Source organism: Somniosus microcephalus, chromosome 10, assembly GCF_052327205.1.
Source record: "Somniosus microcephalus isolate GS21.2 chromosome 10, FLI_Smic_1.0, whole genome shotgun sequence".
NCBI classification, from domain to species: domain Eukaryota; kingdom Metazoa; phylum Chordata; class Chondrichthyes; order Squaliformes; family Somniosidae; genus Somniosus; species Somniosus microcephalus.
In genome coordinates this window covers 55,844,114-55,916,202 of record NC_140996.1, presented here as the reverse complement: position 1 = coordinate 55,916,202, position 72,089 = coordinate 55,844,114, and the positions used below count along the sequence as shown (strand labels likewise).

The 72,089-nt window shown below is 48.1% G+C and overlaps 1 protein-coding gene across 1 annotated transcript; it reads right to left on the bottom strand.

Annotated features, from left to right (window-relative positions):
- Nucleotides 1-40,675: 40,675 nt before the first annotated feature.
- Nucleotides 40,676-42,486, bottom strand: LOC147111512 (uncharacterized). The gene is made up of 2 exons (XM_085999911.1): nucleotides 42,253-42,486; nucleotides 40,676-42,094 (listed from the first exon to the last, which is right to left on the bottom strand). The coding sequence occupies exon 2, from the start codon at nucleotides 41,895-41,897 to the stop codon at nucleotides 40,950-40,952; it is 948 nt and encodes a 315-aa protein (XP_085856037.1). The 5' UTR covers nucleotides 41,898-42,094; nucleotides 42,253-42,486; the 3' UTR covers nucleotides 40,676-40,949.
- Nucleotides 42,487-72,089: the final 29,603 nt, after the last annotated feature.

Genomic DNA, 72,089 nt, shown 5'->3' with positions numbered 1-72,089 from the left:
CAGCCAGCCAGCCAGCCTCTCCATCTGGCTGGCTGCGAGTGGGAAATGGAGGATTGCCATGCAAATCAGGCCTTGCCGGTAAAGACTACGGGGCCTGCGGGAAACCTGTTCTCCCAGGTTTCCCAACCACCTTGGAGCTGCCCCGCCTCCCAACCTGCCTTCCCCATTAAAATTCAGCCCCTGCAGGTTTAGCACTCAAGCACTGATTAGACACAATTTTCGTGGAGTGGTATATGTAGCCTCCACACACCCAACCCCACTGATGGCATAGAGTGGGCTGGCTGACACACAGCGCCAGGTTTTAGGATGGCTCAGGGACAGAAGGAGAGATGCACAAGTTCTAGGACACAACACTGGAGGTCCTGGAGGAGGGGGTCCAGAGGTGGAGGGATGTCATGCACCTGTAGGGGGGGAAGGAGTCCACCTCGTCCTCCTGCCCCTCCTGTCCCTCTCTCCTGCAGCAACTGGCGCTGCTCTGCCTGGCCTCATGTCCTCCTCCCGTTCCTCACGCAGACCAAGGGGGGCAACTAGCAAGAAGCCCATGACCGAGCACTCCCTTTCTCCTGGTGACTCCTACAAGGTGTCCAATAAGGTGGAGTAGCACAGCACTCACTCTCTTTAGGTGAAGTCCTCAGAGAATTTCCGCAATAAATGTTGATAGAGTGTTGGTGTAGTGTGCCAGAAAGTCTCCCGATGTGTTTCAAAAGTCCTCTTCAAGCCTCCAGCAGCAAGTGAACTGTAAAATGTAATATACCTTTAAGTAGTGCACAAAATACTCTGCAATGACTTGTTTACTCCCATGCAGCTGGTTGCTGTTCAGAGAGGGCGTTAGGTCAAGTGCTATCCACTAAAATGCAGTGCAGCCTCTTCAATGAGTGCTAGCAGGCAATTTAAGTGGCAATCAGCCTCTTAGCGATATTCTGAGCGGCCGTTCCTAGCGCGTGCTTCAACTGCTACACCAAGATGGCGTCTTGCGTTAAACGCAGGCTAAACCGATGTTTCAGCTCAAGGCCCCATCTTGGCCATCTCGGAGGCTCTTTGGCGCCTGAAGGAACCATTGATAATTGCCACAGTATGTTGTTAATGCCTGTATCTATATCATCCAATCTCTCAGGGACTGATGTGTGTTGCTTTTGTCCCTTGCTTCTGAAACTGTGTACCTCTATATAGCTAACTTGCTCAAATTGAAGCTGCTGCAGAAGTTTGAAATAACCGGGTAGAGTTTCCACTATGGCACAATCCGCAATCCGTGGTTATGTTACTGGACCAGTAATTGAGAAGCCTGGACTAATGATCTGGAGACATGAGTTTAAATCCCACCATGACAGCTGGGGAATTTAAATTCAGTTAATGAAATAAATCTGGAATTTAAAAAAAAGCTAATGGCCCTAAAATTAGGATCGGGAGCTTGCCGCGCGTGCAAGCCCCCGATGTTCACTTACCCGGCGCGCTGACATTTTAATTCTGGGCCACATTGCATTTCCTCTCACTGGCCCGCTTGAGCTCCTGCCGCGCTGTGCGTGCATGACCCAGCGGCGTACTTAGTGCGATGAGCCAGCTGGGATCACGTGATCACAGGGCAACCAATGGGAGGTTGCAAAAGTTCATTCATGAGTTTGAGAGTAAGAGCTGTCAAACTCATGAAAACTCCTGGCCCCAAAACAGTACTTAAACCTGAAAGAAAATTAAAAAAAACATTGCACTACTTAAATGAACCATAAAGAACTCTGAAAAACTATTTTAAACAATAATTTTAAAATTTGAAAAAAAAATTTATATAAAAAATCGGGGCTAAAAATAAACTTAGCTTACTGTAAATTCTTTAAAAATAACAAACCTGTGGAAAAAAAAATTCTCAATTGTATTAATAAACCACTTACCTGTAAAACTAAGTACTTACGTGTGTTTTTTTCAATGCGCAAATACCGGAGGCCTTTACACACACGCAACTCTCTAAAAATAGAGGAAATCCAAGTCGCGCGCGCTGCCCGATACCGCGCACGCGTTGAGCCGCTTAACCCCTTGGGTCAGAGGACAGGAAATGCCGGTTTTCAGCGCATGCACTGTGCATGCTAAAAACTGGCAATTCCTCCGGGCACACGCGTGAGTACCCCGTCCTTACTCACGCGTTGTGCCGGAATTACTGGGCCAATATTGGCGGTGGTGGCACAGTGGTATACAGTCAGGAAGGAGTGGTCCTGGGAGTCCTCACCATTTACTCTGAGCCCTATGAAGTCTCATGGTATCAGGTCAAACATGGTCAAGGAAACCTCCTGCTGATTACCATGTACCGCCCTCCCTCAGCTATTGAATCAGTACTCCTCCATGTTGAACACCACTTTAAAGAAGCACTGAGGGTAGCAAGGGCACAGAACATACTCTGAGTGGGGGACTTCAATGTCCATCATCAAGAGTGGCTCCACTGCTGGCCGAGTACTGAAGGACATAGCTGCCAGACTAGGCTTGCGGCAGGTGATGAGAGAACCAACAGGGGGAAAATCCTACCAATCTACTTGTTGCAGATGCATCTGTCCATGATAGTATTGGTAGGAGTGACCACCGCACAATCCTTGTGAAGAAGAAGTCTCACCTTCACACTGAGAACACCTTCCATCATGTTGTTTGGCACTACCACCTTGCTAAATGGGATGGATTCAGAACAGATCTAGCAGCTCAAAACTGGGCATCCATGAGGCACTGTGGGCCATCAGCAGCAGCAGAATTGTATTCCACCATAATCTGTAACTGCATGGCTTGGTATATCCCTCACTCTACCATTACCATCAAGCCAGGGGACTAACACTGGTTCAATGAGGTGTGTAGAAGAGCATGCCAGGAGCAGCACCAGGCATTCGATATTCAAGAAAGATAGGCAAAAAGGAAAGGGAGGCGGGGTAGCCTTACTGGTTAAAGAAGGGACTAACACAATTGTAATGAAGGATATTAGCTCTGATGAGGTGGAATCTGTATGGGTAGAATTGAGAAATACTAAGGGGACAAAAACATTAGTGGGAGTGGTATATAGACCTCCAAACAGTAAGGCGGAGGTTGGGGATAGCATTAAAAGGGAAATTAAAGAAGCGTGCAATAAGGGCACAGCAGTCATCATGGGTGACTTTAATCTACATATTGATTGGGCTAACCAAATTATTAACAATACTGTGGAGGAGGAATTCCTGGAGTGTTTACGGGATGGTTTCCTGGACCAATATGTCGAGGAACCAACCAGAGATCAGGCTATCTTAGACTGGGTATTATGTAACGAGAAAGGATTAATTAGCAATCTTGTTGTACGAGGCCCCTTGGGTCGGAGCGATCATAATATGATCGAATTCTTCATTAAGATGGAGAATGAAGTAGTTGACTCAGAAACTAGGGTCCTCAATTTAAATAAAGGAAACTATGATGGTCTGAGGAGCGAGTTGGGTAGGATTGCTTGGGGAATGGCACTCAAAGGGTTGATGGTGGATAGGCAATGGCAAACATTCAAAGACCGAATGGATGAACTACAGAAGTTGTTCATCCCAGTTTGGCATAAAAATAAAACAAAAAAGGTGACTCGACCGTGGCTAACAAGGGAAATTAGGGATAGCATAAGACCCAAGGAGAGGACATACAAATTGGCCAGAAAAAGCAATAATCCTGAGGATTGGGAGCAGTTTAGGATTCAACAAAGGAGGACAAAGGGATTAATTAAGAAAGGGAAAATAGAATATGAGAGTAAGCTTGCTGGGAACATAAAAACTGACTGTAAAAGCTTTTATAGATATGTAAAGAGGAAAAGATTGGTGAAGTCAAGCGTAGGTCCCTTGCAGTCAGAATCGGGGGAATTTATAATGGGGGGCAAAGAAATGGCAGACCAACTAAATACATATTTTGGTTCTGTCTTCACAAAGGAGGACATAAATAACCTCCCAGAAATACCGCGGAACATAGGGTCTGATGAAAGGGAGGAACTGAAAGATATCAGTATTTGTAGGGAAATGGGGTTAGGAAAATTGATGGGCCTGAAGGCCGATAAATCCCCAGGGCCTGATAATCTACATCCCAGGGTACTTAAGGAAGTGGCACTAGAAATAGTAGATGCATTGCTGGTCATCTTCCAGAACTCAATAGACTCTGGAACAGTACCCATGGATTGGAGGGTAGCTAATGTTACCCCACTATTCAAAAAAGGTGGCAGAGAAAAAGCGGGGAATTATAAGCCTGACATCGGTAGTGGGGAAAATGCTAGAGTCCATTGTAAAAGATGTAATAGCAGAGCACTTGGAAAGCAGTGGCAGGATCGGACAAAGTCAACATGGATTTACAAAAGGTAAATCATGCTTGACTAATCTACTGGAATTTTTTGAGGATGTAACTGGTAAAATAGATAAGGGAAAACCAGTGGATGTGGTGTATTTGGACTTTCAGAAGGCTTTAGATAAGGTCCCGCATAAGAGGTTAGCGTGCAAAATTAAGGCACATGGGATTGGGGGCAAGGTATTGACTTGGATAGAGAACTGGTTGGCGGACAGAAAGCAAAGAGTTGGAATAAACGGGTCGTTTTCTGAGTGGCAGGCAGTGACTAGTGGGGTACCGCAAGGATCGGTCCTAGGACCCCAGCTGTTCACAATATATATTAATGACCTGGACGAGGGAATTGGATGTAATATCTCCAAATTTGCAGACGGCACAAAGCTGGGTGGGAGGGTATGCTGTGAGGAGGATGTCATGAAACTCCAGTACGATTTGGACAGGTTGGGTGATTGGGCAGAAACATGGCAAATGCACTATAATGTGGATAAATGTGAGGTTATCCACTTTGGTGGCAAAAACAGGAAGGCAGATTATTATTTGAATGGCAATAGATTGGGAGAAGGGGAAGTGCAAAGAGACCTGGGTGTTCTTGTGCACCAGTCGCTGAAGGTAAGCATGCAGGTGCAGCAGGCGGTTAAGAAGGCAAATGGTATGTTGGCCTTCGTAGCAAGAGGGTTCGAGTACAAGAACAAGGATGTCTTGCTGCAGTTGTACAGGGCCTTGGTGAGACCGCACTTTGAGTATTGTGTGCAGTTTTGGTCACCTTACCTGAGGAAGGACGTTCTTGCCATGGAGGGAGTGCAGCGAAGATTCAGCAGGCTGATACCTGGGATGGCAGGAATGACGTACGAGGAGAGATTGTGTCAATTGGGCTTATACTCACTGGAGTTTAGAAGATTGAGAGGGGATCTCATCGAAACCTATAAAATTCTGTCAGGCCTGGACAGACTAGATGCAGGAAGGATGTTTCTGATGGCTGGGGAGTCCAGAACCAGGGGTCATAGTCTAAGGATAAGGGGTAAGGCATTTAGGACTGAAATGAGGAGGAATTTCTTCACCCAGAGAGTGGTGAACCTGTGGAATTCTCTGCCACAGAGGGCGGTGGAGGCCAGTTCATTAAGTATATTCAAGAAAGAGTTGGATATATTTCTTGAGGCTAAAGGGATCAAGGGATATGGGGAGAAGGCAGGGACTGGGTACTGAATTTGGATGATCAGCCATGATCTCATTGAATGGCGGAGCAGGCTTGAAGGGCCGAATGGCCTACTCCTTCTCCTATCTTCTATATTTCTATGTTTCTATACCTAAAAATAAGGTGCCCACCTGGGGAAGCTACAACACAGGACTACATACATGCTAAACAGTGGAAACAGCATGATATAGACAGAGCTAAGAGATCCCACAACCAACAGATCAGATCAAACTCTGGAGTCCTGCCACATCCAGTCATGAATGGTGGTGGACAATTAAACAACTAATGGGATGAGGAGGCTCCATGAACATCCCTGTCTTCAATGAAGGTGGAGACCAGCACCTGAGTGCAAAAGACAAGGCTGATGCGCTTGGAACCTTATTCAGCCATAAGTTTCAAGTGGAATCCATCTCAGCCTCCTCCTGAGGTCCCCACCATCACAGAAGCCAGTCATCAGCCAATTTGATTCACTCTGATGTGCCTCAATAATTCCGAGACTCGATGTTAGCGAAACAAAACAAGGCTTTTATTAACTTAGAAAGTAACACGTAAGAGAGAGAGGTATCTTCCTTCTGGAGACTGAGGCCAGACTGAGCTAGCTTACAAAAGGGGCCAGGTATGGGCGGAGCCCTACACACAGCACATTCCAGCACATTCCAATAAACAATACAATGAGGACTGGGGGAAGGGAAATGACACTGAAACCGACCACAGTCACAGGCAGTGATGAATGGAATATTTCATCACACACTCCACGTGATATCAAGGAGTGGCTGAGCGCACTGAATACTGCAAAGGCTGTCGTGCAGAAGACTTGTGCTCCAGAACTAGCCATATCTCTAGCCAAGCTGTTCCAGTACCGTTACAACACTGACATTTACCAGACAATGTGGAAAATTGTCGAGGTATGTCCTGTCCACAAAAAGCAGGACAAATCCAATCCAGCCAATTACTGCACCATCAGTCTACTCTCAATCATCAGCAAAGTGATGGAGGGTGTTGTCGACAATGCTATCAAGCAGCACTTACTGACCAATAACCTGCTCACTGACGCCCAGTTTCAGTTCTGCCAGGACCACTCAGCTCCAGACCTCATTACAGCCTTGCTCCAAACATGGACAAAAGAGCTGAATTCCAGAGGTGAGGTGAGAGTGGCAGCCTTTGTCATCAAGGCAGCATTTGACCGAGTGTAGCATCAAAAAGCCCTAGTAAAATTGAAACCAATGGGAATCAGGGGGAAAACTTTCCACTGGCTGGAGTCATACATAGCACAAAGGAAGATGGCTGTGGTTGTTGGAGGACAACCATCTCAGCCCCAGGGCATTGCTGCAAGATTTGGGCTTGGGCTGATAAGCGGCAGGTAACATTCACGCCACACAAGCACACTAGTGCCAGGCAATGACTATCTCCAACAAGCGAGCGTCTAACCACCACCCCTTGTCATTCAACAATGTTACCACTGCCGAATCCCCCACCATCAACATCCTGGGGGGTCACCATTGACAAGAAACTTAACTGGACCAGTCACATAGGTACTGTGGCTACAAGAGCAGGTCAGAGGCTGGGTATCCTGCGGCGAGTGTCTCACCTTCTGACTCCCCAAAACCTTTCCACCATCTACAAGGTACAAGTCAGGAGTGTGATGGAATAAATTCCACTTGCCGTGATGAGTGCAGCTCCAACAATACTCAAGAAGCTCGACACCATTCAGGACAAAGCAGCCCACTTGACTGGCAGCCCATCCACCACCTTGAACATTCACTCCATCCGCCACCATCGCACTATGGCTGCACTGTGTACCATCTACAGGATGCACTGCAGCTACTGCACCAAATACAATAAGTTGAGAGGGGAAGTGAAGTTTTAAAATAAGATTGGCAAAGAGAATATGAGAGTAGAATGGCGGTTAACATAAAAGGGAACCCAAAAATCTTCTACCAGCATGTAAACAGTAAGTGAGTAGTAAGAGGCGGGGTGGGGCCTATTAGAAACAAAGAAGGTGATGCATGCTTAGCGGTGCAGGGCAAGGCTAGAATACTCAATGAGTACTTTGTATCGGTGTTTACTAAGGAGGTGAATGGTGACAAAATATCAGTAGAAGTGGAAAAGGTAGAAGCAATGGAAGGGGTGAAAATTGATAGACAGGATGTACTAGAAAGGCTAGTCCTAATGGCTTGCATCCCATGTTGCTAAGGGAATTGGGGGAGGATATAGCAGAAGGGCTTGCCATAATTTTACAATCTTCACTAGATGCGGGGGAGGTGCCTGAGGATTGGAAAGTGGCAAATGTGACACCATTGTTCAAGAAACGGTGTAAGGACAATCCTAGTAACTACAGGTCGGTCAGTTTAACATCAGTGGTGGGTAAAGTTTTAGAAACAATAATCAAGGAAAAAATTAATGTGAACTTGGAGATGTTTAAGCTAATTAAGAAGAGCCAACACGGATTTGTAAAAGGCAGATCGTGTTTGACTAATCTAATTTAATTTTTTGATGAAGTAACAGAGAGGATTGATGAAGGGAATGCAATGGATGTTGTCTACATGGATTTAAGGAAGGCGTTTGACAAAGTACCACATAGAAGGCTGGCTAACAAAATTGAGGCTCATGGAATAGGTGGGTCAGTGGCAGCTTGGATAAAGAATTGGCTTAAGGATAGAAAACAGCCAGTTGTGGTAAATGGCTGTTTTTCAGACTGGAGGATGGTAGACAGTGGTGTTCCCCAAGGGTCAGTGCTGGGGCCACTGCTTTTTTTGTTATATATAAATGACCTGGATATTGGAATACAGAGAATTTCTAAATTTGCCGATGGCACCAAATTTGGAGGTGTGGCAAACAGTGATGATGATACCAATCGAGTACAACAGGACATAGAAAGGCTAGCAGAATGGGCAGATAAGTGGCAGATGGAATTTAATACAGAGAAGTGTGAGGTGATGCATTTTGGCAGAAGGAACAGGGAGAGGCAATGTACACTTAATGGCACAGTTTTAAAAAGTGTGCAGGGATAGGGGAACTGGGAGTTAATGTGCATAGGTCCCTGAAGGTGGCATGACATATTGAGAGACTGGTTAGCAAAGCATATGGGATCTTGGGTTTCATAAATAGAGGTATTGAGTACAAATGTAGAGAAGTTATGCTGAACCTTTATAAAGCACTGGTTAGGCCACAACTGGAGTATTGTGTCCAGTTCTGGTCACTACACTTTAAGAAGGATGAGAAGGCTCTTGAGAGGGGGCAGAGGAGATTTACCAGAATGGTTCCAGGGATGGGGGATCATAACTACAAGGACAGGTTGAAGAAGCTGGATTTGTTATCATTAGAGCAAAGGAGGTTGAGGGGTGATTTGATGGAGGTGTACAAGATTATGACGGGTTTGGATAGGCTAGACGGGGAAAGGCTGTACCTACTAGTTAATGGTACAATGACATGGGGACAAAGATTTACGGTTTTGGGCAAGAGATACGGGGGGACGTGAGGAAATACTTTTTTACGCAGCGACCTGGAATTCGCTGCTGACGGAAGTGGTAGAAGCGGACACACTCAATGTTTTCAAGGGGAGACTGGATAGGCACTTGAGGGAAATAAATTTGCAGGGCTACAGGGATAGAGCGGGGGAATGGGACTGACTGGATTGCTTTACAGAGAGCAGGCATGGACTCAATGGGCCGAATGACCTCCTTCTGTGCCATTATGACTCTATGGGGGAAGAATTCGGTTGGTTTGAGCCTCCTGTTAGTGCCTTAAGAGGGCGCTAATGGGGCGCAAAGCAACTAGCACCCGTGCGCGGCGATGTTTGCGCCGCTCACAAAATTAACTGGACATTTTGCGGCGGCGCTAAACATTACCACCACGAACTCCTCCACCGGCAAATCGTGACGTCAGTCGAGTGTGCAATGCCCCGGTAGCGCCCTGGACCGGATATTGAGTGGCACCCCCTGTCTTACCGCCTGTCGCTAGCAACAACAGGTTGAGCGGAGCGTTTTGCAGTCGGGAAGGGGCTAGGGGACCGCTATTTAAAGGCGACCGCTTCCTGCCTTTTTTTGTCGGTAAAATTTTTGCACCACGCATTCTGAGTGAGAGGGAGAGAGACTGCAGGAGATATTCAAAGCTGTGTTGAGGAGTTTTGAGTACTGAGCAGCACTTTGCAAGTTCTTTCTGATTTGATCTTCCTTGCATCGATTTAAAAGAGAATATGGGGGCTGCACTCTGAGCTCTTTCCCTGGGTCTCTCCTTTGTTCTTTCCAACAGATTTGATGTACAGGCCTCTCCAGGCCGAGATTCAAGGCTGCATTGAGCAGGGTGTGGATGGAGAGCAAGATCAACCCTCCCTTTAAGAACTGGCTGGCGCCAGTGTGTCTGTGTTCCATTGCTGACTGACATCACATGAGCTTCGTCAGCGCTCTGAGGTAGCACCTCGCTCCTCGGCCTTTGCACCTTAAGACAGGTGTGTAGCACCTGATTTAGTGCTCCAATCACCTCCAGGGGCGATAAAAGCCAAGTTTGCAGTCGGAGGTGATAATTAGCGCCAGGCACTAATCTTTGTGACCGGCCGATAATTGCGCCCCAAATGGGGCGATACTGAATTTCTCCCCCATGACTCTTTGGGCTAAAAATTGAGTAGCGCCCCGTAGTAAAAGTAGTACAGTACTTTTAGCGTCCCGGAAAAATTAACGCCCCCGCGACAGAAGTTGAGCGGTAGCGCCACAAGTGGGTAGTGGGGCACTACTGGAAGCACCCCACTACCCTCTTGGGGCGCTGCGAGAGAATATTGCGGTGCTATGGGACGCAGTGCCACGCACTGCGGCACGTTGGCTGCGGTATTGCTGGCCTTCCTCCCCTTCTTAAACAGGAGGTGCCTTGTGCAGTGCGACCTGGGGATCGGGAGTGCCGGCAAAAGAGCCCGGCACTCAAGAGAAGTGCCGGTCTCATGGAGCGCAGTCGGCATGCTGTGGGGGGTGGGTAAGGAGGCCGGGGACAGGAGCGGAGGCAGGTGCTGGCAGTCGGCCAGCAGTAAAAATGGCCGCCCCTCACCTCGCCTTTAAATAGCGCCTCCCCGGCCGCAGGTAGGCCCCCCTGGCCCCGTCGGACATAGCGTCCGGCGGTAATTCAGGGGGCGCTCCTGAAGTTTGCGGCCCGTGCGTGAGCGGGACGCTGCGCACGGTGATGATATCATTGCCGGCGGCGCAGCACCACGAGGCGCTACCGGTTAGCGCTGCCACTAACCTCCCGCTGAATTTTTTGGGAGGCGTTGACGGCGCCGCGCCCGGGCACTAGTTGCTTTGCTCCCCGTTAGTGCCCTCTTAGGATGCTAATGGGAGGTGCAAAGCAACCCAATTTTTCCCCCTGTAACTCACCAAGGCTTCTTCGACAACACCTCCCAAACCGATGACCTCTACCACCTAGAAGAACATGGGCCACAGGCACATGGGAACACCATCCTGACTTGGAAATATATCACTGTTCCTTCATCGTCACTTGGTCAAAATCCTGGAACCCCCTCCCTAATGGACCTTCACCTCACGGACTGCAGCACCACAAGGAGGCGGCTCACCACCACTTTCTCAAGAGCAATTAGGGATGGGCAATAAATGCTGGCCTTGCCAGCGACGCCCATATACCAAGAACGAATAAAAAGAAATTGCACCCAACATAGCTCTAGTTTTGAGAAGTGTTTTTCTTCCCTCATTTAACGCTCAAACTCATTTACATACCGTCGAACGTAAAATCTGCCATGAACAAGCTCAATCAGGCAACGTTTTAGAACATAATTTTTTTTTTGAATTTGCTTTAAATATATCCTTTGATATATTTAAGAGTGGTAACTTGGGGCAGTTTGTTTTATACAGCTGACAATGAGTGTATTACTAATTATAAGCATTATAATCAGAGTGTCTAGTCCACCACCTGTGAGTAACCCGATTTTAAGTAACTGAAAATAACTTTAAAAAACTACACAGAACCATTTGCTAGTTATATTGGTGTACAGTAGTCAGTTTTGTAGTAAATTTAAAAAACATTCAAAAGCTTTTAAAATGTGCCTTGTAGTGTCCTTGCGCCTAAAAATAAGTTTAATTTTTAGAGTCTCCTTGAAGGCCCGCAAACGAGGGCAATTAGCAGAAACTCGCAATGGTGATTGATTCACCCTGGGAGCGTGGCCTGTTGTGTGTGTGTGGCCAGCTTCTACCACAAGGTTTTTTAAACTAGCGCAAAAGATCGCGGAAACTTGAGTTGCGCTGAACATAATTTGTGCTTAAAATTCCGTAATCTTTTGCACTCGTTTCACCGATTTTGGGCAAATTGTGCTGCAAATGACTGTGCAACTAAAGGAAAACTTCAGGCCATAATATCTGTAATGCCACAGTGTATGACTGATTAAAGTCTGCACTGGAATAGAGGACGAAGAAGAAAAAAGAATTAAAGCATGAAATTATAGCGAGCTGTTTTAATCAACTGAACGTTCATAAATGCAGTGTGTAGCTTCCTCAAACAAGCACTATAGCAATTAGTCAATAGTTTACATTAAGCCATTTATCTTTTTCACTTTAATGTATTCATGAAATGAACAACTGGGATAAATAACACTTCATTTCTGCAGTAAATAATTGCCCCATCAAACATACTCTGCATTTTAAAATAGAATGGAGAGGTCATACTAACATTTTTAGAAATTAAAGTCCAAACTTGACCGGATTATATATTTTTACAAGTCCCTTTTTATGCTAAATTCAATAAATATAATGTTATTGTTAGTTGAATAGTATAAAGACAGATTCCCAAAGCTCAAAAAGTGTTATTTATGTGGCCCCAAAGAAAATGTTCATGTTAGCTAAAATGTTACATTACACATCATCTACTTTATTCTTCAAAAGTAGGTCAATATTTGCATACAAATAAATATGCTTTAATCCAAAGAGGTGAAAAGCATTGCAGTACTGACCCTTTTAAGAATTTGGCATCATTGCAGGAGTCATATTCATCATGTGAACCTAGAAATTGGCCCAATTCAAGTTCTGAATTCAGTTAGGAACATGGGGATTAAACTGGATAAGAGGACAAAACAAGTGCGGGAATCATAATGCTCAATTAGCCCGTTAATTGCGATGCAGGCAGCACATCAAATTCTGATGCCTGCTGTTTTAAATTAATGCGGCATGCAGCCAACGCTACCCCCGTTACCTGCGCTGTTCATTGGCTGCACACATCAGCAGGGGGCCCGATATTGCGAGTGCCTAGCGCTACTTAAAGCCAGCCTGCACCTCTTAAAGGGGAGGTGCATTGTGGCTGCTGGAGGTGGTCAGAGTATTTTCAAAAGTGTGCTGTGGAAGATTCAACAATAGCTGACCATGGTAGCGAGCGTGCACCAAGTTTTTCAGACACTGCACTGGAGGTCTTGGTGGGAGAGATGGAATGAAGGAGAGATGTCCTGTATCCTCAGGGGGGCAGAAAGCCCCCTATACACATGCTCAGGGGGCAGTGGGAAGAGATAGCAGCGGAGGTCAATACCAGGAATATAGTTGCAAGAACCTAGATGCAATGCAGGAAGAAGTTTATTGGTCTCACACAAGTCGTCAAGGTCAGCGAGTTTATCTTCAAATGCCATATCTTGCCAACTGCACCACTAACCACCTGCCCAATTCACAGTCCAATTTAGCCCCCAGGATATTTTAGGAACAGAAAAAACCCATGTGGCCGAACAAGCCCACCCTAATTTTTGGTTGAGCTCAAACCAATCTTCAATCCTCACAGCGCCAGGGACCCGGGTTCGAATCCGGCCTCAGGTGACTGTCTGTGTGGAGTTTGCACATCCTCCCCGTGTTTGCATGGGTTTTCTCCGGGTGCTCCGGTTTCCTCCCACAGTCCAAAGATGTGCGGGTTAGGTTGATTGGCTATGATAAATTGACCCTTAGTGTTAGGGGGATTAAATACGTGGGGTTACGGGGATAGGGTGGGATATGTGTTGGTGTAGGGGTTACCGGGATCGGGTGGGATATGTGTCGGTGCAGGCTCGATGGGCCGAAATGGCCTCTATCTGCACTGTGGGGTTTCTGTGATTCTGTGATTCCCTTAAACTCCTTTTTCTCCGGAAACATGGAAACTTGCCTCATGAACCCAATTATACTAATTGCTGTAGTGGCCTTGCCTGGTAACATAAAGGGGGAGAACTTGGTTCTCGGTGCACCCATTTTCTGGATAGGAAACGGAAGCAAAAGATATCAAGCTAATGCCACAAGGATGCCTGAGAGATGTCCGACCCCATATTGGAGTCCTTGCACATGTCAATGAGGGGCCTAACACCTGTTCTAGGATCCCTCTGCCAATTGGGCTGCTCCACTCACATTTTCCTTCCCCTCCTCCTGGGACTTACCTGAGAGCCTCAGCTGGCAAAGCAAGCAGATCAAAATTGATCCCTTGGAAATGGCACGACAGGTGCCAGCAAAATATCCAAATGAGGCTCGAGATACAATTTACAGTGAGCCTCAGCACCATCCCCCCACTCCCCCCCCAACCCCCACCCTCGGTTTGGGCACGCACTGTCTGTACACTGTAGGTTATGCATCTGAAAAAATGACATAACCATTTCTACCCCCAAGTACCTGGTAATTTAACCCTTTAAGCCCTGGTATCATTCTGATGAATCTGCACTGTACTCCCTCAGAGGCCAAGATATCTTTCCTCAGATTTGGTGCACAAACTAAAGCAGTACTCCAGATAAGGTCTGAGCAAGACTCTGTATAACTAAAGCATCACTTCCTCACTTTTGTACTCCAACACCGTTGAGATAAAACCAACATTCCCTTAGTCTTTTTTAATTACTTTTTGTGCCTTTTAGTGATTTGTGTACATGCACACCTAAATCCCCTTGTTCCTGCATAACTCTTTGCTCCTCGTTTCTTACCATTAAGAACATGTTCCAATTTTTCTTTCTCAGATCCGTAGTGAAGGACCGTGCACTTCCTCACATTGAACTTCATCTGCCATAGTTTTTCCCACTCACTTAGTCTGTCTACGTCCCTTTCTAATTGCCAACTCCCATCTATACAGCTTACTAGTGTCATCTTCAAACTTGGATAAACAATTCTCTATTCCTTCATCCAGTCCTCTTCCTTATCATCATAGCCACTGAGAAGAAATACCTGCCATCCTGCTGGTCCTCCTTCATCCTCCCATTGCAGGGATAGTTCTGCAGGAATTGGGGGGTATAAGCTAAATATTGGTGACTGATACCTCCCTTTGGACTAGGGAGACAGAGAAGTGTTTGGAAGCCTCTGGCACTTTGCCATGTCATGGGAATGCCATAGCAATTGTGCAGGTGTGTTGCCACTAACTGGCCTGAATTGATCTAGCCATCTCCCATTGCTAGAGCTGCATGCCTTTCCAAGATCAGTATGGCCTCCCTCTCTGGTCCCCTGCCTTTCATGGAAATTCTGCACAAATTTCTCCTGTAACAAAACTAAGTGTATTAGGCTTTGTTTAGCATTTGAGGGATGTCTTCCAGGTGAATTGAATTGAATATAGATCTGGTAGTATCACTCTATTAAAGTGGAGGAAGGAAGCTTTAAGGTTCTGCATACAAGTAATTGCTGTTAGGGGAGATGGCAACATGAATTGGTGAGACTCTTAACCAGAGTGCAATGTGATGGGATACTTTCATAACCCTTCATTTTAAAGTGTGTCGATAGGCAAGCAAGAACAGGGAGTGTGGCCGATGTGCTCACTTGCTTGCCCTCATCAAGTCATTGAAATTTTATCAGCACTAATCTGAAATTCTGACGACCTGGCCACTGCCATTTCCCCCTACCTATCAAATGAGACACTCTTCTCAGTAGCGAGGCTTCCCACAATGGGCACCCAGCAAGGTCTCTCTTCTGTGCCGCATTTCTTTCAGCAATGATTGGTTGGTCTAAGTAAAATGAGACGGTCTTCTGACAATGTCCTGATCCATTCTTTACCTGCCCCTGTGCTGAATACCAGTGAGGGTGATGGCAATTCAGAGGAGTGCAGCATAGAGCAAATCAGTGGGGCAATGACTGCACAGTGAGGCACAGCAAACTGTAGAAAAGCAGTTGTTATTGGGGACTCGATAATCAGGGGTCTAGATAAGCATTTCTGCAACCACCGACGTGAGTCTTGCATGATGTGTTGCCTCCCTAGTACCAGGGTAGAGGATGTCACGGAACGGGTGCATTCTGCAGGGGCAAGGGGAACAGCCTGGAGTCATTGGAACCACTGACATAGGAAAGAAAAGGATTGAGGTCCTATTGACAGAGTTTCATGAGCTAGGGAGGAAACTAAGAGCAGGACCTCAAAGGTGGTACCCCCAGTGCCACGTGCTATTAAGTATAGGAACAGCATGATAAAGCAGGTGAATACATGGCTGGAGTAATGGTGTAGGAGGACTTCAGATTCCTCGGACATTGGGACCAGTTTTTGGGCAGAAGGGGCCTGCATAAGATGGACGGGCTTCATCTGAACAGGGCTGGGACCAATGTCCTCGCAGGGAGATTAAATAGTGCTGTGGGGGAAGAGTTTAAACTAATTTGGCAGGGGCAGGGGAACCAGGATGAAGCATCAGAGAGGAGAAACAAGGTGCATGGAAGGCTGGGAGAGACAAACAGCATTAGAATAAAGAGTAGTCCAGAAAGAGGAGGGATCAGACAGGAGAGAAATTAAAAGCAGACTATGGTGGGCTTGAAGTGCATGTGCATAAATGCACAGAGCGTGAAAAATAAGATTGGTGAGCTGCAGGAACAATTTGCCACATGGAGTTCTGGTATAGTGGCAGTAACAGAGACCTGGCTCAAACAAGGGCAGCAATGGGAACTAAACATTTCTGGCTACAATATAGTCAAGGGAAATAGGGAAGGAAAAAAGAGGGGGTGGCACTATTGATCAAAGATACAGTTACAACCCTGGAAAGGGATGATGTACTTGAGGGTTCAAAGACAGAATCGATTTGGTTAGAGTTAAGGAGCAGAAGAGAAGCTCTTACACTGCTGGGTGTTTACTATAGTCCCAAATAGAATGAAGGAGATTGAGGAGCAAATCAACAAGCACATTTCAGAAAGTTGTAAAAACAATAGAGTAATGATAATGGGGGACTTCAATTATCCTAATACAGATTGGGGGGAAAAAACAGTATAAAGGGCAAGGAGGGGGATGAATTCTTGAAATGTGTACAGGATAACTTTCTTGATCAGTATGCTTCCAGCCCAACGAGGAAAGAAGCAGTGGTGGATCTAGTTTTGGGAAATGAAGTTGGGCAAGTGGAACATGTTGCAGTGGGAGAACATCTGGGAAACAGTGATCAAAATATCATTAGGTTTAGTGTAGTTATGGAAAGGGACAGAGAACAATAAAAGATGAAGATACTCAACTGGAAGAGGGGTGCTCAGTGAGCTGGCCTAGCTGGACTGGAAACAAATTGGCAGGTACAACAGTAAGTGAGCAATAGGAGGCCTTAAAGGAGGAGATAGTTTGTGTACAGACTAAGCACATTCCTATGAAGGGGAAAGAAAGGGCATCCAAAGCGAGAGCTCCCTGGAGGACTAAAGAAATTGTGATTCTAATGTGACAGAAAATGAAGCTTATGATAAATGTTTGGTTGACAATACAGTAGAGAATCAAGCAGAATACAGAAAGTGCAAAAGGGAACTGCAAAAGGAAATAAGAGGGGCTAAGGGAGTCTGAGAAAAGACTAGCAGATAACATAAAAAGGAATACTAAAGCCTATTATAAAGATATAAAGAGTAAAAGGACAGTCAAAGGAAGGATGGAATTGATTAGAGATCAAAAATGAAACCTTCTTGTGGAGGCAGAGGGCATGAGTGAGATACTAAATGAGTACTTTGCATCTGTCTTTGCAAAAGCAGAGGATGCTGCCAATTTCACAGTAAAGGAGGATGAAGTAGAACAATTCTCCTACATTAATTTGTCTGAGGAACAGTGTTTGCGCAGGCTGCGCTTCAGCAAGGAGGTGGTCAATGAGCTCTGCCTCCTGCTGCAGCCAGATCTGCAGCCTCAACTGAGGACCAGGATGTCTCTCTCGGTGGCAGTGAAGGTCACAGTGGCTCTGAATTTTTATGCCACCGGCTCCTTTCAAGCAGTTACTGGGGACATCGCCAGTATCTCCCAGTTCGCGGTCCATTGCTGTATCCGGGAGGTGACAAATGCCCTCTATAAAAGGAGACACCAGTACATCTCTTTCCCGATGACCCGGGCCAAACAGCATGAATGCGCATTGGGCTTTGCGAGGATAGCGGGCTTCCCCATGGTGCAGGGCGTCATTGGCTGCACACATGTGACATTGCGGGCACCACATGAGAATGCAGAGGTTTTCCAAAAGTGCAAGGGTTCCACTCCTTAAATGCTTTCATCCTGCATCAGACTGGTGTGCCAGAACTTTTCCAGGCACTGCATCAACCAAGTGGTTGGTGTTGAGTCTGTGTTTTCAAATGTAGTTATGCTGAATAACAGGGCACAGACTACAGAAGTAATTAAACAGGTCTTTAGTGATTGAGGGTCAGGGCTGAACTGGGATACACTTTGCTCCGCAGGGTTTATATACCGGTGTGGTCACCACCGGTACTACAATGTACAGGAGCCATCAAAAAGTAGTCCATCACCTTAAGGTATCCTCTTAAGGTGGTACAGGTTACATACACTACAGTTGGCTCCTCGGGGACAAGGATTATCCACTCTGCACCTGGCTGATGACACCACTCTGCAACCCCAACACACCTGCCAAGCTGCGGTACAATGAGAGCCATATTGCCACTTGGAACATAATTGAGCAGACGATCGGCATGCTCAAGCAACAGTTCCGCTGTCTGGACCACTCAGGAGGAGCCCTGCAGTACTCTCCAATGCCACCAGGCATTGGTGCACCACTGGAGAAGGAGGAGGAGGAAGAGGAGGAGGAAGAGGAGAATGATCAGCAGCAGCACCTGGGCGGGAGGGAGGCCCACAATGTTGAAACTGCAAGGGCCATCCATCAACGGCTGATAACAAGCCACTTCTAGGCCCCTACTCAGAAGATGGCTTCTGGCATGGAGAACAACATGATGGAAAGCAACACACAACCCCTATAACCGGCCAAGGCAGCAATGATTCCAAAGGCCAAACATGTACATTTTGATTACAAACTCTGTGTGTGTCATTTATTCATGACAAACCAATAGAAACAAACACAACAAATTACTAATTAACATAACTGGTTCTCACAAGCTGGAGATAATGGCCAAAACACTAAACAAAAATTATCATTCGAACCTTGGCCTTTAATAAAAACATTCCAAACATTTCTTGAGACCTCCTACTTTTTGCCCTTCGAGGGTGATCTCCATCCCTTGCACACTTCCCCCCTTCCCACCCTACTGCTCCTCTGCAATGGGGCCCCAGTGGCTGCAGCAAGGCTGGTGGAAGGCTGCTGAATGTCAGATCCTGAGAGTACAGATGCCGTTGAAGGACGGCCTCGACCAGCTCTGGGCCTGGAGGGCCCGGCTGCAGACTGCACCAACTCTGCATGGGCGGCAGCAGTCTGGGCTACAGGCGGTGGCAAGTGCAATGGGGAAGTGACAGTGGTGGCAGCAGGAATGCTGTCATCCTGAGAGAGGACAGCAATTCCCTGCTCGACTGACACACTGGCACTCCCACGTGTAGGGGGTGGCGGGTGTGGCGCGTACGCCCAGTCAGTTATGCCCCTGACTGTTTGTGAGCGGTTCGAATCGCTCCCACGCCCCTGGGTTCTAGACACCGGACTTAGGTACAGGCAGCGATACAGAAAACTCGAGTAGACAGGTGGTTTGGATGCAAGCAAAACCAAGATTTTATTGAACAGAGAAATTAATACAGTCTTAAAAGGAAGTTATCATTATAACATTACAGGCAAATACCAATAATTACACTTATGCAGGGAATGGGGAACAGACGGCACATCGAGGGAAAACAACTATCTTAACAATCCCCTTATCCTTATCCCACCCCTATACCTAACTAGATTAAGCTATGAGGGGTCAGAATTCATGCTCACCAATCCAAAGATAAAAGCCAACTGTTAACGAGTGCGAGTTTTGAAGTCTGGTTTCTGGTCCTTCTAGGTACCTCGTCGCCACGTGGTCCTCAGGGGTGCGGTGCTGGGTTGGCTACTGCGACACACCCTCTCCCCATCGCTACCATCATCGTCTCGTCTCGATGGGTTCTCTTCTTCTCCCTCGGGCGGTCGTCGGCGGTAATGTTACGTCGATGAGACGATTAGCAGTTTTTACTGCTTAGAGTTTACTACCTATCCTTCGAACGCTAACATATTCGTCATGGCGTGGACACCTGCATTTATTTGCAGTGTTCAAGGTGTTTGCCCCACCGTCCTCAAGGACTTTCTTCCCCAAGCGTCAGCTTATAACTAGGCACTTGGTTTAATTATCGATACGTTTTTCGCTGCCCTGCTCTGCCCTTATCGAATTATTATCGTCTTCTTTGTCTCCACTTGTCTCGTCTCGTCGGACTACTATACGAGTCCTGGGCTACCTGCTCAACTTCGTCTTGCCCCTTTCTGCGGCCTGGGTGTCCTGACTGGCTATGGACTTGGGCCTCGCTCCCCTTCCTAGCAGTTGATATGGTGTCTTTGGCTACTGAAAATCTGCTCCGGGGAGAGAACCCACCACGAGGCCAGGGCACGAGTACGAGCGGCAGCCCAAGAGGCCGGAGCCACAAGCGCAGTGTCAAGGGCAAGAGCAAGAGAGAGAGATCGCTACCCGGGGCCTTCAGTTATACATTTTCAAAAAATCCTTATCTTCGCGCCAAATCAGGTTAGTTCTTTGTCTCAAACTTGGTGGGCTAGTTTAAACAATGGTAGCAATCTATACTGACGGTTTTTTAGATGGCCGGTAATCGCATCTACCGGTCCAATAATTGACTTGTATTGTCCTGAGAGTTCTTTGACGGGCTTGCCCAGCCTCGATGGATGTGTTTAATCTGTTTCCGATTAAGTATGCAGACTGTGTGATGGCTTTAACTATAGGCCTCACTGAATTTAGATCTGTCTCCAATTCGGTCTAGTACATAATTCAAAGTCCTGTCTCGTTCCAAAATACAAAGTTTCTCTTCACAGAAAGCCTGCAGCCTTAGTTTCAATTTCTCCCAAGCTGTCTGCGCTGCAGAATCCATTTTGGAATCCCACAGGCTTTCTGCCACGAGGCATGGACACCATCTTGGGTACCCTTTTCAATTTAAAAATGTCCATGCAGGGTCCCTTTTATTAATAATAACCTTCGGGAAGATGCAGAAATTTTGCAAATCTTACACACGAGGCAGCACCTCAGCATCCGGAGAAATCTACTGGAGCACAGATTGCTGGCCTGCTGCGACACCATGAGAGCCCCGGGGCAATGTGGCCAACCCAGCGAGGATGGCAGCAGTCAGTGCTTGCGTTGCCTCAATCTGAGACTGCATGAGAGCAGTCTGAGATTGGATCACAGCAGCCAGTGACTGAATTGCAGGACTAAGCAGTTGCGTTGCATCCACCTGTGCTGCAGAGGAGTGCTTCACACTCCTTGCCAGTCCATCAATGTTTTCGGGCACCCTTCCCACTGCACCCATGAGCTCAGTGTGCATGTCCACCGCCTGGGTATTCATTTCCGCGATGAACCGCTCCTCCTCTGCGTCCAGTGCAGCAGAACTCGCTGGCATATTCTCCCTCCGGGGAGAAGAACCCCAAGCTTCCCTACCCCCATCGCGTTGCTGCAGCCCGCTGGGTCCCGGAGCTTCACCCTCATCAGACCCTTCCCCCCTGCTGCCCTCCAGGGAAGACGTGGTCCCAGTGTGGGCATGGGCTCCCTCGGGAGACACTGATGCTGAGGCTCCGGCTTCCTCTTCCTCCTCGCCTGCGGCGTCGCCCCCACTGGCTGCTTGAGGGCCCGTCTCCTCAGCTGGTGATTCACCATCTGAAAACAGGGAGGTACAAGAGTGGCTTTCGCGTCAGGACAGAGGGGCAGTAAGGGAGCAATGACTGGAGCAATTTAGTAAGTTGGATTGAAAGTGTAAAAGGCTGGTGTTGTGTGGGACAAGTGGAATGAGAGAGGTGAGGAAGCTGATAACCTTACCATTGCTGTCCCGAACGGGGTCGACCTCTCCAGCGGCGACGGGACCTATCTCCTGGCTTGCGATGACCCTGTGGACATGCCTCCAGGTCACTGAGGTTTTGCAGCTGAGGCAGCCCTCCATCCGTCCATTGCTGCTGCCGGCTGTTGTGAGATAGCTTGGCCTGCAAGGAAAAGGACGGCGTCTGAGTAAATGTGAAGCCATGTGCTTGCCTGATGTGCCTCCCATAATTGAATAGCTCTTAATGTATGCTGCTATGTGTTTGCCTGATGTGCCTCCCACAGTTGAACAGCCCTTAATGTATGCAAGATGTGGATTGTGCATGTGTGTTTTATGAGATGGCCATAAGTCTTGGATGAGTGTTGGGCATCGGGGTTTTAATATCCTCTGGCCATAGTGAGGTTGAGATGGATGGATGTAGAGGTATTGAAAAGCAGCCACTCGCCCTGACGACCCAAGTGAGGTCGTTGAACTTTTTCCCGACATTGTGTATGGGTCCTGGGCATCACGCTCCTGGAGGAGACGTGATGAGCCACCTCCCTCCACACTCCTCTGTAGTCGCGTGACAATCGCCTCCTGCCACTCTCTGGGTACAGTATTGCTCTTCGGCGCTCCACTGCACCAACCAGACCCACCAAGGCCCGGTCACTGAAGCGCTGAGCTTGTTCCCTGGCCCTCTCCATTGTCCTTTGCAGCAGAATTGATGTACAGGTTTCTTCAGGCCGAGATTCAAGGCTGCAATGAGCAGGGTGTGGCTGGAGAGCAAGGTCGACCCTCCCCTTTAAGAACTGGCCAGAGCCAGTGTGTCTGTGTTCCATTGCTAACTGACATCACCTGAGCTTCGCCAGCGCGCTGAGTTAGCGTCTCGCTCCTCGGCCTTTGCGCCTTAAGACAGGTGTGTAGCGCCTGATTTAGCACTGCAATCATCTCCAGCGGCAATAGAAGCCAAGTTTGCAGTCAAAGGCGGTAATTTGCGGCAAGTGCTAAACTTTGTGCCCGGCCGATAAATGCGCCCCAAACGGGGCGATACCGAATTTCTCCCCCTATGACTCTATAAGACACAACCATCTGTAATGAATCACAGATCCACAAGAGGGAATAGCCAGAAATTAACAAGATGCCTGGTCAAGAAAGATGTACACAGCTTCATCTTTTTCCCATGAACAATTGTTGACTGGAACCAGTTAGATTAAGAAATAGTAACAGCTAGCTCACTGGACACATTTAAACATAAACTGAAGATTTTGAATTAGTAACTTCACTTGTGCTCGCCCAGTGACCTCACCCCTTACAAAGTAGGAGGAGTACAGCTAGACTGCATATGTCGACTCAACCGAGACAAGGCAAGATAAGACACGAGGAAACCTCCAGTGGTCTAGAGCTTTGGAAACCATAGGTCCAAAGTCACTTTTTTCGTCCCAAGCATGCTGCACTTACCACGTTATGTCTCTAATTACTATATACTTTATCCCAAAATATTATTTTCAGAAAGAATTCTAGCTAATTTGCATTTTAATGCGTGACCCTCTTTTGGGTGCTGAAACAGCTTTACATCCTGAAAATGATTGCCTTCTGACACTAACAGGAGTGTGGATGGTAAGACATGATAATCTCAAAGAAGACACAACCATCTGATATGAATTACAGATCCACAAGAGGGAATAGCCAGAAACTAACGAGATGCCTGGTCAAGAAAGATGTACACAGGTTCAGCTTTTTCCCACGAACAATTGTTGACTCGAACCAGTTAGATTAAGAAATAGTAACAGCTTTAAAAGCTTGAATGACAATTCCCTACCTGCTGGAGTGAGACTCTACAGCTTCAATGGTCCCTATCTTGGCCTCCAAAATTGCCATGTGAAAACTATAAACATGTCATTAACAAGCTCCTCTATGACATTAATTACCAGCCTTAAATGGCCACAGCGGGAATAATCCGTAATAATATCGGAAATTCACCAATTTCACGATCACCATTAAGTTTAATGGAAAGCCTCACAGCAAGAATAAACTTTTATCGGGCTTCGGTGAGGCTATTCAGGGAGCAGCGCAAATCGTCCAGTAATTTGCGGAGAATCGGAACACATGGCATATCTCTTTTACTCTACAAATTGCTGGATTTTTTTACGAATTAATAATGGCGAGTAACGTTAATGCATCATTCTAATGACGCGACTTCCCAGATATTTGTGGCCCTATGTGTTTAAGACCTGGTGCTGAGATGCAACCTCTAACCCAGAGATAAGACTAGTACTATCTGAGCCAAGCTGATATATTGGAAATTGAACACTTACCCTTCTAAGGCAGCCATTACCCACATTAAATATATCCAGATCAGCTATAGAACAGTTAGATATAGAGTAAGTTCCCAACATTCCATACCTACAATCAATGTTCTCTCTAAATTTAAATTTGCTGCCCAGTATCTTAGAGGGAACCCTTGTGAGAGCCTGTATGGTACCTTTTGATTGCTACGTGGCTACACCCGCGCGCAGCTCAGAAATTGTCTAGAATGTGCCTTAGTTCCAGCCTCCGATGCATCACTGTAACACTTCCTGTTTCCCAGATTAGCCATCTGGTAAACTTTCTGGGTGATTTTGTCATAAGAGACAGTTTCCTGTTCTGGGTTTATGTTCAATAAAGATATCCAAACTCTTTTCACACAGGATCCTTACAACCAACAGAGAGTAATGATTTTTATTCCATCACCCAGAAGAGAAAACAAATTCACACTGTTTCAGAGCCAGATTAAATCTGCAAATAGTTGCAAAGTGATTTTACATTTTAATTTGGTGAATTGCCTTTTTATCTCCACGTGATTTAATTTAATTTTTAATTTAATGGGCCCTTTTTCCTAAAGAAACTTAAGGCACAAACCATTGCTTTATAAAGAAAATAATCATTTATTATTAATACACTGTAAAATTGACATTAGAATTTAAACAACATCTTGGGTTTATGCATGAATTAGAATTGCCTTAATATCAATACAACATCTTCTGAATTCCCAAAATGTATAACCTTTTCGAAATCAAATGTCTATCTTGGACTAACCCCATAACGAAAGTTATATACTCATGGTTGGCTCAAGCTTATCGGGAAGATTCCAAGTATTTGGATGGACACTGTTGTAGTGTAGGATGGCTTTCTCTTGCAGCCAGGTTATCTGCTTCACAGGCAATCTGTAAGCCTGCATAGGCGTGAAGCTGTGAGGTAGCAAGCAGTCAGAAAGATACTAAGTGAGGTGGCGCTGCCTCTGTAGCCTTTTGAACCACATCTTTCCTTAAAGGGGCTACGCACCCAAAAAAAATTAGGGGGAACATTGGGTGGAGCTGTGTCTCTTTCCACTCTTATTAACTTCTGCCTAGCTTTCAAAGGGCCTTTTTAACATAGAACCACAGTTCTGGGGCAGTGGCCTGTCAACAATAGGTTCCACCAAATACAGCCCACGATTGATTGACACACTTGTAAAGTATGCGGTTATTCAACATGACTTCCAGCCAGCCTGAACTCATTCTTGTTGCTATGGTGATCGATCCTCTGCTGTGGTCTTTTACAATGTGTCCTTTTAAGAGCCCTTTTTCTTCAGACATGCTGGTATCAGGTTTTCATTTCATCAGATGAATTTTCAGTGCTCATCCCCCCCAGGTTTATCTTTGCATCAAACGCTAACAAGTTACAATAGTAGGTTATGCATTAAGGTAGTAAAGGAAAAGTTACAAATGACATAGGAGTATATTCCACCAATGTCTAACATCAAAATTATACAAAATCATAACACCAGATCACAGTTCACTCTTTCTCCTCTGTTCCAGTAGCCTGGATTTTTCCTTGAGGATGATAGAGTTTGAGTTAGTTTGTATGCAGGGTCTGGTTATTCTGTCGCACAGTATATGAAAGTCCTCTGCAGCCTTTCGAACCACATCTTTCCTTAGTATCTGAAGAAGTGTGGTCAGTTCCTTTTGGTTCACTGAAGCTGTTGTATGCAGCATATACTGGGCCTCAGGGTAATGAACTCAAGAGCAGCTGCTGTTGAAGCTCACTGCCCTTTGTTCAAATTAAATAGCATTTTTTTTGTTCCTCATTTTCTCTTTTCAATTCTGTAAAGACAGGAACATATTCCTTGTCCTTCTTTTAAATAACTGTTCAATAAACTTGGCATTTCTTTCTTCGTCAGTGTATGTAACATTTCATATACAAATTTGTAAGCTATTATGGGTATCCTCTACTGTCGCACAAACTTAGTTTTTTTAATTAAGATCTGTAGTCATTTTATTCACATGCAGATCAGTTTCATCACAATCATATGCATCGTTGACAAAAAGATCCTTAAACTCCTAAAACACTTATGTTAATTGTTCCCTTTTGGAAATCTGATTCTAAAGCATCAGCAGCTTTAATTTGTTGTTGCCATTTACTCAAATTTAGAAGAATCTTTATCCCCTATTTCAACTTTTCCTTAATTTCTTTTTAAAAATCTTCCACAGTAACCGAATTTACAATATTGATTGCTGTCTGATTGGTCTTTCTTTAGCATTCCTTCAAAAAGAATTAACTAACTGGGTTCTGTTTTACATTGGCAAGCATGATCCACATCATAAGACCAGATCAATTGAATTGCGATTAAACATTTAGGGCTGGTTTGCACTCTATGAAATTGATCCCCCTCTAGTTAAGCTTTCTGGCAATTTCCATAACTAGTACAGCTAGTTTTAAATAACAAAATGATTCTTCTACAGGTAGACTATCCTTTATCCGCACTTCTGAAAACCGAAAAACTCTGAAAACCAAAAGATTTTTTGTGGAGCGTAAGTCGTACGCACGACATAACCTGAGTGGCGCCAAACATGACCCGACGCGGCCGATGCTTTTCTGACCTGATTTGCGAGCCAGCTTAGCGTAGGAGTCAGCCGATATCCGGCTTTCCCACAACTGGCGGCGGCAGTCGAGCCCCAGACCTCCGCTAAGTCAAGGAATTCAGATACGGAGCAGGGGGAGCTGTAAACAGACTGGGAGTGGCAGCACAGAGAAGCAGGAAGGGGAATGAGACACGGAGCAGGGGGAGCTGTAAACAGATTGTGAGCGGCAGCACAGAGAAGCAGGAAGGGGAATGAAACACAGAACAGTCGCAAGAGGTAGCCTGAACTTCTAAAATTTATATTAAATACAAATATTAATTACCAAATTAATTTAATCTCCAGAGTTTCCCAGTCTGAAATAATACCTTCTGAAATCCGAAAATTTCCAAAAACCGAAACACAGCTGGTCCCAAGGTTTTTGGATAAGGGATAATCAACCTGTATTAACACTCCAATTTCAGTGTCTTCTCTGGAATAGCTTTGGTGTTATTATTTTAAATCAATAAATGTGGGGAGAAGAATTCAGTTGGTTAGTGCCTCCTGTTAGCGCCCAAGCGCGGTGATCTTAGCAACGCTCGCGAAATTGACCCGTCATTTTGCGGCAACGCTAAACACTACCGCCATGATCTCCTGCGCCCCGCAGACCGTGATGTCAGTTGAGCATGCAATGCCCCGGTAGCGCCCCGGACTGGATATTGAGTCGCAACCCCTGCCACTAGGAACGACAGGTAGAGGGGAACGTTTTCAAGTCGGGAAGGGGCAGGGGGAGTGCTATTTAAAGGTGGGTGCTTCCTGCCTTTTCTTGCCGGCAAAATTTTTGGTACACACAAGTTGAGAGGGAGAGAGATGTCTGGAAAGATTTAATGCTGTCCTGAGGAGTTTTGTCCCTCAGCACCATTTTTGAGGTTCCTAAGCACCAAGCTCTTTCCCTGGGTCTATCCATTAGTGCATCCAGCACAATTGCTTTAGAGATCTCTCCAGGCCGAGATTCAAGGCTGCAATGAGCAGAGTGTGGCTGGCCAGCAAGATGGCCCCTCTCCTTTAAAAACTGCACAGCGCCAGTCTGTCTGGCCTCCATGGTAACTGACATCGCCTGAGCTTCGATAGCGTTCTGAGGTAGCGTCTCGTTCCCCGACGTTTGTGCCTTAAGAGAGGTGTGTTGCGCCTGATTTAGCGCTCAAGTTGCCTCCAGGAGTGATAGAGGCGAATTTTGCAGTCGGAGGCAATAATTAGAGCCGGGTGCTAAACTTTGCGCCCGGCCGATATTAGCATCCTGAAATGGACAATGTAACATTTGCATACTGAATTATCATTGGCCCGCAGGCATCTGTAAGGAATACCTTTTATATTCACATGTGATCACATGCTGAGTTGTCATTGGCCTGCAGGACTGTAAGGACTGCTATTGTTTAGAAGACCCAGGGGTGCTGACTCCATCTTGTTCACACGGTGCTGTACTGCTGAATTGATTGAGAAAGCTTACAGACCTGATGCTTCATAAAAGAGTTTAAACTGTAATACTCCATTGTCCTGCAATTTATTATTTTTGTACAAAGTGTGCAAAACAAGACATGGGCCCCGATTTTCTGGCCGCCGTTGGACGGCTTTTCATGCGGCCGGGGGCCGAAAATCGGTGAAAAAGTGGGTCGGGACCCCCCCTGCCTGATTCCCCACCCTGTCCGACTTTCGGACCGCCGTTTCCCCGCACCCCGCTTCAGTTCCGGCCGCCGCTGGCGGGACTGCTCGTCGGAGCACTAATCACCAATGATCTCCTTGTTAAGGAAGATTTTCCGGGGCCGTTGCGACTTTGGGGCTTTCCCCACATGAAACCTGTCTGCGGGGAACCCCACCGATGACAGCTGGTGTGAAAACAGCTGGCTTGCTTGCTTGCGAAGCAGCATTTGCAGGCTGCAGGACCTTGTTGATCAAGACTTGGGGGAACTTTTTGAAGCCTTAGGAGCAGCTGTAGAAAGTTGGAGCCTCACACACTTCTCCAGTGTGAGCTCCTGGGAAGCCCCTCTCACCACCCTAACTCAGCACCTCCTCAACGGAGGCATCTGCCAGAAGCATGGGAGGCCTTTGGTACCTTCCTTTCCTGGCATTAGAGGATCTCCAACAGCAGAGGCGGCAGCAGCAGAACCAGGAACAGCAGGATGAGCACCAGGAGCACCAGGCTGCTGCTCACTCACCTGAAGCTGCACAGGCCAGAAGGGGCCAGCGCTTGGAAGTGGCTTGAGAGCACCTTGCTGTGCTTTAGGGGGCCAATGGGACCCGTTTCTGCACTGGCAGTCCTACTCAGAAGGACTTCCATGAAGATCTGGTTTCTCTGTTCAACAGATGGCCAACGCTCCTCAAGAGATGTCATTCTCTTATGAGCACTCACCATGTTTTCCGCACCCTGGCGAGTTATCTCCTGCATGGAGGTTGCCAACCTTTCCATGGTGATGCGTTCATGCGCCAATGACTCCACAAAGGCCCTGCTCATGGTCGCTATGGACTCCTCCATTCGCTCCACACTCGCAGCGACCCTGAAGACAAAACCTGCCAGAGACTCCTGCATCTGTGCATGGAGATCCATCAGCTCTTCTCTTGCGGATGGACCCAGAGGCAGAGGGTCGACATGCAGCGCAGCAGAGCTGAGCTGGCAGAGTCCTACGCCCTCCGACGAGGACTCTCCACTGCTGTCCCTCTCTCCAGAATCTGCTGAGGCTCACTTGTGAGCTGTGAAACACCAGGTGACAACACTACTCGATGTTCCGAAGTTCCCCCCGAGGTGTGAGTGTCTCTGCTGGTGCTGGGTGCACTTGCTTCTGCTGACGCTGTGCCCTCAGAGGTTGGAGCTTCCTCTGAGGAGTCTGGCTGCACAGCCTCTTCCTCCTCCACAGTGAGGACGAGGGCTCTGGATGGTACTGTGGGGGAGTAAAGGAAGGAGATAGAGATGTAATGCCAAGGATCTTCTGGTGACTCCTAGCGAGTTGGCATCTGCTGACACCTGCATCCATGCAGCATTGGTCTCAGTGGGAGGCCTCTTCCTCCCTGACCTAGGGAAGAGGACCTCCCTGTGGGCCCTAACCCCATCCAATAATGCCTGCAGTGAAGCCTCGTCGAATTTGGAGGCAGCTCGGGGTCTGGCACTGGCCACAGCTGCTGCAGGCTCCTCTGCCATTGTGCAAGAGTGGCTGAGAAGCCTGCAGAGGTGGAGAAGCTTGCTGGACACTTTGAAAGCACCACGAATGATGACATCATACTGTGGGGATTTCTGACTCGAATTGGACAATTAGCAAGGCTTCCCACATGCTGGGAATTAATTGGCCAATTAAGGGTAAATTGCGTGGAGCTGGCTGACACTTTTTTAAGTGTGTCAGAAACCCCACATTCAGGGAAACCCAACCATTTCCCACACAAACCGAAAATCGGGGCCCTGGTGTCAGAACAGGGATTGAAAATGGACATCGTTGGAGCTCCCTTACCTAGAATGAATTGGGAATCCTTGAACTTACATAGAGAATGGTGCAAGTTCAAGCAACACATGGAATTAATGTTCTCGGGTCCTTTGAAAAGAAAAGGAGAGGAAGAAAAATGCAGCTACCTACTCCTGTGGATCGAAGAAAAAGCGAGAGACATTTTTAACACATGGTCTCTCACCGCGGATGAAGCAAAGGTACTGAAAAGTTATTTTGACCGTTTTGAAGAATATGTGATGCCCAAGACAAATACGATATTCGCTAGGTACAAGTTTCAGGAGAAATTACAAGGAGCTAGTGAGTCGTTTGAACAGCTCATGACTGAGTTAAAACTGCTGGTGAAAGACTGTGTATATGCAGATAAAGATGAGATGGTCAGAGACCGCATCGTGTTTGGAATACATTCAGCTAAAGTGAGAGAGAAACTTTTGAATATTGGGTCCGGGCTAATGCTGGACAAAGCTATGGACATAGCTAGATCGCACGAGATAGCCCAAGCACAGTTGAAAACCATAACCGGCGCCAAGAGCAGCTCGAGTGAACAGACAGTGCATGCAGTTAATAGACACACACCAAAGAACACTGCCCAGAGAGCGTGTTTCAGAACAGAAAGAACAGGGAGAGTTCTAAAAATGGACGACACAGACATAAAACACTTCAAAAACTGTGGATATTGTGGAAACAAGATGCATGGAGAAAAGAAGCATTGCCCTGCCAAAGGAAGGCAATGTACTAAGTGTGGTAAACGGGACCACTTTGCTAAAGTTTGCAGGACTGTTTTCAGAAAAATAGTACACACAGTGAGTGGCAGCCAAATGCCTGATAGGGAGCCAAATGCAGAGGAACTGTTTATTGATTCTGTGTCACAGAAAAAACAGATTTCAGAGACTGAGCAAGCTTTTGCCGATATTGAGATAGGAAAACAGGGCAAAGAGCTTAGGTTTAAACTAGACACTGGATCTCAGGTTAATGTAATTCCTCTGAGTGAGTATCACAGCTTGAAGGATAAGTGTGAGCTACAGACCACCTCATGCAGACTGACCGGCTATGGGGGTGAGCAGCTCATTGTAAAAGGCACATGCGTGATGAAATGCAAGTACAAAGAAAGCGACATGATGTTGGACTTTTACATTGTTGACACTCGAGTACCTCCAGTGCTAGGTCTAAAGGCATGTTTAGACATGGACCTCATCAAGCTAGTGCTAGCATTGACAGCACCAGTTGAGAAGCAGACAGTCATGGAAGAGTTTGCTGACATTTTCAAAGGAATCGGACTATTCCCAGGTGAATGCACTATTCTCCTTGACCCAGCAGCAAACCCTGTGGTTTGCCCACCAAGAAGGATACCCCTTGCTCTACATAGTCACCTGAAGGAGGAGCTGCAGAGCATGGAGAATACAGGAATCATCGTCCGGGAAACAGAGCCGACAGAGTGGCTCAACGCGTTAGTAGTGGTTGAGAAACCACATACAGGCAAGCTCAGAGTCTTGAACAAGGGTATCAAACGCCCTCACTACCCTCTACCAACGCTAGATGACATCACACCCAAGCTAGTGGGAGCACGTTACTTCAGTGTAATGGACACACGATCAGGATACTGAAATATCAAGCTCACAGAAGAGTCATCTAAGCTAACAACGTTTAACACACCATTTGGATGCTACCGATTTCTGCGTTTACCATTTGGTCTTATCTCAGCTCAGGATGAATTCCAGCGGAAGATCGACGAAACCTATGAAGGCCTCGACGGAGTAGTTGCAATCGTAGATGACATCGTCATCTATTGCAGGAATAGAGAGGAACATGACAGGAACCTCTGTGCAATGCTACAAAGATCACGGGAGAAAGGTATCCGGCTCAACCCCGAGAAAAGCATAATCGGATCCACTGAGATCAGTTATTTCGGGCATCGCCTCTCAACTGATGGCATTAAGCCGGATCCAGAGAAAATCTCCGCCATCAAGAAGATGGAGCTGCCGAAGAACAGCGCAGAGTTAGAGACAGTACTAGGCATGGTTAACTACTTAGCCAAGTTTGCCCCGAGCCTCTCCGAAATCAATGCACCCATGCGTCAGTTGCTCAAACAATCCAATGAGTTCCTATGGGACAAACAACATGACACAGCATTTCAGAAAATGAAAAACCTATTCACCAGAGAACCAGGACCAGTTCTTGCCTACTTCGACCCCAACAAAGAGCTCAGACTACAAGTGGACGTTTCAAAGTACGGACTAGGCGCAGTATTACTGCAAGAAGGGAAGCCCATTGGCTATACTTCCAGATCTCTCACAGACAGTGAAATCAACTATGCTCAAATCGAGAAAGAGCTATAGGCAATTCTGTTTGGATGTACGCGTTTCCACCAGTACGTCCATGGCCGACAAGTCATTGTGGAATCCGACCACAATCCCCTCGAGTCAATCATGAGGAAACCACTAGCCGCAGCCCCACCAAGGCTACAGAGAATGATCCTTCAGCTACAGAAGTACAACTTCACAATCATTCACCGTCCAGGCAAAGGCATTCCTGTCGCAGACACGTTCTCCAGAAAGTCTCTTAGCTACCAGGACAGCAGCCTCAGTGAAGGCATGGATGTGCAGGTGCACATGGTGTACAACAGTTTACCTGTGAGTTACTCAAAACTGAAGGAGATCCGAGCAGAAACAGAGAAAGATGCACAACTCACACTGCTGAGCAAAGTCATACATGAAGGATGGCCTGAGGAAAGGAGGAAGTGCCCTCAGAGCATATCCGAATTCTGGAACCACAGAGACGAACTGTCACAAATCAACAGAATCATCTTCAAAGGGGAGAAAATCATCATTCCTACCAGTCTCAGAGAAGAGATGTTGACAAAAATTCATGCTGGACATATGGGCATGGAAAAATGCAAACAAACAGCACGTGACATTATGTTTTGGCCTGGAATGTGCAAACACATTGAGGACATTGTCGGAAAATGTTCCATTTGTCTAGAACGCCACCCATCAAATGTCAAGGAGCCCATGATACCTCACCATATCCCAGACAGGCCCTGGCAGGTTGTCAGCTGCAAGCAAGTGCATGCAAAACGTGTACAGAGGCAACAACACCAAAAGAGATACTATGACTGGTCAGCTAGACTACTGCCGCCGCTGCACAATGGAGAATCCGTCAGAATCCAGGAGCATGACTATTGGAAGCCAGCAGTCGTCATCCAGCCAGCTGACACTGAGCGATCGTATCACGTCTGCACCCCAGAAGGACAGGTGTACCGCCGCAATCGCAGGCACCTCCTGAACACCAAGGAACAACACCGTCATTCCGATGAGAGGTCAAGCCTAGAGTTATCCTTGACTTGTGAACTGCCAAAGGGTGTAGGTGGATCGCTGCCCTAAAAAAACTGTACATCGTTATTGAAACGTTGAGATGTTTTCAGTGCTAGTTAAATGTTGAGTTTACTTATATGTTGATGCTACTGAGAACATTATGTAGAAGAAAGGTTCAAAAGTAATGCATAACATTTTTCTTTTAAAAGAAAGGGGATGTAACATTTGCATACTGAATTATCATTGGCCCGCAGGCATCTGTAAGGAATACCTATTATATTCACATGTGATCACATGCTGAGTTGTCATTGGCCTACAGGCATCTGTAAGGACTGCTATTGTTTAGAAGACCCAGGGGTCCTGACTACATCTTGTCCACATGGTGCTGTACTGCTGTATTGATTGAGAAAGCTTACAGACCTGATGCTTCATAAAAGAGTTTAAACTGTAATACTCCGTTGTCCTGTAATTCATTATTTTTGTACAAAGTGTGCAAAACAACACAGACGATACCCAATTTTTCCCCCGTGAAATCTTTATTCACATCTAACCAAGGGGTTTCAAATTTCTAAACCTACATCAATAAATTGTGTATTGGTTTTAAAGAAGGTCACTGAATCAAACAGATCCTGACCTTGTAATTCTTTTGTTAGCTCGAAGAGAGAAATCTTTTACATTACCTGGTACGGCTACTGTAAATCGTTAACTACTCGACATGCTGGTATAGTGCGTCCTGATTTCAAAGATGCCATTGTTCTTTTAAAAGACTTTGGCCTAGAAATTCACTGGCGCCCCATTTGGGGCGCCAGCCTTGCCAGGGTGCCGGAAGTACAGCCACGGAAGGAGTCGCAGCCGCCCGCCGCAAATTCAGTTTCAGCGCCCCAGACGGAAGCGCGGCGCTACTCGAGGCGCCCCGCATCCCTCTTGGGGCGCTGCAACTGAAAATCACAGCGCAACGTGCCACAGCGCCACACGCTGCGGCACGGCACACTGCGGTACTGCAGGCTTTCCTCCCCTTCTTAATGGGGAGGGGTCTGCTGCAGCACGCTCGAAGAGTCCGAGTGCCGGCAAAAGAGCCCGGCACCGAGGAGAAGTGCCGGGCTCTTGGGACACAGCCGGTGTAAAGTCTGCGGGTTGTTTAGTCAATTAATACACAGACTCCAAGAGTAACTTAAAACAGGACTTTACTATTCGAAGGTCAGGGCGAATCTGCCCAATAACTCCTGGCACAACACTTATATACTGGTGTGGTCACCGTTGGTATTACCGTATACAGAAGCCAAACAAAGTAGTGCCACACCTAAAATAGTTCTCTTAAAGGTGAACGGTTACATACAATAGTTCTCTTAAAGGTAGACGGGTACATACACTACAATCCTCCCTTTTTAGCTTACAACATACTTATTCCCCATTAAACATAACATATAATCAACTTCATGTAAAACAATTCACAGATACAGTCTCTGCGGGAAACAGTTCACAGATTCAGTCTCTGCGGGAACAGTTCACAGATTCAGTCTCTGGTCTTGACTCGGTCCGAACAACATCTCTGTGGTGTAGCCGGTTCACATTTCTAGCGTGACTCATCCAATAGTCTTTTCCTTGGCTTAACAGCTTGAACTTCCGTCCTGCTGAACCAGCAGTGCTGACTTTTACAAACAGCTGGACTGCCTTGGTAATTTTTCCTACTTTCCAACTGATTTGGCCCCCTTCGTAGGGCCCACGTGCATGATCTGATAGAAGTGATAATGATTTAGATGGTTATCGTCTTCTGCTTTGTCTTTTTCTTTTCTGCTTCTTGGAGACTCTCGGGGCTCCCTTATCCGCTGCCAGCTGTAGCGCCACCATCTCCCTATGTTCCTTAGACTTTAAGGCCTAGAAATTCACTAGCCTTAGTGCCGCTTTTGAGGCGCTAGAGGGGCTAGCGCCAGAGTTATGGCCAGTTGAAAAATTCCCTGGGGCCCTAAAGCGGCGTTGCACCGGTAGCGCTGCGCCGGCACCGATGACGTCATCGGTGTGTGCAGCGTCCCGGTTGCCATGCCCACGGGCCCCAGCGCCGAAATTCAGTTGCGGCCGCCTCGCCCGTGGCAGCCGCAACTAAGACTCTGGCAACAGAGTCCAACATGTGTTTGCGCCGGCGCATTAAAGGCCCCGCGGCGGCCGGCCGCTGTCCCGCCGGCCGCCTGCCCGCAGCTCCCTCCCCGGACTTCTCCCCCCCCCCGCCGGAACAGATGCAAGCCCGGCACTTGTCCGAGGTGCCGGGCTCATTTTTGAAGAGATTTGCGCGGGCCGCGGCCGGGTGCAGGCAGCTCCTCCTTAACGGAAGGAGGAGGCCTGTACTTCCCGAGCCTGCCGCACCGCAGCGGGCGCCGCAGCGCCGGAATAGCGCCGCAATGCGGCGCGTTGTGCCAGTTTTCAGGCGCTAAAACCCTTCAGTAGCACCGGCAGCCGTTTGGGCGCAGCGCTACTGAATTTTTGGCGCGCGCAAAGGGACTTAGCGCCGGCGCTAACTTCCGGCGCTAAAGCCCTGGCGCAGCGCAAACTCAATTTCTAGGCCTAAGTGCTTCATCCTGATTTCTGCACTTTGGGAGTTTTCATCACAAGCTGGGCAGACCAAGTCATCGTAATATTCCGTGTCACTCAACAGGTCATGGTACTATTCGGTGTCGTCCTGAGCTAGTCTAGCGAGAGGGCCTGCTACTTCTTCCGTACCCAACTAGACGTTAGCCGACTGTTGTTCCCTCCCTAGACATCTTTCCTGAAGAGGCTTCTTCATGCGTTCATATTCATCCCGCTCTTCCTGGGTTTCCTGCAAATCCTTCACTAATGACCTCGTTTGTGATTTCAATACTTCCCCTTCCCTCGGGGATTGATTGATCAGGCTATTCAATCCTTCTACTGGAGCAGCTGTTTCAACATTCTGCTGTTCACATTGACGTGATTCAGCGTACTTTTGGCATCCCTGTAAAATCTGTGTTGCCACCTCAGCTATTTCCATAACTTTTGAGAGCTCCGAACTCCTTCCCTTTGAAGATTGAAGCTCGTGTTCAGATTGTTCCCATGGTAGAGTCTTGTCCTTCAGCATATGAAGGAGTTGGCTGACCGTTAACTCTTCCACGGGAACACTGTGGGTCAGAGTCTTCTCCATTTCATCCACCTTTTCCTCCAATGCTTTCGCCTTCTTTTCCTCTTGTACTTTGGCTTCCAGCGCTCGGAGAAGTTGCGCATTGATGCTCTCTAGCTCATGTTCAGAGGCCATTCTTACAGTCTCTGTGTTTCTTACAGTTCCCTTTTCTTCCACTGAATGGATTCCCAGTTGAATCTGTTCTTCAAGTTGTTGAATCTCGGTCATTGCCGCCCCATATTTGTCTTGGGTTTCCTTTAATATTTTTATGAGTTCTTGTACATCTTGTCTTTCATGTTCTGCCATGTCTTTCACCTCTAATTTCTCATCTATGGATGGAACTTCTACCGATGAGTCTGTCTTGGCCTTGAGCTCATCAAGAATTTCCTGCAGCCTTTGGACTTCTTGCTCATGTTCAACCTTCAGTTGCTCATATGCTTCCACTGAAACTAGCTTTTCGGAGGTTGCCGAGTTAACCCCTTCCAGAATTGTAGCCTGGGCCTGTTCATACTGTTCTTTCAACTTCTCACACTCTGCTTGTAAGGAGTCATAGAGAAGAACTGGAATAAAATCCTGGCTTCCTGAAGATTCCTCTTCATTTGCTTCTTCCTGCAAATATTCTAACTCCTGAACAGCATAAGGGAGATGTGATCGGTAATTGGTCACGATGGCTCTATGGTCGCTCTCTGCTTGAGCTAGCTGCTTCTGTTGTCTTTCCAGATTCTCCCATTCGGTGTCATAGAACTTTTTCATTGTTTTCATCTCTTGTACGAGACGGTAACTCAATTGTTCTAATTGTTGTCGTAATTTGAAATAAGTTTGAGTCCGAGCTCGGTGTTCTTCCGTCATGGATATGTCCGTAACTTGAACAGGCTCAGAATTTTCTGTCGAACTAGGTTGTCGTTGTTCGGTGGAGTTCTGTTCTGAAACTTTGTTCTTCTCTGGAGCATAAGCCTTTATGCATGCCTTCGTTTTTCCAACCTTCATCGGCAAGTCCATTTCAGCCTTGTCTTTCATATTTGGGTTGGTCTTATCGTCATCCGTTTCAGAACCTGAGCTGATTGTCTGCACCGAGTCCTCACTCGTTATGGCTTTTAGATAGTGCCATTCCATGTCTATTTTCTTGATCCACTCCCGTCCTAGAAGTGGTGGTCCTCCCTCATGTAGTACGTATAAGTTCATTCTTGGGTGTTCTTTACCCCTATCTCTCACTTTGACTCTTATCTTTCCCATGGGGTATACTTTATGCCCCGTGTATGTCTGCAATACGAACTTGGTATCTCTTAAGGGTATATGTGAGAATAGCCGGTGGTAATCCCTTTGATTTATGACTGATAGAGCTGATCCAGTGTCCAACTCCATTTTCACTTGGATTCCAGCTATTTTTAGCATGACCCAGATAGTTTGTAGGTCAGCTTCCTTACTCACATTGTGAATTCTCAGACTACCCAGCTCCTGGCCGTTTGGGTCTGAGTCTGAATTCTGTTCGTCTGAACTCTTCTCAGCCACCTTGTGTACCTCGTTGTACTTTTCCTGTGATGGCTTCCTTTGGTTGTTGGTCCTTTTCCCTGACCGGCATACCTTAGCTATGTGACCCAGTTTGCCACATTTCCTACATTCCTGGTTCTTAAACCAGCATTGGTTCTGGTCGTGTGTTGTCTTCCCACAACGATAGCATTTTGTTGTTGTCGAGGTAATTTGATCCACACTTAGTGCTGCTGTCTTTAGCTGCATTTCCGCAGTTCCCTTTGCTGCGGCTTCGTGCGATGCTGCAATAAGGACAGCCCTGTCAAGTGTAAGGTCGTTCTCTTCGAGTAGTCGCTTTTGCGTTCCTTCCTTTGCCAACCCACACACGAACTTGTCTCGCAATGCCTCTGTCAGATTCCCTCCAAACTGGCAGTATTTCGCTAGTCTATGCAGTTCGACCAAGTATTCTGCGTTGCTTTCGTCTTTCCGTTGCGTTCTCACATAGAATTTGAATCGTTCCGCCAACATCAACGGTGTGGGGTTCAAGTGATCCTTCAGAACAGCCACAATATCATCGAAAGTCTGATCCGCCGGTTTAGCTGGTGATTGTAGATGCTTCAAGAGCCCGTATGTCTTCGGGCCCATCGAGTTTAGCAAGGTTATAGCTTTGACATCTTCTTCTATTTTATTGGCCTCACAATAGATCTCGATGCGTTCCACATACGTGGCCCAGTCTTCTACCTCGGCATTAAAATCGTTGATGTTACCACGCTTAGGCATCTTCCTCTCTTTCTGATAACACCCCGAATTATTTCTTTAACTTATTTTTTTTTCTAAGATGGCGGTTTTCCCGCGAAAATGGCGGTTTCCCACGCTTATCTTCTCTCCCCGCCCACTTCAATGGCGGTTTCCCGCTTCTGTCTTCTTCCCCGCCTAATGGCGGCTTCCCGCGTTTCTTCCCTAGCGGGAGGGGTCCACTTTCCCCCACAGGCGACGGCCGCTGGCTTTCAGGTTCACAGCATGCGCGTCGGTTTCAGGGCTTTCCCTTTTCTCGGCAGGGCAACCGGCGCTGGTTACACCCCGTTGATGGCGAACAGTTTCAGCCGCTGGGCTGGCTCTCGCTCAGTTCCCCTTGCTCGGGCTCTGTCTCTCTCCCACTCGCTCGGCTCTACCGGCGCTGGGTACACCCCGTTGATGGAGAACAGTTTTAGCCGCTGGACTGGCTCTCGCTCAGTCTCCCTTGGTCGGCTCTGCCTCTCCCGCTCGCTCGGCTCCCAATCGCGCCTCCCAGCCCTCTCGCAGTCCGGTGCTTCCCTCCCCGGCTGCGGCTGAGTTTATCTCTTCCCGCGCCTACGTTCCTGGTCGCAGCGCTTCGTGGCTTCGGTCGCTGCCCGGCCTTTTTTGCCGGTCGCGGTCTAGCTGTCTCACGACGCCGTTGCGTCCCCCAGCCTGTCTGTACCGCGGCTTCCTTGCCCCACACTGCCCCAGTCTCAGCGGGCGCTAACACTTTGCGCCGGCGCTAAAGCCCAGCTGAATTTCGGCGTAGGCGCAGATCCGGCGGTGCCCGGGCGCTAAGTGGATAGCGCCGGAAATCTGGCGCTAACGGCTGGCGCAAACAGCTGAATTTCTAGGCCTTTGACTTCAGAAGCAAGTGCTTCTAGTTGTTTAAAAGGACAGGAATCAGTAAACAATGACTGTGAGCTACTATTCAGTGGCCTAATTCAAGTAGAATCCTGCCGAAAGGAGGTGGGTCAAATGCAGTCAGTGATTGCTAATGGCCCAGAAATTCGGGTCGGGGGCTTCCCGCGGGTGCAAGCCCCCGACCTACACTTACATATCGCGCTGACATTTGAAGACTGGGCCTGCGTGGATTTCCGGTCTGTGGCCCAGTTCAGCTCCCAGCGCGCTGTGCGTGCGTGATCCAGCGGCGTACTTAGTGCGATGAGCCGGCTGGGATCAGGTGAGCACTGGGCAACCAATGGGAGTTTACAAAAGTCCATTCATGAGATAGACATAAGACCTGTCAAACTCATGAAAAGTCCGGGCGCCCAAAACACTACTTAAACTTTAAATAAAAGTTAAAAAAACATTCCAATAATTAAATTAACTATTAATAACTTTAAAAAACTATTTTAAACAATTATTCAAATTTCTGCCAAAAATTTTTTTTCAATAAATCGGGTCCAAAAATACCCTACCTTACTGTAAATTCTTCAAAAGTAATAAACCTGTGGAAAAAATGTTCTAACTTTAATTATTAGACCACTTACCTTATAAAACTAAGTCCTTACGTCTGCTTTTTACATTCGTAAAAGTGGAGGCCTTCACGCACGGACAAACCTGTCAAAAAAACTGAAGTTCAACGCGTACGCGCTGCCTCAAATGTCGCTGGGGAACCGCCTCTTAACCCTTTGGTTCAGAGGAGGGGAAATGCCGGTGTTCCGCACATGCGCTGTGCATGCTGAAATCCGGCACTTCCAACGGGCCCACGCGTGAGTACCCCGTCCGTCCTCAAGCAACGGTTCCGTTGCCTGGATCGTTCGGGCGGGTCTCTTCAGTATTCGCCGGATAGAGTCTCCCAGTTCGTCGTGGTGTGCTGCATGCTCCACAACCTGGCTATCCGCAGGACTCAGGCACTGCCACCTGACATTGCCCCACCACCTCAGGAGGACGAGCAGGAGGACCCTGAGGAGGAGGAGCACCAGGCCAGGAGGGAGCGACAAGGTCCAAGGGCCGTCCGCCGGGGGCTTATTGCTCGACACTTCTAGGCCCCCTGTCAGGGAATGGCCTGGGCCACTGAACGCAGCCGCTCCGCAAGCCCTCAGCCGGTTAACCCAACAACCACTTGAAACATGACACCTGCACATGGTGAATAAATAAACATCTTTATTTCAAAAACTCAGGGCCCTTCCCACATGGAAGAGCAAAACAGAGAAGACCCCCAAAAAACAGTCACAAACTTCTGTCACTCCCAAAACCTGGGGAGGACTAACAAAACATCACCATCCAAATGGCCTTCGTCACTGGCCTAACAAAAACAAGCCCCCCCCACAACACAAACACCCCCATAAAACCAAACCACATAATGCCCCCCAGAACAGAAGCCCCCGCATCACCCAAACCCTCGCTCAACACACTCTATTCGGTGTGGCGAGAGGGCGAGTCTGTCGACAGCCGTCTTTTGCCCCGGCCCGTCCTGCTGCTGCGCCTCAAGCTGGGCCGTGAGGCTGTGGCGAGGCTGGGGGAAGGATCTTCAGGGCGACAAGGCGTCTCGCCAGATGCCCTTGGGGGTCGGCCTACACGAGGGCGGGCCCGGGAGGGGCCGGCTGGTGGCTGCTGCAGCTGTGGGTGGCCCTCTTCACTGGCTGCAGCAGCTCCTTGCACCCTGGCTGGGGGAGTGGCAGGCTCGCCTGCACCAATGGGGACAAGGTGGGTGATGCCAGGCGCGCGCTGGTCGCCAGACACACGTGCACTCGGGCGGCCTGGCCGGGGAGCAAGCGCGCCAAACTGTTGGTCGCCAGACCGGTGTGCGGCAGCTGGGCGGCGGCTGGCCTGGCGACGCCTCCGCGCCAGTGCGAGGGTGGCAGAAGTCAGTGCCCCAACTGCGCCGGCATGTGCCCGCATCTGCAGTGCCATTGTCTGCACAGCACCTCTCAGCTGGCGACTGGCGTGCTGCGCTGCCTCGAGTTGTTGCACCCCCCTCTCATGCGCTGCCACAAGGAGCTCCACCCCCCTGGCGTGCACTGCTGCGAATTGCTCTAGGCCCCTGGCCTGGGATTGGCCGAAAGCCACCACACTTTGTGCGAGGCTTTCGATGGCGTGAGGCATCTGTGCCACCACCTCCATGATTTCGACGTGCCGCCGCTCCGACGCCGCCGACATCTCGTCCAGGAGGCGCACCTCCTGGGCGACGTCCGAGTCCGGACTGGAGGGCGCCTCCACCCTCTGGCCAGAAGGCTGGCGTGCCGCCGGAGCCTTGCCGCGTGCGGCCACGCCACTGGGACCAGGTTCTGCCCTCCCCTCCACCGCCTCCCCCCTCTGGGCAGAAGGCTGGTGTGCCGCCGGAGCCTTGCCGCGTGCGTCCATGCCACTGGGACCAGGTTCGGGGCTCCCCTCCCCCGCCTCCCCCTGGCTCTCCGGCACGCCAGACGTCTCCCCTTCATTGCCATCTCCTGGAGCGGAGGAGGGTTCCCCCGAGGTGGCGCCTTCCTGCTGCTCCTCGACGTCCTCCTCCTCCGAGGGCCTGGCTGTCTGGGCTTCAGGGAGCACCTCCTCCTCACCAGCTGAAAGCAGGAAGGCACAAGTGTAGCTTTAGAGTGAGGACAGGCCGACAGCGAGGGAGGCCGCACTGGTGCATTATGCGCATTTTTCGGCCAGTGGGGAAGGATGTAGATCTGATGCGCGAGGGCAAGGAGAGAGGTGCACCCGGTCCTGTCCTTACCAGTGGGTTCCAGTATAGGGTCGGCGTCGCCGAGCGCCACAGGCCCAATCACCGGGTGACGCAGCAGTCGGGCCACCCTCTCTTCCAGAACCGTTAGCTCCTGGTAATCGCGAGGGCCTCCACCAGTGACACGCAGGCTCCTGGCGTTCCTCGCCAGCTTGGCCTGCAAGAGAAAGGAGGGCGTCTAAGTACAGTGTGGTGCCCCGTTGTTGTGTGTGAGGCCTCCCATGGTGGAATAGCTTGCACAGTGTGGTGCCCCGTTGCTGTGTGTGAGGCCTCCCATGGTGGAATAGCTTGCACAGTGTGGTGCCCTGTTGCTGTGTGTGAGGCCTCCCATGGTGGAATAGCTTGCACAGTGTGGTGCCCTGTTGCTGTGTGTGAGGCCTCCCATGGTGGAATAGCTTGCACAGTGTGGTGCCCTGTTGCTGTGTGTGAGGCCTCCCATGGTGGAATAGCTTGCACAGTGTGGTGCCCTGTTGCTGTGTGTGAGGCCTCCCATGGTGGAATAGCTTGCACAGTGTGGTGCCCTGTTGCTGTGTGTGAGGCCTCCCATGGTGGAATAGCTTGCACAGTGTGGTGCCCTGTTGCTGTGTGTGAGGCCTCCCATGGTGGAATAGCTTGCACAGTGTGGTGCCCTGTTGCTGTGTGTGAGGCCTCCCATGGTGGAATAGCTTGCACAGTGTGATAAGTGCAGAAAGAGCTATTGATTAACATGCAAGTGCCATTGCAGCGGCAGCAGGGCTGGGCATTAGACCTTGGATGTCCCTTTGGCCCTAATGGGAGGTGCACATGCAAGGATGAGGGGGACACTGGAAAGGGTACTCACCTTGACCAGCCGACATAGGTCATTGTATTTCTTGCGGCACTGGTCCGCACTCCTGGGAACATCGGAGTTGGAGGAGACCCTCCGGGCAATTTTGGTCCACGCCTCCCTGAACTGGCTCCTGGGAGCCTTCCTGCCACTAGCCGGGCACACGACCCGTCTTCTCTTGCGTACCCCATGAAGGAGCACACCCAGCGCATGCTCAGAGAACCGCTGGGCTCTTTCACGGGCCCTCTCCATGACCTCCAGGCGTTGATTTGGTACACAACCAGTCCTGAGGCCTAGTTGCAGGGCTACAGCATGCAGGGCGTGGCTGCAGTCAAAGTTGACCCTTCCCCCTTTAAGAGCTGGCCGGCGTCAGGGTGTCTGCTGACACTCACCACATGATCGCACCTGCGCTGCGCCCGGAATCGGCGTTATCAGGCTGCATCGCCGGATTAGCGCCTGAACACAGGGTTCCAACGCCTTTTGCAGCGCTCGGCCAAAAAGTTGGCCAAATCTACTGAATTTCGGCGAGCTCGCCTGCACTTTCCGGCGGCCGCTAAATTTGCCGAGCGCCCGACTTTAGCGCCGCAATAGCGTCCGAACTGAATTTCTAGGCCAAAATCTTTAACCCTTTGGATTCCACCTCATTCTTACCAACTCTTTCCTTTGATATAGGAACAAAATTAATTCCATCTCTCCAATTTTCTAACTTTTCTGATTCTCCTAGCACTAGCACTGTAGATTCTATGAAGTGAATAATTTCAACATTGAATCTTCTCATTCAATAAAACAGGTTTATTCCTTTTTCTCATGATCTTCGACTGTTTTCTCATGATCTTGGTGATATTTCCCATATGGCACTTGACACCACAGGACTTCATGGAAATAATCCATCACCGGGGAGAGTCTTTGCAGCAAATCATTGCCTATCAAGAATTCATCTCCACACTTACCTGTGACATACATAGGGTGAGGAACAGACACGTTCCCTATTTTAACTTTAATCCAAACTTTTCCATGTGGCTTTTGGGAAGTCCCTCCAAATCTATCACATCCAGTTCACAAGGAAGGATTCTAAGATTTCTCTTTTGATTAATAGCCTTGACCAACTTAACAAGCATGTTCCTTGTAATTAAAGTTACTTCTGAAGCTGTGCCTATTAAAGCTATATCTTTCATGTAAATCAGTTTTTACGTAATACCTGTCGCCTTTTGGAGTACGTTTCCTGAGGAAAAACTTATGTTTCTTTAATCCTGTCAAGTCTAAACCTTTATCTTGATTGGCATCCACAGCTGCCTGGTTGGACTGAGTCTGATTTAAGTACCTTTGAAAAAGATTTTCCATATTCTTTTCTATTGTAGTTTTTAGATCCTGCTCATTAAAATTATTTTGCTTTCTATATGGCTTTCTGTAAAATCTGGGCTCCTTTGCTGACTAGAACTCTGTCCATATTGGTAATACCCCTGTCTGGTATAATTTTTGTTTCTCCAATATTAGCTCCCAGACTGCCCATATTGTTGGTTTGACTGGAGTGACTTGTCTATTGTCTGGATACTGTTTCCTATTTCTTGGAGTTTGAGGGTTTAATTCTCCGCCTTTCATTTCAAAGGAAGGTTGTATATTAATATCACTCACTTTTACCCCAGATTTGAATTTCTCTTTTCTTACATCTCTCACCTTTTGAGCAGAATCATGAAGAATTTCAACTTCTGAAATCACCCATTCAATGTTTGCTTCATACCTTTCTACATCCCGAGTAAGTACACTTTTAGTTCTAAATGGCAGGGAGTGAAAATATAGGTCCTTAAATTGCCTTTCCTCGACATTGGGGTGGTCTTCTCCCTCAAAATACACACATTTAAATCTATTAAAATAATCCCTTGGGTGTCCACAGATTAGCATGACATTGCATAAGCTGCTCTTATTACTGTGGTGCTATTGCGGTATGTAGCAAATTTCTTTCTCAATATTATTGAAACTGCTTCTACGGTTTCTTTTGCCACTAACGGTGACTGATCAAACCATTCTCTCTGTTCATCATTAAAGGACCACTCAAAAACATTTCAACTTAGAATCATAGAATGATTACAGCACGGAAGAAGGCCATTCGGCCCATCGAATCTGTGGTGGCTCTCTGCAAGAGCACCTCAGCTAGCCCCACTCCCCCATCCTTTCCCCATAGCCCTGCAAATGTTTTTCTTTCAGGTACTTATCCAACTCCCTTTTGAAAGCCATGATTGAGTCTGCCTCCACCACCCTTTCAGGCAGTGCATTCCAGATCCTAACCACTTGCTAAGTAAAAAAGTTTTTCCTTATGTCACCTTTGGTTCTTTTGCCAATCACCTTAAATCTGTGTCCTCTGGTTCTCAACCCTTCTGCCAATGGGACCAGTTTCTCTCTATCTACTCTGTCCAGACCCCTCATGATTTGAACACCTCTATCAAATCTCCTCTCAATCTTCTCTGCTCTAAGGAGAACAAACCCAGCTTCTCCAGTCTATCCACATAACTGAAGTCCCTCATCCCTGGAATCATTCTTGTAAATCTTTACTGCACCCTCTCGAAGGCCTTCACATCCTTCCTAAAGTGCGGTGCCCAGAATTGGACACAATATTCCAGTTGAGGTCGAGCCAGTGTTTTATACAGGTTCATCATAACTTCCAGGCTTTTGTACTCTACGCCTATTTATGAAGCTCAGGATTCTGTGAGCTTTTTTAGCTGCTTTCTCAACCTGCTCTGCCACCTTCAATGATTTGTGCCGATATACCCCCAGATCTCGCTGTTCATGCACCTCCTTTAGGATTGTACCCTTTAGTTTATATTGCCTCTCCTCATTCTTTCTACCAAAATGTATCACTTCACAATTTCTGAATTAATTTTCATCTACCACATGTCCACCCATTCCACCAGCCTGTCTATGTCCTCTTGAAGTCTATCACTATCCTCCTCACTGTTCACTATACTTCCAAGTTTTGTTTCATCTGCAAATTTGGAAATTATGCCCTGTAGACCCACATCCAAGTCATTAATATATATCAAGAAAAGCAGTGGTCCAAGTACCGACCCCTGGGGAACATCATTGAATACCTTCCTCCAGTCTGAAAAACAACCATTCACCACTACTCTCTGTTTCCTGTCACTTAGCCAATTTCATATCCATGCTACCACTGTTCCTTTCATTCCATGGGCTTCAACTTCGCTGGCAAGCCTATTATGTGACACTTTGTCGAACGCCTTTTGGAAATCCATGTACACCACGTCAACTGCATTTCTCTCATCAAACCTCTCTGTTACCTCATCAAAAAACTTGATCAAGTTGGTTAAACACGATTTGCCTTTAACAAATCCATGCTGGCTTTCCTTCATTAATCCACACCTATCCAAGTGACTGTTAATTTTGTCCCTGATTATTGTTTCTAAAAGCTTCCCCACTACCGAGGTTAAACTGACTGGCCTGTAGTTGCTGGGTTTATCTTTACTCCCTTTTTTGAACAAGGGTGTAACATTTGCAATTTTCCAGTCCTCTGGCACCACCCCCGTTTCTAAGGAGGATTGGAAGATTATGCCCAGTACCTCTGCGATTTCTTCCTTCACTTCCCTCAGCATCCTAGGATGCATCCCATCTGGTCCTAGTGACTTATCTACTTTAAGTACAGCCAGTCTTTCCAGTACCTCATCTTTATCAATTCTTATTCCATCCAATATCTCCTCTACCTCCTCCTTTACTATGTCTATGGCAGCATCCTCTTCCTTGGTGAAGACAGATGCAAAGTACTAATTTAGTACCTCAGCCATACCCTCTGCCTCCATGTGTAGGTCTCCTTTTTGGTCCCTAATCAGCTCCACCCCTCCTTTTATTACCTGTTTACTTTTTATATGCCTATCGAAGACTTTTGGATTACCTTTTATGTTAATTTGTTCTCTCTCTCAATTTATTTTAAGAACATTCAGAGCCCTTTTAACTCTACTGATGTGTTCTTCAATGGAACATTTTGAATTACGCGAGTATTGCTTTCCTATCAAGTACATCAGGTAATGGACTTTCTTTGCCTGAGACATGGCAATGATCTGTTTTCATTTAAAAATCAGGAAATGGCTGAAAGCTGTATACAACAGTTCCTAACTCTTAACTGCAACATAAAATGTGTCAGGATGTAAAAATTAAGATTTCCAAAATTAGAATTAGAATGTGAAAAATTAGGATGCCTGCATTCTCCACCAAAATATGTAGGAGCAAAAAGATGCAAAGTGATTTACACTTTAATTTGGTGAATTGCCTTTTTAATCTCCACATGATTTAATTTTATTTTTAATTTAATGGGCCCTTTTTCCTAAAGAAACTTCAAGCACAAACCATGGCTTTATAAAGAAAACAATCATTTATTATTAATACACTGTAAAATTGACGTTAGAATTTAAACAACTTCTTGGGTTTATGCATGAATTAGAATTGTCTTAATATCAATACAACATCTTCTGAATTTCCAAACTGTATAACCTTTGGAAATCAAATGTCTACCTATGACTAACCCCATAACGAAAGATATATACTCATGGTTGGCTCAAGCTTGTCGAGAAGATTCTGGGTATTTTTTTAAATTATTCGTTTATGGGATGTGGGCATCGCTGGGAAGGCCAGCATTTATTGCCCATCCCTAATTGCCCTTGAGAAGGTGGTGGTGAGCTACCTTCTTGAACCGCTGCAGTCCGTGTGGTGAAGGTACTACCACAGTGCTATTAGTTAGGGAATTCCAGGATTTTGACCCAGCGTGAATGAAGGATCGGCAATATACTTCTACGTCAGGATGGTGTGTGACTTGGAGGGGAACTTGGAGGTGGTGGTGTTCCCATGCGCCTGCTGCCCTTGTCCTTCTAGGTGGAAGAGGTCACGGGTCTGGGAGGTGCTGCTGAAGAAGCCTTGGCAAGTTGCTGCAGTGCATCTTGTAGATGGTACACACTGCAGCCACAGTACGCTGGTGCTGCAGGGAGTGAATGTTAAATGTGGTGGCTGGGGTGCCAATTAAGCAGGCTGCTTTGTCCTGGATGGTATTGAGCTTCTTGAGTGTTGTTGGAGCTGCACTCATCCAGGCAAGTGGAGAGTATTCCATCACAATCCTTACTTGTGCCTTGTAGGTGGTGGAAAGGCTTTGGGGAGTCAGGAGGTGAGACACTCGCCGCAGAATACCTAGCCTCTGATCTGCTCTTGTTGCTACAGTATTTATGTGGCTGGTTCAGTTTAAGTTTCTGGTTAATGGTGACCCCCAGGATGTAGATAGTGGGGGATTCGGCAATGATAATGCCTTTGAATGTCAAGGGGAGGTGGTTAGACTCTCGCTTGTTTGAGATATGGTGTGGAGATGCCGGAGTTGGACTGGGGTGGACAAATGTAAGAAGTCACACAACACCAGGTTATAGTCCAACAGCTTTATTTGAAATCACAAGCTTTCGGAGCGCTGCTCCTTCTTCAGGTGAAGCTGTGTCTTTATGCATTTCTCCACTTCACCTGAAGAAGGAGCAGCGCTCCGAAAGCTTGTGATTTCAAATAAAGCTGTTGGACTATAACCTGGTGTTGTGTGACTTCTTACATTTGTTTGAGATAGTCATTGCCTGGCACTTCTGTGGCGCGAATGTTACCTGCCACTTATCAGTCCAAGCCTGAACATTGTCCAGGTCTTGTTGCATGCGGGCATGGACTGCTTCATTATCTGTGGAGTTGTGAATGGCGCTGAACACTGTGCAGTCATCAGCGAACATTCCCATTTCTGACCTTATGTTGGAGGGAAGGTCATTGATGAAGCAGCTGAAGATGGTTGGGCCTAGGACACTGCCCTGAGGAACTCCTGCAGCGATGCCCTGGGGCTGTGATGATTGACCTTCATCTTCCTTTGTGCTAGATATGACTCCAACCAGTGGAGTGTTTTCCCCTGATTCCCGTTGACTTCAGTTTTACTTTGGCTCCTTGATGTCAGACTCGGTGAAATGCTGCCTTGATATCAAGGGCAGTTACTCTCATCTCACCTCTGGAATTCAGCTCCTTTGTCCGTGTTTGGACCAAGGCTGTAATGAGGGTGGGAGCTGAGTGGTCCTGGTGGAACCCAAACTGGGTATCAGTGAGCAGGTTATTGGTGAGTAAGTGCCGCTTGATAGCACTGTCGATGACACGTTCCATCACTTTGCTGATGATTGAGAGTAGACTGATGCATTTAGGGTTAGGGTTAGGGTTAGGGTTAGGGTTGGTAATTGGCCGGGTTGGATTTGTCCTGCTTTGGATGGGTACCATTGTGGTGTAGCATGGCTTTCTCCTTGTAGCCAAGTTAAGACTGAGATCAATAGATTTTTGGACTCTAAGAGAATCAAATCAACTTTTATTGTCATTGTTAGTGCACAAGTGCAATACAACAAAATGTAGGCTTGCGGCTCCCGAGAGTGTACATTTAGATTAAGACATTTAAACATTCAACATACATTTGGCTTGAAATACATTAACATAAACATAACCATAATAAAGTGCATTGGCAGATGTGCAGGCTTTAGAGTTTATTTGTGGAGTTCAGTAGGATGACAGCCCTGGGAAAGAAGCTGTTCCTAAATCTGGTCGTACGGGTGCGAATGCATCTGTAGCGTCTCCCAGATGGCAGGAGGGCGAACAGACTGTGGCTGGGGTGGGTAGGGTCTTTGATGATGGACCGTGACCTCCGTAAACAGCGTTTCTGGTATATGTGCTCTATGGTCGGTAGCCGGGTGCCGGTAATGCGTTGGGCAGTTTTGACTACCTGCTGCAGGGCTTTCCGGTCATAGTAGCTACAGCTGCCATACCATACTGTGATACAGTGATACAATCAAGGGATATGGGGATCGGACGGGAAAGTGGAGTTGAAGTCGAAGATCAGCCATGGTCTTATTGAATAGTGGAGCAGGCTTGAAGGGTTGTATGGCCTACTCCTGCTCCTATTTCTTCTATTCTTATGTTTTTACCTGTTTCCCAGGCAATCAGTAAGCCTGCATAGGCAGAAATCTGTGAGGCAGCAAGCAGTCAGGAAGATACCAGGTGAGGTGGCACTGCCACGAAGTGAAAGGCGAGGTTGGAGCTGTTGTGGTTGAGCTGTGTCTCTTTCCACTCTGGATTCTGCCTAGCTTTAAAAGCCATTTTTAACCTAGAACTACACCTCTGGGGTAGTGGCTTGTCAACAATAGGACCGTACAAATATAACCCACGATTCATGACACACTTGTTTTCTCTCAGTATCCACAATATAATGCATGCAGGTGTTCAAAATGACCTCCAGCCGGCCTGGACTCATTCTTGTTGCTGTTGTCATCTATTCTCTGCTGTGTGGCCTTGTAAAAGACATTGTAAAAGTCTAAAGAGTCCTTTTTCTCCAGACATGCTGGAGCCGATTTAGTATCAGGCTTTTGTTTCATCAGATGAATTTTCACTATAAAACCTAGGTCCCACAGGTTTTTATTTTGTTCCTCTCCCTTTAGATGTCTCTAGGAAATTGACCATCCTTTGACTGATTGAGCATGCAGATAACCTGCCACCTGCTGCAGCCTTGAACCAATGTTACTTTTAAGACAACTACTAGGAGATAGACAACAACAGATCAAAATGATGCCCTCCAACTTTCTCTCCTTCTTGTAAAGCAATACGCTCCTATATCTTAGTACCTGCCCCAATACCATGACAAAGATCAGAAATGCACTGTGTGGGAAACTGGAGGTTTAAACTTCTATTCCATTGCTCTGTGGCCCAGCCGTATGATGATTGGAGCATCAGTTTGTAGGTCATCTATCTGACTAGTTTTAAAAATAAAGCTTAAGGACTAGAGTTTATGTTCTAATGTAGGGGTGCTTCAGAAGTGGAATTAAGCAGTCTTGGTGATGGTTAGGAAGGTTGGTTTCAAGCTCATCTCAGGGTGAAAAGAACACCATGATTGTGAACAACCTGGTTCCACCTGAGAGAGTGGCTGGGAAAGGGGATGTAGTTAGTGACAAGAGTTTGTGGCAGGGGCCAAAGACAATATTCTCAGATTTCACATTGTTAAGATGGTGGAAATTGGGACTCATCCAGGGCTTGATATTGGATAAGCAATCTGACAGGCCGGAGGCTATCGAAGGTTGAGAGGAGTGGTGGGGTGATACAGCTGGATATCATCATGTGAGAATTGACTCCATGTCTGTGAATGAGATTGCCCAGGAGCAGCATGTAGATAAACAAGAGGAAGGAACAAGGAGGGATCATCAGATCTCCCTGAGATGGCAGTGTGGGGGAGGAAGAAGAAGCTATTGCTGGAGATACCCTGACTATGTTCAGATAGAGAGAAAATACATTTTATTGGTGGGATATGCTTCATCAGAGCTGAAGACTAAAAGGTAAATGGGCATTTTAGTAAGCTTGGAAAAATGGGTAAAAAATCGGGGAAGGGGAGAAAATCAATGATGCGCTAATCACAGAGAGGGAGGGAGGGAGTTAGTAGGTTAAATGACCTGCAAACTGCTGACTAGAAAACAGTTAGATGATATAAAGGATCAGTTGCTGATATAAATATATAGGACAAAAGAATATCCATATAGTGGATGGTGAAAAGACATGTGAGAGGCCAACACAGACAAGAAAATGGAGAAAGAGGGGAATAAAGCAAGAGGCAAATTGCTTTGAACCTATTAATCACATTTGTATTGCTAAAGTGTATATTGGAACAAACCAGCTTGTACATCTTTCACAGCCAATGAGAGCACCTTCAAAGGGTGAGAGAGGTTTGGCTGGTTGAGTCTATCCACCTGGCTGTGTCTTTTGTTGAATGTGCCCTTTTTACTGAGAAGATAAATATACATTGAATGACTCACTGAATATTTCATGCTGTCTGTTTGACACAGCAGCATAGATTAATGGCGTTATGCACAGCTTACTGTAAAGTACCCTGCCGACAGAATGTTTGAAAGAATGTCCGGGAGGTGATTGAGTGTACTGTGTCAGCTGTATGTGCGAATAATGACAGTTAATTTGTCATCTTTCTCCGATCCATCTAACATCTATTTTTGGCTTTATCTACTAGTTCTCAACCATCTTCATTACTTCTCTTGGTACTGCAGATGCAGCAAGTTATTAGATCAGTTCAGGTTAATATAATTCCTGAAAACTGAATTATATTCACAACTTACTATGTTTCACATCAATGATTACATACACACAAGGCAGACTGTTTTTTCAAAATTATCCTTTTTTTTCACCTTGCAATTTTTGAATCATTCACCGCTTCTGGATATTCTTCTGATTTCTGCAGGTTGTGAACCTATGTTAATGATTTGACCTTTAGTTTATTGATTACTCTTTGACAACATAAATATTTTTTAAATATTTGTTCCTGGGATGTGGGCGTCGCTGACAAGGCCAGCCTATATTGCCATCTCTAATTGCCCTTGAGAAGATGGTGGTGAGCTGCCTTCTTGAACCGCTGCAGTCCTTGTGGTGAAGATATTCCCATAGTGCTGTTAGGGAGGGAGTTCCAGGATTTTGACCCAGCGATGATGAAGGAATAGCAGGATGGTGTGTGACTAGGAGCGGAACTTGGAGGTGATGGTGTTCCCATGCGCCTGCTGCCCTTATCCTTCTAGGTGGTAGAGGTCGCGGATTTGGGAAGTGCTGTCGAAGAAGCCTTGGCGAGTTGCTGTAGCGCATCTTGTAGATGATACACATGCAGCAATGGTGCGCCAGTATTGGAGGGAGTGACTGTTTAAGGTGATGGATGGGGTGCTAATCAAGCGGGCTACTTTGTCCTGGATGGTGTCGAGCTTCTTGAGTGTTGTTGGAGCTGCACTCATCCAGGCAAGTAGAGAGTATACCATCACACACCTGACTTGTGCCTTGTAGATGGTGGAAAGGCTTTGGGGAGTCAGGAGGTAAGACACTCGTCACAGAACACCCAGTCTCTGACCTGCTCTTGTAGCCACAGGATTTATGTGGCTGGGCCAGTTAAGTTTCTGGTCAATGGCAACCCCGGAATTGATGGTGGGGGATTCGGCAATGGTAATGCTGTTGAATGTCAAGGGGAGGTGGTTAGACACTCTTTGCTTTTATATCATCTTCTGTGATCTGCAGATCTCTGTCCAGTTTCTGTTATTATTGTCCTATTATTTTCCCCAGAAATTTTGCACTTAGCTAGATTAACTCACAGAGCAAAATTTATAAGGGTTACAAGGGTCTATCTACTAATGCAGCACTATTGTAAGTACTTTTGATTTGGCCAGTCAGTTCTGAGTGTTTATGTCAGCTGTAGCTCAGTGCTAGCACTCTCACCTCTGTGTCAGGAAGTTGTAGGTTGAAGTCCCACTCCAGAGACTTGAGCACAAAATCTAGGCTGACTCTGCAGTACTGAGGAAGTGCTCAGTGGAATTCTTTTGGATGCGATGTTAAAGCGAGCCCCTGCCTGCCCTCTCATGTGGACTTAAAAGATCCTGTAGCACTGTTTTGAAGAAGATCTGGGGAATTTTCCCCAGCATCCTGGCCAATATTTATTCCTCAACCAACACCACTAAAAACAGATTATCTAAAAAACTTTGGTGGCAAAAACAGGAAGGCAGATTATTATTTGAATGGCAATAGATTGGGAGAAGGGGAAGTGCAAAGAGACCTGGGTGTTCTTGTGCACCAGTCGCTGAAGGTAAGCATGCAGGTGCAGCAGGCGGTTAAGAAGGCAAATGGTATGTTGGCCTTTGTAGCAAGAGGGTTCAAATACAGGAACAAGGATGTCTTGCTGCAGTTGTACAGGGCCTTGGTGAGACCGCACCTTGAGTATTGTATGCAGTTTTGGTCGCCTTATCTGAGGAAGGATGTTCTTGCTATGGGATGAGTGCAGCGAAGATTCACCAGGCTGATACCTGGGATGGCAGGAATGACGTATGAGGAGAGATTGTATCGATTGGGCTCATACTCACTGGAGTTTAGAAGATTGAGTGGGGATCTCATCGAAACGTATAAAATTCTGTCAGGCCTGGACAGACTAGATGCAGGAAGGATGTTCCCGATGGCCGGGGAGTCCAGAACCAGGGTTTATAGTCTAAGGATAAGGGGTAAGCCATTTAGGACTGAGATGAGGAGGAATTTCTTCACCCAGAGAGTGGTGAACCTGTGGAATTCTCTGCCACAGAGGGCGGTGGAGGCCAGTTCATTAAATATATTCAAGAAGGAGTTGGATATATTTCTTAAGGGATATGGGGAGAAGGCAGGGACAGGGTACTGAATTTGGATGATCAGCCATGATCTCATTGAATGGCGGAGCAGGCTCGAAGGGCCGAATGGCCTACTCCTGCTCCTATCTTCTATGTTTCTATGTTTCTATCTGCTCATTTGGACTGGACAGAGGTATACAGTGGAGTTCCCCAACGTTCAGTACTAGGACTACTGCTGTTTTTGATATACATTAATGACTTGGACTTCGGGATACAGAGCACAATTTCGAAAATTGCAGATGACGCAAATCTTGGAAGTGTTGTAAACAGTGAGGAAGATAGTAATAGACTTCAAGAGGACATAGACATGCTGGTGGAAAGGGTGGACACAAGGCCCACGAAATTCAATGCAGAAAAATATGAGTTTTACATTTTGGTAGGAAGAATGAGGAAACACATTACAAGCTAAATGGTACAATTTAAAAGTGGGTGCAAGAACAGAGAGACCTGGGAGTGTTTGTGCAGACATCTTTGAAGGTGGCAGGACAGGTTAACAAAGCAGTTACTAAAGCATATGGGATCCTGAGTTTTATAAATAGAGGCATAGGGTACAAAAGCCAATAAATTATGTTAAGCCTATATAAAACAATAGTTTGGCCCCAGCTGGAGGATTGTGCCCAATTCTGGGCATCACTCTTTGGAGAGGGTACAGAAGGGATTAACTAGGATGGGCCCAGGGATGAGGGAATACAGTAATGTGGATAGACTGGGGAAGCTGGGGTTGTTCTCCTTGGAGCAGAGAAGGCTAAGAAGAGATTTAATAGAGGTGTTTAAAATCATGATGGGTTTAGATAGAGTAAATAAAGAGCAACTGTTTCCAGTGGCTGAATGGTCGAGTGCCTTGGGCACAGATTTAAGGTGATTGGCAACAGAACCAGAGGCGACATGAGGAAACATTTTTTCAAGCAGCAACAAGCCTTCATTTCCTATGCACTTCATCATCTCATCATTTATCCATCCACCGTTGCTACTCACCCCAATCCTTATGCAATGTGATTCATCTGTCTCATAGTCACCCTCACCGAATGCACTGCATCCATCGGGTGAATACCCCACCTTCACTCACTCACAGGTCTGTTTTTTCACCACTTGTAGGAGAAAAGAGCACAACACACAAGGGAAAGGGAGAGAACTGGAGGTGGCCCACCGCAAATAGTCCAGCTCACAGAGGAGGAAGCCCTGAAGATAAGTGGCACATCTGCATCCCTCTCAGTTGGACATGGAGAGACAGGGAGCTTGCAGTTAGCTGGTGACAGAATTACAAATATCTCTGACACATATATGCTGACTTAATTTCATCAATGACTGAACTATGAGAAGACTGACAATGGAGATTGTCAAGGTTGTAACTTTGCCACGACTAAATCATATCCCTTTCTATTGACTTCCAGGGCCTTCACGTGTAAAGCACGTGTCACAGGACATCTATGAGGATAATTCCTCAGAGGATCTCATTCCTTCTGAGGGTGCACTGTCATAGAACGTACAGCCATGCTCCAATGCAAATACTCGCATTTCGGTCCACTTAGACAGTTAGTTGGGTTTTCAACTGGTGATTCACACCTTGCAAATGAGCACGAGCAGACACTGGTAGCAGGGACAGCTGTGGAGAATCCGCATTGGGGGACGCAATGCTCTCCAAGCTCTGCTCAGCTGGACACAGATGTTGAACCCTGGGGGACATCGTTGCAAAGGAGAATGCTAGCAGTGCATCAGCTACTTACCCACGTACTGACAGATGGGCCACGTACACCCTCCATAAAAGCGGAGAGAATATAAGATCATAAGAACATAAGAAATAGGAGCAAGAGTAGGCCATACAACCCCTCGAGCCTGCTGCGCCATTCAATAAGATCATGGCCGATCTTCTACTTCAACTCCACTTTCCCCTGAGCATGGATGAGTCAAGCTTGATTGTTAGTGGATTAGAAGTGCAGGGAATTGTAAGAATGTCTGTTTGGAGAGTGTGACCGCCTCCTTGGAACTTCAAGCATGACTCTCAAATGACTACGGCCATGCAAAAAATGTCTGCCACCTTAAACAGGATGACAGAGTATTCCTTTTAAGCTGTGCAGTCATGTTCAGGGGTCCCGCTTCACCCTGAGTCTTCTTCCTGGAACGAAAAAGATTAGGATGTTGGACTGCCGCAGTATGACTGCATCATGACAGCTCCCAAGGAATTTGGCACAGACCTGCATGAACATCTTCTTGTGGTTGCATACCAGCTGCACATTGATGGTCAAATATCCCTTATGGTTGATAAAAACTCCTGGTTGTTGCATTATGTTTGGATTGCCACGTGTGTGCATTTGGTGGCACCTTGCATCTGTGGGAACCTAGCCAGAGAGGCCCATCTGAGTGCCCACTCATTCTGGTTATCGTCATCACAGGAGAAGTTTATATAACTCCTAGCCCTGGCAAACTATCCAACTGACACCTGCATTATGCATTTATGTGCAGCAGGCTGCAAAACCCTTGAGATGTCTCCAGTAGAACCCTGGAAGGAACCAGCAGGAGCACATCTTCCTGTAGGAGGCTGCAGATGTCTGCCACCAGCTGACATGACGGCCTCAGCCTGCGAAAGCACTGCTCTTCTGAGAGGTCAAGGAAGCTGAGGCTCTATCTGTAAACCCTGTGACATGGCTAGTACATCCTGTGACCTGGGCACTCTCCTGTGCACCTCTTTCCTGTGCACCTCTCTCCTGTGCATGTCTCTCCTATGCACCTCCCTCCTGTGCACATGCTGATCCCACCACAGCATTTTGTCGCTCCCGTGGATGATGTTCTTCCTCTTCCGATGTGCTGTCAAACACATCCAACGCGCCTCCCATCCAGACCTTGTCAGTTTGAAAGTCTCCAAAATAGAGAAAAAGCTATATCCACACAAGAGCTCCTGTCAAATATTTGCACCAGCATTAATCAGAGAGGTTTTAATCAGATGGGGCAATGACAAGTTTAAAGAGGAGAAATTCATTATAGACCCGTTTGGGGTGCTAACTTTTAAAAGTTGAGAAAATTAGTGCCAGGCGCTAATGCTTCTAAACTTTTGAAAAAATTGTTTTTGCACTCCAAGAAGGAAGTGGAGCGCTAAATCAAGCACTCCACTTCCTTCTTGGAGCGCAATCGGCAGCAGGCAGGGCGGAGACTTCAGCAGCACTGCAAACTGGGCCGTGCAGTGCCGCCGCATTCAAAGGCTCCTTCCCTCCCTTCAAGGGACGGGCCATCACTGCAGGCTCTGCAATAGTAAAATTACCTACCTGGACCACCAAAGCCAGCCACGATCCACTCAAGCAGAGTGCCGGGCTGATTGATCGCTGGCAGGAACCCGCAAAAAAAACTGCAACAAGAAAGGTAAATCTTTTTTTACTTACCTCGGCCACCTCGCCTTTAATCATCGCCCCCGAAGCAGCCGGCCGCCCGATGCACGCCTCCTGCAGCTGTCGGTGTTTTTGACCGGCACTGCGGCAGGGGGTGGAAGTCAATTTCGGGTCCGGGGCCCTACCGGGGTGATTCGCACGGCGATGATGTCACGATCTCCGGGCGAAGGAGGTCAGGGCGCAATGCCATAGCACTGGTGCAAAACTCCCGCCGAATATGGCAGGAGTCAATGTCAGTGCTGTGCCCGGTCACAAAGCCATTTGCACCCCGTTAGTGCCCCTCGGACGCAAAGGCACCCAATTTCGCCCCCTGAATAGCTACCTGAACTGGCGGCTCAATCTCACCTCCATTTCACTGGTCAGTTTCCCGAGTCCTGGGAAACCTGTGCTGGAGATGTTAAATTTAAAGCTAAGTTAAATTCAACATAAAAACATCTCTAATATCTCCCAAGGATGTTAATTGCACCAATAACTACCTGCAATAATTAAAACCTTGACTTCAGCGAATAGGTTACTTGCAGGCATTCAAGCAAGCCTCCATTAAACCTGGAAATTTGGAGCCGGGTTACGTTCACGATCAAAAATTCATTAATTTTAACTTCCCACCCTCGCCCAACCCACCCGTTCTTGGAGGTTAAAATTCCCCCGTAGAATCTGATTTGAGAACAGCACTTACAGTTCCTGCACGTCCGTAGCAGTACGGGGCACAGGCATTGACTAGCTGCCATCACATTACCTATATTCATTCACCCTTTGCTCTCATGTAGCCAGCTATGTCTGGTGACTGGTGTCAGCCTTGGCTCAGTGGTATAGGGGGGAAGCAGGGAAGTACTCCTGGGCCTAGAAATTCAGTTGGCTGCGCCAGCCGTTAGCGCCTTAGGAGGAGTAGATCTCGAGCGCTAGGCGCTTAGCGCCCGGGCGCAGCGCGATCTGCGCCTCGCCCCAACTTCAGTAGACATTTAGCGCCGGCGCAAAGTCATTGCGTGCGCTCATCTGCGCGCGCAGATCATGACGTCATTTCGTCGTGCAACGCCCTTTGTGCGCCCGGAACCGGAACTTCACTCGCGCCGCCCCATTGTGCGCCTGGTGGCCCGAACGACTGTGAAGTGGAACGGTTCACAGCCGAGGCGGGCCGCGGGGAGCGCAAATTAAAGGGCACTTACCCTGCACTATAAAGGGCAGCCATTTTGCAGCACTCACTCTTGTGCAACGGATTTTTGGAGAGAGACCAAGGAAGAGAGCTTACTGCTTTGGCCCAACACTAGGACAGGTATTTTTGGCTTCAGGCCAGAGCTTTGCAATTCTCTTTGCCTTCATTGAGATCTCAGTGTTTGCCAGCATATTATGGGGGCTGCATTGGGTGCCAACGCTGAGTTTCAGCATTATGTCTGAAGGGCTCACAGACGCCGTGAGAGAGTGGCAGCCCTGGCTAGACGCAGAGGGGGCAACAGGCGTCGGCAACGGAGGCCTTACCCACTCAGGGAATACCGCCAGCAGCTCTCCTATCTCAACATGTCTGCCGCACAGTGTGTTAGGAGGCTGCGATTCAGAAGGGAGGTGGTTGCAGAGATCTGCCAGCTGCTTCACAGAGGTCTGCGTCCACAGCTGAGGCGCAGGACGTCTCTGTCGGTGGCAGTGAAGGTGACGGTGGCTCTGAACTTCTATGCCACCGGCTCCTTCCAATCCGCTGCTGGGGACATCGCTAACATCTCCCAGTTCGCCGTGCATTGCTGCATCCGCCAGGTGACCAATGCCCTTTTCAGAAGGAGACGTCAATTCATCTCCTTCCCCATGACCCTGGACAAGCAGCAGCAGCGTGCAGTGGGATTTGCAAGAATAGCGGGCTTCCCCATGGTGCAGGGCACCATTGACTGCACGCATGTGGCTTTGCGGGCACCTCTGGAGCATGCCGAGGATTACCGCAACCAGAAGGGCTACCATTCCCTCAACGTACTGCTGGTGTGTGACCACAGGCAGCGCATCCTAGCTGTCAATGCCCGCTTTCCAGGCAGCAGCCACGATGCCTTTATCCTGCGATAGACAACTGTGGCTGACATGTTCCAGGCACAGCCTCACCCAAGAGGATGGCTTATCGGGGACAAAGGCTATCCTTTGTGTACCTGGCTCATGACCCCGCTCCGCGCGCCCAGGACCCCTGCTGAAGAGGCATACAACGAGAGCCATCAAGCGACCAGGAACATCATCGAACAAACAATCGGTGTCCTGAAGCAATGGTTCCGCTGTCTGGGTCGCTCCGGTGGAGCCCTCCAGTATTCGCAGGAGCGAGTCTCCCAATTCGTCGTCGTTTGCTGCATGCCGCACAACCTGGCTATCCGCAGTACTCAGGCACTGCCACCTCACGTTGGACCACCACCTCAGGAGGAGGAGCAGGAGGAGCATGAGGAGGAGGAGGAGGAGGAGGAGTACCAGACCAGGAGGGAGGCAGAAGGTCCAAGGGCTGCCCGTCGGCGACTTATTGAACGTCACTTCTAGGCCCCCTGTCAGGGAATGGCTTGTGCCAATGAAAGAACATGATTGCAGCTGCTCCGCAAGCCCTCAGCCGGTTAAGGCAACAAACACTTCAAAGATCAAACATGGACAATCTGAATAAAGAAAATGGTTTATTGTACAAACTCAGGGCCCTTCCCACATGAAAACCAAAAACAGACGAAACCCCCAAAAAACACTCACACACATGACTCACTCCCACAACCTGGGGAGGATTAACAAAAGATGTAAACAAAAATGGCCTTCATCCTCGGCCTTCACAAAACACCCATTCCAAAAAACAAAACATTTGGGCACACCTTCTACTTTGTGGCCCGCGAGGGCGATGCCTTCTGCAAACTTTTGCGGCCCCTGCACGCCCTGCTGCTCCTCCTCAAAGTGAGCCCAGTGGCTGCTGCAAGGCTGGGCGAAGGCTCCTGAGGGGCACATGTCATGACGGCAGATGCCCTTGGGGGTCGGCCTAGACGAGGTCTGGCCCTCGAGGGGCCGGCTGGTGAATGCTGCAGCTGTGGCTGGGCAGCATCAGTTGCTGCAGCAGCTCGTGGCAGCTCCACTGGGGGAGTGGCAGTGGCGGCTGGAGGAATGGGGGCAAGCTGGCGGAAGGCAAGCGCTCGCTGGTCGCCTGAGACACTGGCACTCGCCCGGGCCAGCACTGCAGCATGCGCAGCAATCTGCCGAGGGACAGACCGCTGTGCTGCTGCAGCGCGGCGGGTGCCCTGGCGATGCCTGGCTGATGCAGCGAGTGTGGCAGCAGTGAGTGCCCGTGTTGCCCTGTTCTGTGACCACATCAGAGCAGCCAGTGACTGCACGGCACCACTGATCACCTGGCCACTCGCTGCCTGAGCTGCCCCGAATTCCGCCCGACTCGCTGCCTGATCTGCCCCGAATTCCGCCAAACTCGTGGCCTGTGAGGCCCCAAATTCGGTCACACTCCGAGACAGGGACTCGATGGCCTCAGGCATCCATGCCACTACCCCCATGAGCTCCGTGTGCCGGCGCTCCGAGTCCACGGACATGTCCTCGAGGAGGCGCAGCTCCTCGGCGGTGACCGTCTCCGGACTGGAGGCCGGACTCTCCCTCTGGGGAGAAGGCCGCCGAGCTGCCCGACCCTTCCTGCGTTGCTGGACGCCGCTGGGCCCAGCAATTGGACTCCCCTCTGACCCTTCCCCCCTCTGGGGAGAAGGCCGCTGAGCTTCCACCCCCCCTCCCGCGCTGCTGCAGGCTGCTGGCCCCAGGAGCTACACTCCCCTCCAACACTTCCCCCAGGCTCCCCTCCAGGGAAGACGTGTCCCCTACATTGGCATGGCTTGCCGCGGCTGAGGGTTCCCCTGATGGGCCGCCTTCCTCTTCCTCCTCCTCCTCCTCCTCTCCTGAGGGGCTGTCACTGGCAGCTTCAGGGACCTCCTCCTCACCATCTGAAAGCAGGAAGGCACAAGAGTAGCTTTAGAGTGAGGAGAGGGCGTCAGCGAGGGATGCATGAGTGGTGGCATTCAGCGCATTGGTCGGACAGTGGCAAAGGATGTAGATCTGATGCGCAAGTGGGACGAGAGAGGTCCAAAAGGTGATGTCCTTACCATTGGTGCCCAGAACAGGGTCGGCATCTCCAGATGCAACGGGGCCAATCACCCGGGCACCCATGATGCGCTCCACGCGCTGTTGCAGCTCGGTGAGCTGCTGGATCTGGGGTCCGCCTCCCCCGGTCTCAGTCCGGCTCCTCTTATTATTGGCCAGCTTGGCCTGCAAGAGAAAGGATGGCCTCTAAGTACAGTGTGTAGCCCTGATCTTGTGTGCACTGCCTCCCATGGTGGAATAGCCTGGCCAGTGTGTAGCCCTGATCTTGTGTGCACTGCCTCCCATGGTGGAATAGCCTGGCCAGTGTGTAGCCCTGATCTTGTGTGCACTGCCTCCCATGGTGGAATAGCCTGGCCAGTGTGTAGCCCTGATCTTGTGTGCACTGCCTCCCATGGTGGAATAGCCTGGCCAGTGTGTAGCCCTGATCTTGTGTGCACTGCCTCCCATGGTGGAATAGCCTGGCCAGTGTGTAGCCCTGATCTTGTGTGCACTGCCTCCCATGGTGGAATAGCCTGGCCAGTGTGTAGCCCTGATCTTGTGTGCACTACCTCCCATGGTGGAATAGCCTGGCCAGTGTGTAGCCCTGATCTTGTGTGCACTGCCTCCCATGGTGGAATAGCCTGGCCAGTGTGTAGCCCTGATCTTGTGTGCACTGCCTCCCATGGTCGAATAGCTTGGCCAGTGTGTTAAGTGCAGAATGTGCAATTGATGTTCATGACTGTCCCATAGCTGCTGCATGAGGGCTGGCCATTAGGGCTTTCAGGTCCCTTTGCCCATAATGTGAGGTGCACATGCAAGGATGAGGAGGACACTGGAAAGGGTACTCACCCTGACAATCCTGGTGAGGTCATTTAGCTTTTTGTGGCATTGTACAGAGCTCCTGGGGACCTCACTGTTGGATGTCACCCTGGTGGCGACATCCCTCCAGGCTTTCCGGTAGACGCGTGCCGCCGGCTTCTTCCCATTGTCCGGAAACAAGATATGGCGTCTCTTCTCCACAGCGCCAACCAGCACCCTCAGATCATGCTCTGAGAAGCGCTGCGCTCATTCACGGGCCTTCTCCATCCTTTCAGGCGCTATTTGGGTCCAGCAGCAGTGTTCAGGCCTAGCTGGAGGGCTGCAGTGTCCAGGGCGTGGCAGCAGACCAACTCGACCCTTCCCCCTTAAGAGCTGGCCGGCGCCAGGGTGTCTGCTGTCAATCAAGAAATGACCGCACCTGCGCTGCGCCCGGCCTCGGCGGTATCGCTCAGCGCCGCCGGCTTAGCGCCTAAAGTTAGTCGTGCATCGCCAGTTTTAGCGCTCGAGCAAACTCTTAGGGCGAAGCTACTGAATATCGGCGAAGTGGCCTCGACTTTGTGCCGGGCGCAAACTTTAGCGGCCGCCCGACTTTACCGCCCCAAAAGTGGCTATACTGAATTTCTAGGCCCTGGTGTCTTCACCAATATTTCTCTTTCAACCAACATTAATAAAAATAAATTATCTGGTCATTCATCTCATTGCTGTTTATGGGAGCTTGCTGTGCACAAATTGGCTGGTGTGTTTCCTTACATTACAACAGTGACTACACTTCAAAAGTAATTTATGGACTTTGAAGCACTCTGTGATGGCCGAGCTTGTGAAAGGCACTATATTAATACAAGTTATTTCTTTCTTGACAGCTTCACACTTGCTGTTCTTTAGCATATGAATGCTGTATAGCTAAGGCAGTTTCCCTCCCCAGCCTAAGGAGCTTGCTGTGCTCCCAGCTAGTGTGCAATACATATGATCCTGCATCTTTCTCTTGAACAGGCAAGACAGACAAGAGGAGGTATGAGAGCAGAATTGTTTGCGTGCTACAGCCGGTGCTCCAGTACTCTGCAGGTGACTCACTGCTATTCTGTATGCTTCCATTGTGCTCAAACTTAATGCAACAGGTCCCGTGCCTTGGATAATCTGGCCCCTGACCTTGTTCTGGTTGGTGAAGCACCAATGCTGTCACATTAGCTTCTGTCAGCTGTGCAGGTTTTGAAAGGCCTTAATTATTTTATCATATCCTCTTCATTAAATTGGCCACAAATTTCTCATCATTTAAATCTTTATGTAACAAATTATGAACGCTGAAACTTCTACTTTTACATCCAGATACTTTAGCCATACCATGGGCTAGGGTACAGCTACTACCTCCAAATGAGAACACTCCAATCCTTCATGTACTGATTAATCCACACCAGATTTTGTTAAATTGCATTCTGTATCATGAAAGCCATTTGGCCATTGTTCATTGTGACTGGGCACAAGTACATTGGTCGATTTTATGTATCCATGGTCACGACGCACAAAATTGTCTCATGTTTTACAACAGCATTCAGTCTTCCTGATAATGCTCTTTCAGACCAGTAATTGATTGCTTCAAAGCTTCACAGGATAATCATCGTCTCTTTTGGTGAGTCATCTACCTCGGTTGGTTGGCATGGAGTATTCGGCTTCCCACCCACTTGTTGGATCCCTAGCATTTGATTGCCACAACATGATCAGCCTGCTCGGCCATCCAGTTCAAGGTTTTGAGATTCTTTTTCTGTTAACCATATCTATAAATCATCAGGAGCCACTTCTAGAAATGATTGAATAAACAGTAATTGGCATATTCTTTATAATCCATTACAATATCCTCCTTTAATCGTGATGTCAGTAAGTCATCAATTTATATCACCGGTTCTCTGTAACTATGGTCCTTAGCTTTCCTTAACCTTTTACATTTCTGGCTATATACTTCAGATGTTCAGTCAAAATTATAAAGGATCACTAATCTCATAATGTGCACTGTCCATCAGGTCTACAGGTGAAAACACAATAAGAGCTTTACTGTGCGGTGACACTCCTAAACTTCATCAACCCACTTGTGATGGTTTGCTAACCATTCAAATGCTTGTAAGATTCCATCCCTATATTTAAAAAAATAAATAAAATTGATTCAGCACAGTTCTTCTGCTCAGAGTTATAAGCTGCACCAACTGGTCCCTGACTCACCTGTAGGATTCGCAAAATTGGACTTTGTATTAATAAGGGTCAAATGGCAGAAAAGACTGTTTTAAAAGAAGCCCAGAAAAAGGGGCATACAAAATGGCCACCATACCATGTGACCAGCTTATTGGGACACTTTTAAATGGTTCCTGCGCAACCTCAGACAGCTTTGTGGATTCAACCTACAGCAAGTTCTGGAAGGCGTTTCTGAGAGAACGAAACCAGACCCACACGTATGCATATGGATTAGATGCAGATCCAGTCAAGATCGGCCTGGAGACAGAGGCCATCAAAATGTTGACCCAGACAAAAGGGGACAATTTCATATTCATGAGAACAGCACCCAGGACTAGATAACGAGATCAGCAGGACATTAAAAACAATGAAGGTAATTCCAGATCAGAGATGGGCCTTTACCGGCCGTTTAAAACATTAAAAAATATAATAACTACCCCGCTGTGCTCCCAGCCCGCCAAAAATAAAACAAAGACTAACCTGATTTTGGGCGGGAGACGGAAGTTTCTGGAAGAAAGGTATATCTGGAAGACTTTTCGGCAGTTGGGGCAAGCTAGAGCTTGGAGATAGTTGCAAGCTTGGAGTTGAGGAGAGCTGGAGGGTTGTCGAGTTTGAATCCGGACACTCAGAAGAAGAAACAGGCACTCAGAGGAGGAAGAAGAAAGCCAACATCGAGAAGGCCGTCTCGAAGCCGGCGTCCCGCCCCGGGGAAACACATCGGGAGATCATCGACCATCCCCGGGCCGTTGCCGGAACGAGAGGCCATCGACCCAACTTGGGAGAAGAGACAAAAAAATAAAGGTCCCAAGAGTAGAAACCTTCCAGCCACCCCGGCTCGGGAGAAGAGATAAAAGACTGAAGAAGCGATGGGAGCCAGCCCAAGGCTCCTCTAACCAGGGTCGAGCCAACGATCCTTGACCCCACCAACATCCAGGCCCGCCGGTGTCCAGCTGCCCCCGACCCCCACCTCAGGAGAGAGGTGTGGCGCAGCTCGCAGGGGCTCCACGATCCACGTGGAGATGAAACGCCTGAAAGGACCAAACACAGACTCGATTTCAAAACATTGCACTTCCTAGTGGGATTGGTGAGCATGTTTCTGGCCCTTCACAATCAGATCTAGATAGGTTTAATAAGTGGGTGGATTTAAGGGTACAATTAACATGAGTTGTTGTCCCTCGATGTTCCATGTGTTTCCTTATTTCATGATGATCTTTGTAGAGTATAAGATGCCTGTATTTGCTTTAGTTGGTACTGTGTCGTTATGATTTGTTTGTGTGTTTTTCCCTCCCATGTACTCTCTTATCTGCTTGCATTTGATTTGATATTTTTCCTTATGCAATAAAATTTCATTTTGTTTCATCAAACTTGGTCTACAAGAGTTTCCTCTACATTGTAGTTGCTGCACCTAAGTCCAGAGTATAGAATCTAAGGGGCGAGTGGGTCGAACCACTCAAGGTTTTACTGTGCAATAGAGAGAGGCTTCTAGAGAGAGAAACCTCAGGGAAATCTCTCAAGGAAAACCCCTTACACACCGCTCTCATAATCAAGAATCCTTTCTCTGTTGGGGCTGTTTCCCCTTTTCCTCAGCATCATATTTTCATTGACACTCTTTTTCTTCCCTCTCGTGTACCTTTTGTGACTCCTTTTCTTCATTTACATGTTTGCAAGCAATAGCAAAATTGACAAGATGTTAAGGTTTGGGATCTCTGTTATATATTCATTCTAACTCTGTAATTCAGTGGTCAATATAGTAGCATTTTTAAATCTGGCTCAGACAGATAGGATGAAAGTCTTATCTCTCTGGCTGTAAGGGTATTACATGAAATTAGTTTTCATGATCTTAAATGAGTTTCTGGTGGGCATGGGCACAAAACACAAACTATTGGTTAAAATAATTGAATATTTCCTCTGTTTTTGCATTTCCAGCAAAATAATTCTAACAGAACACATAGCAACCAGATGAATTTACTCACTACAGAGGCTATTTCTACATTTTCGGGAGAGTACTTTGTGTTTAATTCACTCTGTCGGTTGAGACTACTGTACATACTAGCCTGGAGTTTCCGTTTGATTGCATTGTTTTTTTCAGCGCAATTCCCCCGATATCAGTGTAATCGGTGTGAAAAATCACGGAATTTTAAGCGCAAATTGCCATCAGCGCAATACAAGTTTCCACGATCTTTCGCGGTAGTTTTATAAACATAGGGCGAGAAGCAGGCCCCACCTACAAAAGTGCCCACGTCCCCAGGGTGAACTAATCACCGGAACTTTAGGGCGCAAATACACTAATAGGTACACTTTGAAAGGTTTTGAATAATTTTTTATTTAAAATTTACTAAGGAACTGTCTACTGTACCCAATCTAAATAGAAAATAGTTTTGTATAATTTTTTTCAAATAATTTTCAGTCATTTAAAATTGGGTTACTCACAGGTGGTGGATTGGCACTGTGATTTAAAATGTTTATTTTTTTGTGGTAAACCCATTTTCAGCTGTATTAATCAAACTTTAACACACTTAAATATATCAAGGAATATTTTTTTAAAATCACTGCCCGATTACGCTGGCTAATGGCAAATTTTGCGTTCAGCGACATGAAAATGAGTTTGAGTGGAAACTCGGGGGAAAAACGCTCTTCTAATTGGGTGCAATTTTGGGCACCATTTGCGCCAGAATTGCCAATTGCGCCCAAGGTGGAAACTCTATGAAGCAGTAATTTTTGTGAGTTGATATTTTTCCCCTATTCATAAAATTGCACCTGAGAGTAAAGATTTGCAATACATTTTAAGACAAAGACTTGGGCCTAGAAATTCAGTTGTTAGCGGCAGCCGCTAGCGCCTTAGGAGGAGGAGAAGTGGGGCGCTAAGCGGCTAGCGCCCGGGCGCGGCGCGATCTGCGCCTCTCGCGAACTTCACTCAAAATTTAGCGGCGGCGCAAAACCGCAGCGCCCACTCAGCTGCGCGCGCAGATCCTGACATCATTTCATGGTGCAATGCCCTTGGTGCGCCCCGAACCGGAACTTCAAAGGCGCCACCCTTCTGTGCACCTGGCGCTCCTAGCGACTGGTAGAGGGGAATGGTTCCCAGTCGCTGCAGGGCGCGGGGGAGGCTATTTAAAGGGGACTCCTTCTGCATTATATATGGCAGCCATTTTGTGGCAATCCTGTGTGAGAGATGGATATTTGGAGAGAGACAAAGGGAGAGAGCTTTCTGGTTTGACTCAGCGCTCGCACTTCTGGCTTCAGGCCAGAGCTTTGCACTTGGATTTAACTTTCAGTACCATAGCCTTGAGTCGCCACATATAATGGGGGCTGCAGTGGGTGGAAACGCTGGCTTACTGCATTGCATTCAAAGGGCTTGGAGACGCCATGAGAGAGTGCCAGTCATGGCCAGACGGAGAAGGGCCAACAGGCGTTGGCACAGGAGGCCTTACCCACCCTGGGTATACCGCCAGGAGTTCTCATATCTGAACATGTCTGAGGAGCAGTGTGTTTGGAGGCTGCGATTCAGAAGGGAGGTGGTCACTGAGATCTGCCACCTGCTTCGCAGAGATCTGCAGCCACAGCTGAGGAGCAGGACATCTCTGTCGGTGGCAGTGAAGGTGACAGTGGCTCTCAACTTCTATGCCACCAGCTCCTTCCAATCCGCTACTGGGGACATTGCCAACATCTCCCAGTTCGCGGTACATTGCTGCATCCGCCAGGTGACCAATGCCCTTTTCAGAAGGAGACATCAGTACATCTCCTTCCCCATGACCCTGGACAAGCAGCAAGAGCGTGCAATGGGATTTGGAGGAATAGCGGACTTCCCCATGGTCCAGGGCACCATTGACTGCACGCATGTGGCTTTGTGGGCACCTCTAGAGAATGCCGAGGATTACCGCAACCGGAAGGGCTACCATTCGCTCAACGTCCAGTTGGTGTGTGACCACAGGCAGCTCATACTAGCTGTCAATGCCCGTTTTCCAGGCAGCAGCCACGATGCCTTCATCCTGCACCAGATCTGTGGCAGGCATTTTTGAAGCCCAGGCTCACCCACGAGGCTGGCTTCTCGGGGACAAAGGCTATCCTTTGTGCACCTGGCTGATGACCCCGCTCCGTGTGCCCAGCACCCCTGCTGAAGAGCGATCCAATGACAGCCATCAAGCTACAAGGAACATCATTGAGCACACAATCGGCGTGCTCAAGCAATGGTTCCGCTGTTTGGACCATTCCGGAGGAGCCCTACAGTACTCGCCTGAGCGAGTCTCCCATTTCGTTGTAGTGTGCTGCATGCTGCACAACCTGGCTATCCTCAGGACTCAAACATTGCCAGCAGATATTGGAGGACCACCAGAGGAGGAGGAGGAGGAGGAGGAGGAGCACCAAGATGGGAGGGAGGCACAAAGTGCAAGGGCTGTCCGTCGGCGGCTTATTGCAACTCGGTTCTAGGCCCACTTTCAGGGAATGGCTTGTGCCAATGAAAGAACATGAATGGAGCCGCTCTGCATGCCCTCAGCCGGTCAAGGCAACAAATAGTTCAAAGTGCAAACATGGACAATGTGATTAAAGAAATTTTTTTACTGTGCAAACTCTGTGCCCTTCACGCATGACAAACTAATTCAGATAAACCCCCCAATAAACAGCAAGAGACATAACTGGCTCTCACAACCTTCAGAAAATGAAAAAAACAGTTAAACAAAAATGACCATGATCCTCGGCCTTCATATAAAAAACAAACACAATAGTCTCGGCCTTCATATATAAAAAAAAATTCTCGGCCTTCATATATAAACACAACATTTGGCCACACCTTCTACTTTTTCCCCTGTGAGGGTGATCCGCCTCGCTTCCGCGAATGGCCCCTTCTCGCCCTGCAGCTCCTCCTCAATGGGACCCCAGTGGCTGCAGCAAGGCTGGGGGAAGGCTGCTGAGGGTCAGATGGTCAGATGCCAGATGCCCTTGGGGGATGGCCTGGACCAGCTCTGGGCCTGGAGGGCCCGCCTGCTGACTGCTCCAACTCTGCTTGGGCGGCAGCAGTCTGTCCTACGGGTGGTGGCAGCTGCAGTGGAGGAGTGACAGTGTTGGCTGCAGGAATGCTGCCAACCTGACAGAGCACAGGCACTCCCTGGTCAGCTGATACACTGGCACTCGCACGGGCCAGCACTGCAGCATGCGCAGCAATCTGCTGAAGCACAGACTGCTGGGCTGCTGCGGTGCGGCGAGGGCCCCGGCAATGCCTGGCCGATCCAGCGAGGGTGGCAGCAGTTAGTGCCCGTGTGGCCCTGATCTGTATCTGCATCAGACCAGCCAGTGAATGCACGGCACGACTGAGCACTTGGCTGGAAGCCGCCTGTGCTGCCGTGAAGTGCTGCAGACTCCTTGCCTGTGCTGCACTGAATTCTTGCAGACTCCTGGCCAGTGCTGCCCCGAATTCCTGAGCACTCCTTGCCAGTGACTCTATGGAGTCAGGCATCCTTGCCATTGCAGCCATGAGCTCAGTGTGCCTGCGCTCAGCCTGGGTGCCCATTTCACCAAGGAGCTGCACCTCCGCTGCGCTCACCGTAGCAGGACTGGAGGCCGCACTCTCCCTCCGGGGAGAAGGCCGCCGAGCTTCTCCAACCCTCCCGCATTGCTGCAGCCCGCTGGGCCCCGGAGCTTCACTCTTCTCAGACCCTTCCCCCCTGCTCCCCTCCAGGGAAGACGTGTTCCCATCATGGCCATGGGCTGCCTCGGCTGAGGGTGGCACTGATGGGCCGGCTTCCTCTTCCTCCTCCTCGAATTCAGAATCACTGACAGTGGCAGCTTGAGGGCCCGCCTCCTCACCTGGCGAATCAGCATCTGAAAGCAGGGAGGCACAAGAGTTGCTTTAGAGTGAGGACAGGGCGGCAGCGAGGGAGGCATGAGTGCTGCTATGCACTGCATTGGTTCGATAGTGGCAAAGGATGCTGGTGTGAGGCACAAGTGGAAAGAGAGAGGTCAAAAAGGTGATGACCTTACCATTGCTGTCCAGAACAGGGTCGGCATCTCCACTGGCGACAGGGCCTATCAGCCGGCCTGCCATAATGTGCTCCACATGCTGCTCCAGGTCGCTGAGCTCTTTGAGGTCAGGTCGGCCTCCCCCGGTCCATCGCTGCTGCCTGCGATTGTGGGCCAGCTTGCCCTGCAAGAGAAAGGACGGCCTCTAAGTACAGTTTCAAGCCCTGATCTTGCCTCCACTGCCTCCCATGGTGGGGTAAGGAAAGCTGTGAATGGGAGTGGGAGAAGGTGTGTTGCAGGAGGTAGGTAAAGATGGATGTATGCTGACCTTTACTAACCAAGTCAGGTCATTGAAATGTTTTCAACACTGTATCCATGATCTTTGATTAACACTCCTGCTATTCACTTCTTCTGCCACCTCGACGCAGGCCTTTTTCATGGTGGCAGCTAGTTTCTTCTTCCCAGTTGTGGTGAATCCATATCGCTCCTTGCCCTCACAGCACCCGGCAGGATCTCCAGGGAAGCATCACTGAAACGGCGAGCAACCTTCCCTCTCTTTGCAGACATATTACCAATTTTGTTCTTAACTTTGTTTCTTCAAACACTCAGGCCGCAATTTTACTAACCGCGGCGGGTCCGTGGCGGGCGACGTCGGTGGTGGGTCCTGACCCCGCTGCTGGCTCCATCCCGGCCTCTGAAATGAATTGCCCCTGATTGGGCTTCTTAAGCCCGCCCAGCGCGTTTGCCACCCAATTAGAGGAAGTGAGCCTGGTGACGTCATTTGATGATGCGTCATCAGCTGGTTTCCTTAAAGGGACCATGGATAACTTTATTTTACCATTTGTGCTGTCAGTGTTCTACAGGATTGAGCTGCTGCAAATACTGACAAGCACTGCACAGAGGTAGAGGGCTGCACCCAGGTTCTCCCATGATTCCCTCCTTATGCTTATGGAGAGAATCACAGCATGCAGAGAGGTCCTCGTCCCTTCCCATGGGCAGAGGAGACCTTCCCAGGAGAACAACATAGTCTGGTTGCACATTGCAGAGGAGGGCACAAGCAGAGATGTGGTCAGGAGGACCTGGGTGTAGTGCCGCAAACGTTATAATGATCTCAGTAGATCACAAAAGGTTAGTACAAAGCCACACTCAACCTCATCCTGCTGTGTCTCTCATCACATCCCCATCACTCTGCCTTCCCTACACTACTCCTGCACATCCTTACTCACACCAACTTACCTTGCAACTCCACCCATTCCTCTTTACCTACAATATCACATCCCCATCTCACTAGCCACCCCCTCACACTCACCCTCATCCTAGTGCAATCATACCAACTAACAACACACAAGGGTAGGCACTTGGGTGTTTTATCCA

What these genes read in the sequence shown, in the direction of transcription:
- LOC147111512 (XM_085999911.1), bottom strand. Translation starts at nt 41,897, where the DNA reads ATGGACGCACGCGGCAAGGCTCCGGCGGCACACCAGCCTTCTGCCCAG.